The sequence below is a fragment of the Carcharhinus amblyrhynchos genome, chromosome 2 (assembly GCF_965287045.1).
Source record: "Carcharhinus amblyrhynchos chromosome 2, sCarAmb.v2.hapA, whole genome shotgun sequence".
NCBI lineage: Eukaryota > Metazoa > Chordata > Chondrichthyes > Carcharhiniformes > Carcharhinidae > Carcharhinus > Carcharhinus amblyrhynchos.
The window spans coordinates 146,931,722-146,993,382 of record NC_137325.1 but is presented as its reverse complement, the minus strand read 5'-3'; the positions used below and the strand labels follow the sequence as shown (position 1 = coordinate 146,993,382).

Here is a 61,661-nt window from a genome sequence, read left to right as displayed (position 1 = left end):
ATTTTATATTGTAGAGCAGACAGGGGGATGTGGGATAGGTTAGAATGTTACTGTGAGGGAGGGAGGGAGGGAGTCTGGATTGTGGAGGGGAGACTGGGATTTGGGGTGGGAGGGCGGAGGGGAGCCTGGGATTGGTTGCGGGGTGGGGAGTCTGGAATTGGCGAGGTGGGGAAGCGAGTCAGGAAGGGGGGATCGGCAGGGGGGAGGGAATCTGGAATTGGGGAGGGGCGTCTGGTATTGGGCAGCAGAGGGAGTATTGCAGGGGGGCGAGTCTGGGATTGAGGAGTGGGAAGGTGGGAGGGGGTCTGGGATTAAGGAGGGGGATGATAGCGATGTCTGGGATGGGGAGGGAGTCTGGGATTGGGGAGGGGAGAGTGAGGGAGTCTGGGATGGGAGGGAGGAGGAGGTGGGGGCATCTGCAATGGGGGTGGAGGGAAGGGAGTCTGGTGAGGTGGGGGGAGTCTGGGATGGGTGAGGGGGTGGGGGAGGGGGGTCTGGGGTGGGGGAGGGGGTGGGGGGAGGGGAGTCTGGGATGGGTGAGGGGGTGAGGGAGGGGAGTCGGGGGTGGGTGAGGGGGGTGGGGGAGGGGAGTCGGGGGTGGGTGAGGGGGGTGGGGGGGGGAGTCGGGGGTGGGGGGGAGTCGGGGAGGGGAGTCGGGGGTGGGGGAGGGGGGTGGAGGAGGGGAGTCGGGGGAGGGGAGGGGGGTGGGGGGGGGGAGTCGGGGGTGGGGGTGGGGGTGGGGGGGGGGTGGGGGGGGGAGTCGGGGGTGGGGGAGGGGGGTGGGGGGGGGGAGTCGGGGGTGGGGGAGGGGGTGGGGGGGGGAGTCGGGGGTGGGGGAGGGGGGTGGGGGGGGAGTCGGGGGTGGGGGAGGGGGGTGGGGGGGGGAGTCGGGGTGGGGGAGGGGGGTGGGGGGGGGAGTCGGGGGTGGGGGAGGGGGGTCTGGGGTGGGGGAGGGGGAGGGGGGTGGGGGAGGGGGGTCTGGGGTGGGGGAGGGGGGTCTGGGGTGGGGGAGGGGGGTGGGGGAGGGGGGTGGGGGAGGGGGGTGGGGGAGGGGGGTCTGGGGTGGGGGAGGGGGTGGGGGAGGGGGGTCTGGGGTGGGGGAGGGGGGTGGGGGGTCTGGGGTGGGGAGGGGGGTGGGGGAGAGGGGTCGGGGGTGGGGTGGGGGGTGGGGTGGGGGAGGGGAGTCGGGGGTGGGGTGGGGGGTGGGGTGGGGGAGGGGAGTCGGGGGTGGGGTGGGGGAGGGGAGTCGGGGGTGGGGTGGGGGAGGGGGGTCTGGGGTGGGGGAGGGGGGTGGGGCAGGGGAGTCGGGGGTGGGGGAGGGGGGTGGGTGAGGGGGTGGGGGAGGGGGGTCTGGGGTGGGTGAGGGGGGTGGGTGAGGGGGGTGGGGGAGGGGTCTGGGGTGGGGGAGGGGGGTCTGGGGTGGGGGAGGGGAGTCGGGGTGGGGTGGGGTCTGGGGTGGGGAGGGGGGGTGGGGGAGGGGGTCTGGGGTGGGTGAGGGGGTGGGGGATGGGGGTCTGGGGTGGGTGAGGGGGTGGGTGAGGGGGGTGGGTGAGGGGGTCTGGGGTGGGTGAGGGGGTCTGGGGTGGGGGGGGGGTGGGGGAGGGGGGTGGGGGAGGGGGTCTGGGGTGGGGGAGGGGGTGGGGGAGGGGGGCTGGGGTCTGGGGGGGGGGAGGGGGGTGGGGGAGGGGGTCTGGGGTGGGGGAGGGGGGTGGGGGAGGGGGTCTGGGGTGGGGGAGGGGGGTGGGGGAGGGGGTCTGGGGTGGGGGAGGGGGGTGGGGGAGGGGGTCTGGGGTGGGGGAGGGGGGTGGGGGAGGGGGTCTGGGGTGGGGGAGGGGGGTGGGGGAGGGGAGTCGGGAGTGGGGGAGGGGGGTGGGGGGAGGGGGGTCTGGGATGGGTGAGGGGGGTGGGGTGGGGGAGGGGAGTCTGGGATGGGTGAGGGGGGTGGGGGAGGGGAGTCGGGAGTGGGGGAGGGGAGCCTGGGGTGGGTGAGGGGGGTGGGGGAGGGGGGTCTGGGATGGGTGAGGGGGGTGGGGTGGGGGAGGGGAGTCTGGGGTGGGTGAGGGGGGTGGGGGAGGGGGGTCTGGGATGGGTGAGGGGGGTGGGGGAGGGGGGTCTGGGGTGGGTGAGGGGGGTGGGGGAGGGGAGTCGGGAGTGGGGGAGGGGGGTGGGGGAGGGGAGTCTGGGATGGGTGAGGGGGGTGGGGGAGGGGAGTCTGGGGTGGGTGAGGGGGTGGGGGAGGGGAGTCGGGAGTGGGGGAGGGGGGTGGGGGAGGGGAGTCTGGGATGGGTGAGGGGGGTGGGGGAGGGGAGTCTGGGATGGGTGAGGGGGGTGGGGGAGGGGAGTCGGGAGTGGGGGAGGGGGGTGGGGGAGGGGAGTCTGGGATGGGTGAGGGGGGTGGGGGAGGGGAGTCTGGGATGGGTGAGGGGGGTGGGGGAGGGGAGTCTGGGATGGGTGAGGGGGGTGGGGGAGGGGAGTCTGGGATGGGTGAGGGGGGGTGGGGGAGGGGAGTCGGGAGTGGGGGAGGGGGGTGGGGGAGGGGAGTCTGGGGTGGGTGAGGGGGGTGGGGGAGGGGAGTCGGGGAGTGGGGGAGGGGGGTGGGGGAGGGGGGTCTGGGGTGGGCTTCACCTCGGTTTTAAATGTGACTGATCCGTGCTGCCCTCTCTCCCGATGTTCCGACAGATCCCGGTGGACAGTCTGGAGGAGACGGTTATACTGAAGTGGCTGCAGATTCCTCCTCACCTCTGGCCACAGGGCGTAAATGGAATGGGGCAGGAGACCAAATCCAGCAGATATTTCACATACAGTCCGTCCGAAAGACCCCCGACAGCTGGCAAGTTTGCAGTTCCAGTCGGCTGTGCTGCTTCTGGTTAACCAAATAACACCAAACCTGTGGGAGAAATGCAGTTCCCTAAAGGAATATTGCATCAAAGTCAACAGAATGCTAATAGAGCATGGTGCCCACGTGTGCTGGTGCGCATGTGCCCGTGTGTGCTGGTGCGTGTGTGCCCGTGTGTGCTGGTGTGCATGTGCCTGTGTGCTGGTGCGCATGTGCCCGTGTGTGCTGGTGCGTGTGTGCCCGTGTGTGCTGGTGCGCATGTGCCCGTGTGTGCTGGTGCGCGTGTGCCCGTGTGTGCTGGTGCGTGTGTGCCCGTGTGTGCTGGTGTGCATGTGCCTGTGTGTGCTGGTGCGTGTGTGCCCGTGTGTGCTGGTGCGCATGTGCCCGTGTGTGCTGGTGCGCATGTGCCCGTGTGTGCTGGTGCGTGTGTGCCCGTGTGTGCTGGTGCGCGTGTGCCCGTGTGTGCTGGTGCGCATGTGCCCGTGTGTGCTGGTGCGCGTGTGCCCGTGTGTGCTAGTGCGCATGTGCCCGTGTGTGCTGGTGCGCATGTGCCCGTGTGTGCTGGTGCGTGTGTGCCCGTGTGTGTGTGCGTCATTGTCCCCCTGATGGACCTCATGGGGTCTAGTTTCACATGGGAATGAATTGATGTGCTTACACTGACTGTAAGAAATCCCTTCACCAAAATCCCTTTCTTTCCAAGTCTGACAGCAGCATTCAGAGTGCTTTCATAAGAACATAAGAAATGGGAGCAGGAGTCGGCCATCTAGCCCTTCGAGCCTGCCCCGCCATTCAATAAGATCATGGCTGATCTGTCGTGGCTCAGTTCCACTTTCCCGCCCTCTCCCCATAACCCTTAATCCCCTCTCTCATCAAAAACCCATCAACCTGCTTCTTAAAAATATTTAGCGAGGCAGCCTCCACCACTTCAACGGCAGAGAATTCCAGAGATTCACCACCCTTTGAGTGAAGAAGTTCCTCCTCAACTCCGTTCTAAACCGCCCCCCCTTTATCTTGAGGCTGTGCCCTCTAGTCCTACTGTCCTTTCTGAGCGGGAAGAGTCTCTCCACCTCTATCCTATCCATCCCATTCATCATCTTATACGTCTCAATGAGATCTCCCCTCATTCTTCTAAACTCTAACGAGTACAAGCCCAGTTTATTCAGCCTCTCCTCATAGTTCAACCCCCTCAACTCCGGTATCAGCCTAGTAAACCTCCTCTGCACTCCCTCCAAGGCCAAAATATCCTTGCGTAAGTACGGCGCCCAAAACTGCACACAGTACTCCAGCTGTGGCCTCACCAATGCCCTATACAGCTGCAGCAAGACCTCCCTACTTTTATATTCTATCCCCCTCGCTATGAAGGCCAGCATCCCATTCGCCTTCCTGACCACCTGCTGCACCTGCAAGCTGGGTTTTTGCGACTCATGCACAAGGACCCCGAGGTCCCTCTGCACCGTCGCCTGCTGCAGTTTTTCGCCACGTAAGTAATAATCCTTCCTACCATTATTCCTACCAAAGTGGACCACCTCACACTTGCCAACATTAAATTTCAGTGAGCTGTCTACACGAGGAGTCCCAGAGGAACTGGCACGCCTGGTTAAAATACAGAGCAAGAGGCTCCTTGATTGGCCCATCAATTTGGCCCATAATCAGGGAGTTGATATTCTAACCGCAAAGTCCTTTCACTGACAGACTATTACATGGTCACTCAGTGACTGTGGCAACTTTCACTTTTATTGCGTGTTGTCCTCTCTGGAGCTATGGACCGTGATGGTCACGGCTCCAATATCTTCCTGCCTTTGGCCTGTGCTGGAAGGGTTGGCAGGCCGATTACTCCTGTGTTGTAAACAGACCTTCTTGGCCAACAAGTCTGGGATGGGATTTTGAACCGGGGATTTCTGGCTCAGAGGCAGGAATTCTACCCGCTGCGCCACCCTAGCCCCTAAACAGTGAAATGTGTTTGAGGTGTACAATGCTGAGGGAACGAGAGCAGCCGGTTTCACTAGATTGCCGAGCTTTGTGGGAGTGATTATTGAATCTGCTTCCACCAGCATTTCAACCAGATCTGAATAAATGCAGCAAGTTACTCGAGTAATGAGGGCAGGTTGGATAGGCTGGCGTTTATTTACCAAGTAACATAAAGGGAAAGTTTAATTGAGGTGCATAAAATTGGGGAGGGGGATTTGATAAAACAAAGTGGAAAGGGGAAAATAAGTTGAAATGTTCTGGGACGGCACAGTTCTTAGCACCACAGTCTTACCACTGCCTGCCGAGCTCCAGGGACCTGGATTCGATTCCGGCCTCAGGTAACTGTGTGCATTCTCCCCGTGTCTGCACGGGTTTCCTCTGGGTGCTCCGGTTTCCTTCCACAACCCAAAGATGTGGATTGGCCATTTTAAATTTGATTTATTATTGTCAAGTGTATTAGCATACAGTGAAAAGTATTGTTTATTGCGTGCTATATGGACAAAGCATACCATTCATAGAGAACAAAAGGAGAGAGTGCAGAATGTAGTGTTACAGAAAGATCAACTTATTACGAGTTAGGTCCATTCAAAAGTCTGATGGCAGCAGGGAAGAAGCTGTTCTTGAGTCAGTTGGTACGTGATCCAAGATTTTTGTATCTTTTTCCCCACGGAAGGTGGAAGAGAGAATGTCCGGGGTGTGGGGGGGTCCTTAATTATACCGGCTGCTTTTCCAAGGCAGCAGGAAGTGTAGACAGAGTCAATGGATGGGAGGCTGGTTTGTGTGATGGATTGGGCTACATTCACGATCTTTTGTAGCTCCTTGTGGTTTTGGGCAGAGCAGGAGCCCATACCAAGCTGTGATACAACCAGAAAGAACGCTTTCCGTGGGGCATAGGTAAAAGCTGCAGATTGTGACTGAATTTCTTTAACCTTCTGGGAAAGTAGAGGTGTTGGTGGACTTTCTTAACTATAGTTGTTGGCATGGGGGAACCAGGACAGGTTGTAGGTGATCTGGACACCTAAAAACTTGAAGTGTGGAGTTATGAGGAAAGGGGAGTGGGCCTAGGTAAGATGCTCTATCAGAGAGTTGATACAGACTCAATGGGCTGAATGGCCTCCTTTTGCACTGTGTAGGGATTCTACGATCATTGGTGGAAGGAAAGTTGCTGTGTGAATCATTTCATGCACCAACTGGTCCGGGTGGATTTCGAGTTGAAACTTTCCCTGGATTATTAGTTTTTTTTATACAACCACATGTTTAACTAATCCCCTACTGTGTCTCTTTTACTCAGATGGCTGTTCAGAGTTTAAATGCCGATACAAAGCCTGCGAGGAGGAGGAGGAAGAGTTTGAGTTTGATCCAGATGGCAGTGATCCCTGTGATCCTCTGTGCAGCATTGAGCAGTGGGCAGGGGAGAAGTTTGCGTTCGTCATGGACCCTGATGTGAGGTATCGATGATTAAATTTTTATTAGACTAAACCACTGTATACCAGAGTATCGATAGGCAGAGGGATCTGGATACACAAGTCACTGAAAGTGGCAATGCAGGTGAAGAAGGTAGTCAAGAAGGCATACGGCATGCTTGCCTTCATCAGCTGGGGCATTGAGTTTAAAAATTGGCAAGTCATGTTGCAGCTTTATAGAACCTTTAGTGAGGCCACACTTGGAATATAGTGTTCAATTCTGGTCACCACACTACCAGAAGGATGTGGAGGCTTTGGAGAGGGTACAGAAAAGCTTTACCAGGATGTTGCCTGGTATGGAGGGCATTAGCTATGAGGAGAGGTTGGAGAAACTTGATTTGTTCTGACTGGAGCGACGGAGGTTGAGGAGCCTGATAGAAGTCTGCGAGGGGCATGGACAGAGTGGATAGTCAGAAGCTTTTTCCCAGGGTGGAAGAGTCAATTTCCAGGGGGCTCAGGTTTAAGATGCAAGAGGCAAGTTTAAAGGAGATGTACGAGGCAGATTTTTTACATAGATAAGAACATAAGAACATAAGAAATGTAAGAACATAAGAACATAAGAAATAGGAGCAGGAGTAGGCCATCTAGCCCTTCGAGCCTGCCCCGCCATTCAATAAGATCATGGCTGATCTGTCGTGGCTCAGTTCCACATTCCCGCCCTCTCCCCATAACCCTTAATCCCCTCTCTTATCAAAAACCCATCAACCCGCGTCTTAAAAATATTTAGCGAGGCAGCCTCCACCACTTCAACGGGCAGAGAATTCCAGAGATTCACCACCCTTTGAGTGAAGAAGTTCCTCCTCAACTCCGTTCTAAACCGCTCCCCCTTTATCTTGAGGCTATGCCCCCTAGTCCTACTGTCTTTTTTGAGCGGGAAGAGCCTCTCCACCTCTATCCTATCCATCCCATTCATCATCTTATACGTCTCAATGAGATCTCCCCTCATTCTTCTAAACTCTAATGAGTACAAGCCTAGTTTATTCAGCCTCTCCTCATAGCTCAACCCCCTCAACTCCGGCATCAGCCTAGTAAACCTCCTCTGCACTCCCTCCAAGGCCAAAATATCTTTGCGCAGGTGCGGCGCCCAAAACTGCACACAGTACTCCAGCTGCGGCCTCACCAATGCCCTCTACAGCTGCAGCAAGACCTCCCTACTTTTATATTCAATCCCCCTCGCTATGAAGGCCAGCATCCCATTCGCCTTCCTGACCACCTGCTGCACCTGCAAGCTGGGTTTTTGCAACTCATGCACAAGGACCCCGAGGTCCCTCTGCACCGTCGCCTGCTGCAGTTTTTCTCCACGTAAGTAATAGTCCTTCCTACCATTATTCCTACCAAAGTGGACCACCTCACACTTGCCAACATTAAATTCCATTTGCCATTTCCTGGCCCATTCGCCCAGCCTATCTAGATCCTTCTGTAGACTCTCCACACCCTCCGCACAATTTGCCGTTCCCCCAATCTTGGTGTCATCAGCAAATTTCGACACCATACACTCGGTTCCCTCCTCCAGATCATCTATATAAATGGTAAAAAGCTGAGGCCCCAGCACCGACCCCTGGGGCACTCCACTAGTCACCAACCGCCAATCCGAATAGAACCCATTGACCCCCACTCTCTGCCTCCTATTTGACAACCAAATAGATGGTGGTGGGTGCCTGGAACTCGCTGACAGGGGGAGGTTGTGGAAACACATATGGTAGTGACTTCTAAGGGACGTCTGGACAAATCCATGAATAGGATGGGAATAGAGGGATACGGTCCCCGGAAGGGTAGGGGGTTTTAGTTCAGTTGGGCAGCATGGTCAGTACAGGCTTGGAGGGCCGAAGGGCCTGTTCCTGTGCTGTAATTTTCTTTGTTCTTTGTTCACTGTGTTCAACAGGATCGATTCCCAAACAGACAGACTGGGGAGACTGTGGTGAAATGGTAATGTCGCTGGACTGGTAGTCCAGAACTCTAAGTTAATTCTGTGGGGACAGGGGTTCGAATCCTGGCACAGCAGCTGATGGAAGTGAAATTCAATGAATTTCATTCAGTCACAATCTGTAGCTTCTTTAATTCTGACCATGAAACCATTGTCGACTGTAAAAAACCCATCTGGTTCACTAATATCCTTTAGGGAAGGAAATCTAACATCCTTACGCGGTCTGGCCTACATGTGACTCCAGAGCCACAGCAATGTGGGTGAGTCTAACTGCCCTCTGAAATGGCTCAGTTCAAGGGTAAGTAGGTCTGGACAAAAAATGTTGCCTTTCCAATGATATCCACATCTCGCGAAATTAAAATCAAAAACTCCACGAGGTGCTGTGGACCATCAGCAGCAGTAGAATTGTATTGAGCCGCAGTGTCTATCGTCACGGCTTGTCATATCCCACATTTCACCATCGAGCAAGGGGATCGACACTGATTCAACGAGCAGTCCAAACTAACCAGCCAGGCTCCAATATCATTCCAGTTAACAGCTCTTCCCTGAGGCCTTTCTCTGCCCTATTAATGCCCTTTCTGGTAAAAAAAAATGACTTATTCTCACCGAGGAGGCTTCAGTCCAGCCCACATCCAGCAATCTGCTCTGAAAACTCTGCTCAGACAACCCACGACATTCTTTGATTAACCCCCGTGCCATCCTGGTAAAGCTGCAACACAGGGGTGCCCGAGATTCGGAAGGTGCATGAGGGTCAGTCAAGGCCCAGGAACAGTTAAACAGCTCCTCCCTTTCTTTTTATTGTTGTCGTAGTGATACGGACACACTGGGAATTCGGGAATATTTGGCAGATCAGAACGTCATGGGGAAGGAGGAGGTCCGGAGTTTTCAAGACGTTTGGGAGCTGGATCTTGTCGATCGCTGGCGTTTGTACAGGTAACCCCACCAAAAACACTGCTGCTGGAACCAGGAAATAAACTGACAATAAAAGACAAAGAAACGATCTTCATTTATGCATTAATGTGAGGTTATCCAATCTGGCAGCAATAATAGGAAGAGTGGGGCAGCACGGTAGCACAGTTAACACTGCTACTTCACAGCTCCAGTGTTCTGGGTTCGATTCCTGGCTCGGGTCAGTGTCTGTGTGGAGTTTGCACAGTCTCCTCGTGTCTGTGTGGGTTTCCTCCGGGTGCTCCGGTTTCCTCCCACAGTCCAAAGATGTGTGGGTTAGGGTGATTGGCCATGCTAAGACATTGCCCCTTAGTGTCCAGGGATGTGTAGGTTAGAGAGATTAGTGGGTATAATATGTAAGGATATGGGGGTAGGACCTGGGTGGGATTGTGTTCGGCGCAGACTCGATGGGCTGAAGGGCCTCTTTCTGCACTGTAGGGTTCTATGACAGATTATTATTTCAATGGGTGTAAATTGAGAGAGGGAGATACTCAGTGAGAACTTGGACTCCTTGTGCATGTCACTGAAAGTAAGTGTGCAGGTACAGCAGGCAGTAAAGAAGGCAAATGGTATGTTGGCCTTTATAGCGAGAGGATTTGAGTACAGGGATAGGGATGTTTTGCTGCAATTGTATAGGACGTTATTGAGGCCACACCGGGAGTATTATGTGCAGTTTTGGTGTCCTTGGAAAATGCTTTGTTAAGATGGCGGCGTGGGCTCGTTGGGCCAAAGGGCCTGTTTCCCGTGCTGGGTTGTTCTTTGTTCTTTATCTGAGGAAGGATGTCCTTGCTATAGAGGGAGCACAGTGAAGGTTTACCAGGCTGATTCCTGGAATCGCAGGTCTGTCATATGAGGAGGGACTGAGTCAGTTAGGATTATATTCACTGGAGTTTAGAAGAGTGAGAGGGGATCTCATAAAAACTTATAAAATTCACACAGGGTTAGACAGGGTAGATTCAGAAAGAATGTTTCCAGTGATGGGGGAGCCCAGAACTAGGGGTCACAGTTTGAGGATAAGGGATAAACCTTTTAGAACTGAGGTGAGGAGAAATTTCTTCATCCAGAGGATGGTGAATGTGTGGAATTCACTCCCACAGAATGTAGTTGAGGCCAAAACGTTGTGTGATTACAAGAAGAAATTAGATATCGCTCTTGGGGCTGAAGGATCAAGGGTTATGTTGGGAGGGCAGTGGAATTGGGACATTGAATTCCATGATCAAGGTGAATGGTTGGGCAGTCTCGAGGGGCTGAATGGCCTACTCCTGTTCCTATTTCTTCTGCTTCAATGAAATACTTTATTGTATTGTAATCACTATTGTAACAGGGGGAGATGTAGCAGCCAATTGGAGCACAGCAATATTAGCATGAGTAGATCATCCTCTGTGCTGTTGGTTGAGGGTTAAATATTAGACAGGTTGCCAGGCTGAATCTCTGTCAAATAGCGGCCATGGGAACTAATACATCCCACTGGGGGGCAGGCAGACTGGGCAGGCCAACTCTGGCTGGGCTTATTCCTGGAGGTATCATCACATGAGCTTTGGTCACGTGTGCCCTACATTCATGCTTTTGGTTGCCCATTATGTAGCAGGATGTGGTTGTGAAGATGATGCTGAGACTAGGCTGGATGGGCTGAAGGACCTACTCCAGTTCCTATTTCTTAAGGCCTTCTTACTCGAGTGCTTTGATGGAGACGCTTTATTACAGAGCTGCCCTCTCCACTCACCTCTCCTCCCCCCGATGCTGACTGACTCTTTATATCATTGCCTAATCAATACTCAGCACCTTTCTACCTTGTTACCTTAACTAGAGGTTATTTATCATCCATCAACAGAACCTATCCGATATAACCACAGCATGTTCCCTTCCCAAGGCATTTAATTTCCTGACTTTTAAATGACAGTCAAGGATTGCCCAATTATTTCCAAGGCCCTGGGTTCGATTCTGTGTGGAGTTTGCACGTTCTCCCAGTGTCTGTGTGGGTTTCCTCCAGGTGCTCCAGTTTCCTCCCATAGTCCAAAAGATGTGCTGGTTATGTGCTAAATTCTCTCTCAGTGTACCCGAACAGGTGCAGGAGTGTGGAGACTAGAGGAATTTCACAGTAACTTCTTTGCAGTGTTAATGTAAGCCTACTTGCAACTAATAAATAATAAACTTTCATAAAATTTATTTATTATTGTCATGAGTAAGGCTTACATTAACATTGCAATGAAGTTACTGTGAAATTCCCCTAGTTGCCATACTCAGGCACCTGTCCGGATCAATGCACCTAAACCAGCACATCGTTCGGACTATGGGAGGAAACTGGAGAACCCGGAGGAAACCCACGCAGATACGGGGAGAACGTGAAGAGTCCACACAGACATGACCCAAGCCGGGAATCGAACCCAGGTCCCCGGCGCTGTGAGGCAGCAGTGCTAACCACTCTGCCAGTGAAGCAAAAATGTTCAAAGAATAGTTTTTGGAGAACCTACCATTTTTTAATGACTGTTTCTCTGACTTATTTCTCCTGGGTCTGAGCCTGGACCTGTCCTGACTTTGAGACTCCGGGACCACTTGTTGCGACAATAAGAAGTCCCTCAACACCAGGTTAAAGTCCAACAGGTTTATTTGGTAACACAAGCCACTAGCTTTCGGAGCGCTGCTCCTTCATCAGGTGAATGGGAGTTCTGTTCACAAACAGGGCTATAAAGACACAAACTCAATTTACAAAATAATGGTTGGAATGCGAGTTTTTACAGCTAATCAAGTCTTAAAGATACAGACAATGTGAGTGGACAGAGGGTTAAGCACGGGTTAAAGAGATGTGTATTGTCTCCAGACAGGACAGTTAGTGAGATGTTGCAAGTCCAGGCAAGTCATGGGGGTTACAGATAGTGTGACATGAACCCAAGGTCCTGGTTGAGGCCATCCTCATGTGTGCGGAACTTGGCTATCAGTCTCTGCTCAGTGACTCTGCATTGCTATGTGTCATGAAGGACGTCTTGGAGAACGCTTACCTGAAGATCAGAGGCTGAATGCTTGTGACCGCTGCAGTGTTCCCCAACAGGAAGAGAACACTTTTGCCTGATGATTGTCGAGCGATGTTCATTCATCCATTGTCGTAGTGTCTGCATGGTCTCCCCAGTGTACCTTGCCTCAGGGCATTCTTTCCTGCAGCGCATCAGGTAGACAACATTGGCCGAGTTGCAAGAGTATGTACCGTGTACCTGGTGGATGGTGTTCTCACGTGAGATGATGGCATCCGTGTTGATGATGTGGAAAGTCTGCAGAAGGATCTAGATAGGCTGGGCAAATGGGCCAGGAACTGGCAAATGGAATTTAATGTTGGCAAGTGTGAGGTTGTCCACTTTGGTAGGAATAATGGTAGGAAGGACTATTACTTACGTGGCGAAAAACTGCAGCAGGCGACGGTGCAGAGGGACCTCGGGGTCCTTGTGCATGAGTCGCAAAAACCCAGCCTGCAGGTGCAGCAGGTGGTCAGGAAGGTGAATGGGATGCTGGCCTTCATAGCGAGGGGGATTGAATATAAAAGTAGGGAGGTCTTGCTGCAGCTGTAGAGGGCATTGGTGAGGCCGCAGCTGGAGTACTGTGTGCAGTTTTGGTCGCCGCACTTACGCAAGGATATTTTGGCCTTGGAGGGAGTGCAGAGGAGGTTTACTAGGCTGATACCGGAGTTGAGGGGGTTGAGCTATGAGGAGAGGCTGAATAAACTAGGCTTGTACTCGTTAGAGTTTAGAAGAATGAGGGGAGATCTCATTGAGACGTATAAGATGATGAATGGGATGGATAGGATAGAGGTGGAGAGGCTCTTCCCGCTCAGAAAGGACAGTAGGACTAGGGGTCACAGCCTCAAGATAAAGGGGGGTGCGGTTTAGAACGGAGTTGAGGAGGAACTTCTTCACTCAAAGGGTGGTGAATCTCTGGAATTCTCTGCCCGTTGAAGTGGTGGAAGCTGCCTCGCTAAATATATTTAAGACGCGGGTAGATAGGTTTTTGATAGGCAAGGGGATTAAGGGTTATGGGGAGAAAGCGGGAATGTGGAACTGAGCCACGACAGATCAGCCATGATCTTATTGAATGGCGGGGCAGGCTCGAAGGGCTAGATGGCCTACTCCTGCTCCTATTTCTTATGTTCTTATGTTATGATCCGGCATGTCTTGCAGAGGTTGCTGTGGCAGGGTTGTGTGGTGTCATTGTCACTGTTCTCCTGAAGGCTGGGTAGTTTGCTGCAGACAATGGTCTGTTTGAGATTGCACGGTCATTTGAAAGCAAGAAGTGGGGGTGTGGGGATGGCCTTGGCGAGATGTTCGTCTTCATCAATGACATGTTGAAGACTCTGGAGAAGATGTCACAGCTTCTCCGCTTTGGGGAAGTACTGGACAACGAAGGGTACTCTGTCCACTGTGTCCCGTGTTCTTGGGTTCATGTCACACTATCTGTAATCCCCACAACTTGCCTGGACTTGCAAAATCTCACTAACTGTCCTGACTGGAGACAATACACATCTCTTTAACCTGTGCTTAACCCTCTCTCCACTCACATTGACTGCACCTTTAAGACTTGATTACCTGTAAAGACTCACATTCCAATCATTATTTTGTAAATTGAGTAAGTGTCTTTATATGTCCTGTTTGTGAACAGAACTCCCACTCATCTGATGAAGGGGCAAGGCTCTGAAAGCTAGTAGCTTGTGCTACCAAATAACCTGGTGTTGTGAGACTTCTTACTGTGTTTGCCCCAGTCCAACACCGGCATCTCCACTTGTTGACAGCAGTCAGCCCCTACAGAGAGGGGTTCAGTTTAATGTCTCTTCTGAATAATGGTACTTCTGACAATGCTGCACTCCCCCACTCCCTTGCTGATCTGCAAGTATAGTCTAAGTGCTTAACTCTTTAGTGTGAGGATATACTCTGTATCTAACCCTGTTCTGTACCTGTCCTGGGAGTGTTTGATGGGGACAGTGTAGAGGGAGCTTTACTCTGTATCTCACCCTGCGCTGTATCTGTCCTGGGAGTGTTTGATGGGGGACAGTGTAGAGGGAGCTTTACCCTGTATCTAACCCTGTGCTGTACCTGTCCTGGGAGTGTTTGATGGGGGACAGTGTAGAGGGAGCTTTACTCTGTATCTAACCCTGTGCTGTACCTGTCCTGGGAGTGTTTGATGGGGGGACAGTGTAGAGGGAGCTTTACTCTGTATCTCACCCTGTGCTGTACCTGTCCTGGGAGTATTTGATGGGGACAGTGTAGAAGGAACTTTACTCTGTATCTAACCCCGTGCTGTACCTGTCCTGGGAGTGTTTGATGGGGGACAGTGTAGAGGGAGCTTTACTCTGTATCTAACCCCGTGCTGTACCTGTCCTGGGAGTGTTTGATGGGGGACAGTGTAGAGGGAGCTTTACTCTGTATCTAACCCCGTGCTGTACCTGTCCTGGGAGTGTTTGATGGGGGGACAGTGTAGAGGGAGCTTTACTCTGTACCTAACCCCGCGCTGTACCTGTCCTGGGAGTGTTTGATGGGGACAGTGTAGAGGGAGCTTTAATCTGTATCTAACCCCGTGCTGTACCTGTCCTGGGAATGTTTGATGGGGACAGTGTAGAGGGAGCTTTAATCTGTATCTAACCCCGTGCTGTACCTGTCCTGGGGGTTTTTGATGGGGGACTGTGTAGAGGGAGCTTTACTCTGTATCTAACCCTGTGCTGTACCTGTCCTGGGGGTGTTTGATGGGGACAGTGTAGAGGGAGCTTTAATCTGTATCTAACCCCGTGCTGTACCTGTCCTGGGGGTTTTTGATGGGGGACTGTGTAGAGGGAGCTTTAATCTGTATCTAATCCTGTCCTGTCCCTGCCCTGGGAGTGTTTGATGGGGGGACAGTGTAGAGGGAGCTTTACTCTGTATCTAACCCCGTGCTGTACCTGTCCTGGGAGTGTTTGATGGGGGACAGTGTAGAGGGAACTTTACTCTGTATCTAACCCCGTGCTGTACCTGTCCTGGGAGTGTTTGATGGGGGGACAGTGTAGAGGGAGCTTTACTCTGTATCTAACCCCGTGCTGTACCTGTCCTGGGAGTGTTTGATGGGGGGACAGTGTAGAGGGAGCTTTACTCTGTATCTAACCCCGTGCTGTACCTGTCCTGGGAGTGTTTGAATCACTCAGTTTGCAATGCATAAACGCTGAAAGAGATTAATTAAGTAATGGTGAAAATGATAATCTTGTCCATGAAACGGTGACAATATTTGAACTAAAATTAGATAACAAGTCTAATTTTTTTAAGGAAATGGAAAGCGACGTATGAAGAGAAACTCCAAGCCTCTATAAATGGAAATGTGTGCTTATATGAGAAGGCGGCCCAGGATCTGTACGAGTTGACTCTGGAGGAAGATTTAATGATCCTTAAAACAGCTGATATTCTGGCCATGACTACCACAGGTAACAGATTTGCAGGCATAGAGTCAAATGGAATAAGATTAAGCTTGCGTGGGTTTCCTCCGGGTGCTCCGGTTTCCTCCCACAGTCCAAAGGTGTGCGGGTTAGGTTGATTGGCTGTGCTAAAAATTGCCCTGAGATGTGTAGGCTGGAGGGATTAGTGGGTAAATATGTCGGGATTGTGGTCAGTACAGGCTCGATGGGCTGAATGGCCTCCTTCTGCACTGTAGGGATTCTATGATTCCGAGAGATGCTCAGAACAGTCTGGGAGCTGTCACTGTAAAAGAGGATGGCGTTTCTATCACGTTTTCAGGATATTGCTTTCTAACTAAATATTGGGCTATCGCAGTGTGATAAACTTTCTTACGCAGCGATCAATCTACACACAGCTGGGTGAACAAGAACTCCTTCTAAGTTGCTACAGGTTAGGAGTTAAATATTGTTAACCCGGAATACTTTCACACCATGGGGAGCGATCTTACCAAAAAACAGGCATCAAAATGGGAAAATTTCCTCGCCTGTTTTTTTGTGGCAAGTTCAAATCCAGAATTTTATGCACACGGAAAAAAATGGGTGAAACCATTCCTGGCCTGTAAGGAAAGGGGGCAGGGCTTAAATCGCTAGCAAGTCTGCTGTAGCAGCAGAGGGTGCTGTTGCGCGTGTGCAGACCTCTGTGGCCACACGTGCGCAATGGCAACCAGCAGCGGCTCGACAGGTCTGAGAGAGAGATCTGTCAGCCCTCTGCTGCTGTAGTTTGTCTCAACCCCACACCACCCCGAAATATTGCCCTCCCCTCTCCCACAACCAGTCGCAATGCAGAGTTGCAGTGGGCCCCACTGCTGGTGCTCAGTGGGTGGTGCCAGGCTGGCACTGTCCGAGGGGCACCCCTAGCCTCCCCCGATCTTCTGGGAGGGCCTTTGGCTAGGTGATCTCAACTGATCCCAGTTTGTGGGGGCCATGCGTAATCTTCAGCAGAAAGAACCTCTGCTGGTGAGGCCACAAAGACAAAATGAGGCCGGACAATTGCATCCCGGGCTCGTCCATTACACTTAAATGAGGATTTGAATATTTCGTCAGAAATGGGCGAAAGGCTGAATGTGCTGGACACTCTGTGCTGGTAAAACCACAAGAGGTGAGAAATTGGGAGTGAATCTGATTTCTCAGCTCTCACACAATATTATCGGCGTGTCTTGCCTGTCGATGGGCAGGGTGCACTGGTAAAATTACTCCCTCCTCCACCACATGTCTGAAAAATGACATTGGGAACACATGCTGACCCTCTGACAGTGCGGCACTCCCTCGGCGCCGACTCTCCAACAGTGCAGTGCTCCCTCGGTGCCCCCTTGGCGCCGACCCTCTGACAATGGTATGATACCTCACTAATTACAGCCAGCCGACTTGTGATCCATTTATTCCTATTCTGTTTTCCATGCAGTAACAATTCCTCAATCCATACCAGTTTATTGCCCCCAAACACTAAGCTGTAATCTTATTCATTAAATGTCTGTGTTGGACCTTTTTGAAAGTCTTCTGAAAATCCAAAATCGCCACATCCACTGGTTCTCCTTAATCTATGCTACAGGTAATAATATCCTGAAAAAACTCTAACAAGGTTTACCTAATGTGATTAGCCTTTCCTTGATCCACGCTGACTCCGCGAATCTGATGATTATTTTCTCAGTCCAGTTGGCGCATCCTTTGTATTAAATGCTGATATTTTCCCTACTACTAACATCAGGCTATTGAGTCTGTAGTTCCCTGGTTTTTCTCTCTCTCTCTCTCAGTCCTTTCTTAAACCATGGGGTTACATTTCCGACCTTCCCAATCTCAGTTCCGACCTTCCCAATCTCAGTTCCGACCTTCCCAGCTAGAGGATGCGATGGCCCAGAGATATTATAACTGGACTCTTAATCTAGAAACTCAACTAACATTCTGGGAACCTGGGTTCGAATCCCACCACAGCAGATGGTGGAATTTGAATTCATTAAAAAAAAATCTGGAATTAAGAATCTACTGATGACTATGAAACCATTGTCGAAAAAGCCCATTAGATTCACTCATGTCCTTTAGGGAAGGAAATCTGCCGTCCTTACCCAGTCTGGTCTATGTGTGACGCCAGAGCCACAGCAATGGGGTTGACTCTGAACTGCCCTCCAAGGGTAACGAGGGATGGGCAATAAATACTGGCCAGTCAGTGACACCCATGTCCCACGATTGAATAAAATCTGCAGAGTCCATTCCAGACCAAGTAGAATTTGAAAGATGATCACAAACGGATCCACTATCCAGCTTTATCACCCTCTGCTATTGATCTAATGTAATCTTTCACTTCCTTAGTTAGTCACGGTTGACTCACTTTTACTTATGCATCTCAAAGGGAATGTTATAAACCATGTATTAATTCTTTATGAACTTTATGAACAAGCCTGTTTACCATCACACTTCTGAGGTGTTTTCCTGATTGGCCACATGAAACTTCGCATCTTCATATTTTCCTTTGTTTAGATGTAAGACGGTAATTTTAGATTGTCTTCAAACTTAATGGGAAATCCTAACATATTTCGGTCACTCTACCCCAAGGATGAAGTCATCCATTTTGGTAGGAATAACAGGAAAACGGACTATTATTTAAATGGTAAAAAATTGCAGCATGCTGCTGTGCAGAGGGACCTGGGTGTCCTTGTGCAGGAATCTCAAGGAGTTAGTTTGCAGGAGCAGCAGGTAATTAAGAAGGCAAATGGAATTTTGTCCTTCATTGCCAGAGGGATGGAGTTTAAAAACAGCGAGATTACGTTGCAGCTGTATAAGGTGCTGGTGAGGCCACACCTGGAGTACTGTGTACAGTTTTGGTCTCCTTACTTGAGAAAGGATATACTGGCACTGGAGGGGGTGCAGAGGAGATTCACTAGGTTGATTCTGGAGTTGAGAGGGTTGGCTTATGAGGAGAGACTGAGTAGACTGGGGCTGTACTCATTGGAATTCAGGAGATCTTATAGAAACATAGAACACTACAGCACAAACAGGCCCTTCAGCCCACGAGTTGCGCCGATCACATCAACACCTGTCTATAACCCCCAATCCCATAAAACCCCATATACTCATCCAGAAGTCTTTTAAAAGACCCCAGCGAGTTCGCCTCCACCACCACTGACGGCAGCCGATTCCATTCACTCACCAACCTCTGAGTGAAAAACTTACCCCTAACATCACTTCTGTACTTTCCTCCCTGCACCTTAAATCTGTGTCCTCTCGTAGCGACCATTTCAACCCGGGGAAATAGCCTCTGAGAATCCACCCTATCTATTCCTCTCAACATTTTATAAACTTCTATCAGGTCGCCTCTCAACCTTCGTCTCTCCAGGGAAAAGAGTCCCAGCTCCCTCAACCTAACTTCATAAGGCATGCCTCCCAGTCCAGGCAACATCCTTGTAAATCTCCTCTGTACCCTTTCAATAGCTTCTACATCTTTCCTATAGTGAGGCGACCAGAACTGCGCACAGTACTCCAAATGAGGCCTGACAAGGGTCTTATAAAGTTGCAGCATTACCTCCCGACTCCTAAACTCAATCCCTCGATTAATGAAGGCCAGTACACCATACGCCTTCTTGACCACATCCTCCACCTGCGAGGCCAATTTAAGAGTCCTGTGGACCCGGACCCCAAGATCCTTCTGCTCCTCAACACTACCAAGACTCCTGCCCTTGATAGTGTACTCATTCATCCCATTGGTTCTGCCAAAATGGACGACTACGCATTTATCCGCGTTGAAGTCCATCTGCCACTTCTCCGCCCAGTCCTGCATCCTATTTATGTCCTGCTGCAACTTTTGCCATCCTTCCAGACCATCCACAACACCACCGACCTTCGTGTCATCAGCGAACTTACTTACCCATCCTTCCACTTCCTCATCCAGGTCATTTATGAAAATGACAAACAGCAAGGGTCCTAGAACAGATCCCTGGGGCACTCCACTGGTGACTGACCTCCATTCAGAAAAAGACCCATCCACAACCACTCTCTGCCTTCTGCAGGCAAGCCAGTTCTGGATCCACAAGGCCAAAGGCCCTCGGATCCCATGCCCTCTCACCTTCTCAAGAAGTCTTGCATGGGGGACCTTATCAAACGCCTTGCTGAAGTCCATGTACACCACGTCCACGGCACTTCCTTCGTCAATGTGTTCAGTCACATTATCGAAGAACTCAACTAGGCTCGTAAGGCACGACCTGCCCTTGACAAATCCATGCTGACTATTCCTGATCATGTCAAACCTCTCCAAATGGTCGTAAATCTTGTCCCTCAGAAGCCTTTCCATCAGCTTACCAACCACTGAGGTCAGACTCACCGGTCGGTAATTTCCCGGGCTATCTCTGTTCCCTTTCTTGAAAATAGGAACCACATCCGCAATCCTCCAATCTTCCGGAACCTCTCCCGTCTCCATTGACGACGCAAAGATCATCGCCAGAGGCTCTGCAATCACTTCCCTCGCCTCCCACAGTATCCTGGGGTATATCCCATCTGGTCCCGGCGACTTATCAATCTTGATAGAATTCAAAAGTTCTAATACATCCCCCACCTTAATATCCACAAACTCAATCTTTTCCATCTGCTGCAAATCCGTAGCAAAACCTCCCAGATCAGCTTCCACCGTGAATACTGAGGCAAAGTACTCATTAAGCACCTCTGCCATTTCTTCTGGTTCCACACAGACCTTTCCCCCTTCACCTTTTATAGGTCCTATCCCTTCTCTTCTCATCCTTTTACCTTTCACATATTTATAAAAGGCCTTGGGATTCTCCTTAATCTTACCCGCCAAGGTCTTCTCATGACCCCTTCTGGCTCTCCTAATTTCCCTTTTAAGCTCCTTTCTACAGTCCTTATACTCCTCAAGATCCTTAACCTCTCCGAGTTCCCTGAACCTTTTGTACACCTTCCCTTTCCTCCTGACTAGGTTCAACACAGCCTTCGTGCACCACGGTTCCCGCGACCTACCAAAACCCCCTTGTCTCATCGGAACGTTGTCACGCATAGCTCCAGACAAACATTCCTTGAATATCCGCCACCTTCCTTCGGTACTTTTCCCTAAGAACGCCTCCTTCCAGTTTATTTGTCCAAGTAATTTCCTGACTTCTTCGTATCTCCCCTTACTCCAGACAAACACCTTCCTAGCCTGCCTGATCCTATCTCGTTCCAATGCAATTGTGAAGGAGATAGAATTATGGTCACCATTCCCAAGATGCTCTCCTACCGAGAGATCCATCACCTGTCCTGGTTCATTCATAAGAAATAAGAACATAAGAAATAGGAGCAGGAGTAGGCCATCTACCATGATACCGGAGTTGAGGGGATTGAGCTATGAGGAGAGGCTGAATAAACTAGGCTTGTACTCGTTAGAGTTTAGAAGAATGAGGGGAGATCTCATTGAGACGTATAAGATGATGAATGGGATGGATAGGATAGAGGTGGAGAGACTCTTCCCGCTCAAAAAAGACAGTAGGACTAGGGGGCACAGCCTCAAGATAAAGGGGGGGCGGTTTAGAACGGAGTTGAGGAGGAACTTCTTCACTCAAAGGGTGGTGAATCTCTGGAATTCTCTGCCCGTTGAAGTGGTGGAGGCTGCCTCGCTAAATATTTTTAAGAAGCGGGTTGATGGGTTTTTGATAAGAGAAGGGATTGAGGGTTATGGGGAGAGGGCGGGAAAGTGGAACTGAGCCACGACAGATCAGCCATGATCTTATTGAATGGCGGGGCAGGCTCGAAGGGCTAGATGGCCTACTCCTGCTCCTATTTCTTATGTTCTTATGTTCTTATGTTCTTATCTAGCCCTTATCCACATACTGTGTCAGGAAACCTTCCTGAACACACCTAACAAACTCCTCCCCATCCAAACCCCTTACCCTAGGGATATTCCAGTCGATGTTTGGGAAATTGAAGTCTCCCATCACGACAACTCTGTTATTAATACATTTCTCCAGAATCTGTTTCCCTATCTGCACTTCAACTTCCCTGTCACTATTGGGTGGCCTATAAGATTAGATATAAGATTATGAAGGGAATAGGTAAGATAGAAGCAGGGAAGTTGTTTCCACTGGTGGGTGAAACTAGAACCAGGGGCATAGCCTCAAAATAAGGGGAAGCAGATTTGGGACTGAGTTGAGGAGGAACTTCTTCACACAAAGGGTTGTGAATCTGTGGAATTCCCTGCCCAGTGAAGCAGTTGAGGCTCCCTCATTGAATGTTTTTAAGGCAAGGATAGATAAATTTTTGAACAGTAAAGGAATTAAGGGTTATGGTGAGCGGGCGGGTAAGTGGAGCTGAGTCCACAAAAAGATCAGCCATGGTCTTATTGAATGGCGGAGCAGGCTCGAGGGGCCAGATGGCCTACTCCTGCTCCTAGTTCTTATTTTTTTTTACACCAAGATTATTAATTACCTCCCATTCATTGCACGATAATAAATCTAAAAAGAGTCTGGTGGCTCAATATATTGTTCTAGAAAGCTATTGTGTGTATGGTTCAGGAGTGTCCACCGTCTTTGTGGAATACAATCTCCCATGATTACAGTTTTACCGTTGTTAATTTCCTGATTTATACTGTGTCCTACGTTACCAGTACAATTTGGCCGATAAACAATTTCTACCAATGTTTTGTTGCTCCTTCCTGTTTCTTAGCTCTACCCTAACTGATTCTTTTGTTCTTCAAATCTATGATCTCCTCTCGCTAATGCAGTTATCCCAGCCCATTATTATCAGCGCTGTCTCACCTCTTTTTCCTTTCTGACTCTCTTTTCTAGATGTACAGTGCCCTCGAGTATTTTGTTCCCAGCCTCGGTTACCCTGCAGCCATGTCTGTGTAATGGTTATTAACCCAAACCCATTCACTTCTATTGTGCTGTCAGTTCACCTGCCTTGGTACAAATCCTGAGTGTATTCTGATGGGGTCTGAAAGCGATTATTTTAGATTTCTTTTAGTTTAGACAAAATATAGACACAGGCCTGAGCTAACAATAGATAGAGGAATGATGACTTACCCACATGTTAATACAATAAGATAATTAGAACAAGTAATTAAGGCATATAAGTTGATATTTTAAACGCATTTCGAAGTATTTTACTGTGATTTAAGTTCCAGCCAATTCAACGTAATGAAAGGCACAGTGGGAAAGTTGAACAGTTTAAGAGCCATAGGCCTGGGAACCTTGGTTAGTATTCTTCCATCTGGGAGATCATTACATTTTGCATCTTGTATTAATGGTTGGTTCGCAGCCCAGACACAGATTAGCCATAACCCTGGACGCAGGGACAGACGTCTAGTCAAACTTGGCTCTGAGCCGGTGGGAACTTCCACGTTGACCATTACAGTTCCATGTTGACCGTTATGGCTGCCTTATCCAGACAACAGGGAAGTAGTCACGGTTAGAGTGGGTGTTATGTCCAGTAAGTAACGGACAAATAAACCGTAATGCTGGAAAGTAATAAGTAATTGTCTGAATTGTCTGACAAAGCTTTATATTGATGTATTAAGAAAATGTATAACTGTTTTTGATTTTTGCTGATAAGCTCTGAGCTGATTTGGAGGGGTCCGGGTATTCTGTATCTGTGACCATCGATATCATTTCTCCCACTGACCACTGGTTTTTGGTAAAGTTTTACATTTATACCGTCACATTGGTTTCTGGAGAATAATTGCCACCTCGTCAGAAAATCCAGCTAATAGAGCGCCTTTGATTTTGTCTCCTTATTGCAGGAGCTGCCAAGTACCGAGCTCTGCTACACAAGATTAAACCACCCATTGTGATCATGGAGGAAGCGGCTGAAGTACTCGAGGCCCATGTACTGACCACCCTGACTCCATCCTGTCAACATCTGATCATGATTGGGGATTACAACCAGGTAAAAGTCGGGTCCACTGGCGTTTCCCCTCACTCCCTCGGGAAGCTACTGCCATTTCCCCTCATTATTTTATAGACCTCTATAAGATCACCCCATACCCTTCTACGCTCCAGAGAAAGAAGTCCAGGTCTATTCAGCCTCTTCTTATAACTTAAACCATCAAGTCCCAGTAGCATCCTAGTAAATCTTTTCAGCACTCTTTCTGGTTTAATAACAGGGTGACCAGAACTGTACACATGTGAATCGAGAGCCACACTGCCATTGGAACAGTTGTTCAGGGCAGTTAGGAGTGGGCAATGCCAGTGACACACATCCCCTGCCAGACATATAAAAAAATACATGGATCCAGTTAGTTTCCATTCTTCAAAGGATGTTCATGACAATCCAACGGAATTGTAATGGTTGATGCAGGAATATTGGGATGTGTTGAATAGAATTAGACATGGAGAGAAGCCCCGAGGAGGTTAGATCAGAGAATGTTATGGATTGTTCTCCATCCGCCACAATCTTTCCTTCCTGTTCTTGCTTTCTGCAGTTGAAGCCAAAGTTAACGGATTACACACTGGCCTCGAAATATCACCTCGATGTGTCACTGTTCCAGCGGATGGTGAAAAATCACATTCCACACGAGCAGCTGAGTCACCAGGTACCTGATCCCAGAGTGTCTGTCCCACACAGCAGATAGGAACAACTGTCAGTGCGCTCATCACATCACCCACCCGGCTGTTAGCATCCCGGGTCAGTGTTAACTCCAGAGTGGGCGTTCTTCCCTCTTCATGGTAAAGGTACTTCATTCTGACTTACTGTAGGTGACACGCACACAAACACACACGCACACACACACACACGCACACAAACACACACACGCACACACAAACACACCCACGCGCACACACACACGCACACAAACACACACGCACACAAACACACACGCACACAAACACACACACGCACACACACACGCACACACAAACACACACGCACACAAACACACACGCACACAAACACACACACGCACACACACACGTACACACAAACACACACGCACACAAACACACACGCACACAAACACACACGCACACACACACGCACACAAACACACACGCACACACACACGCACACACAAACACACACGCACACAAACACACACGCACACAAACACACACACGCACACACACACGTACACACAAACACACACGCACACAAACACACACGCACACAAACACACACACGCACACACAAAAACACACACGCACACACACAAAAATACACACACAAACACAAACACACGCGTGCGCACACGCACACACACACACACACAGAAAAACACACACACACAGAAAACACACACACAGAAAAACACACACACACACACACACACACAGACGTGATCAAATGTCTGCCTTGACATGTTAGTGTCTCTCCTCTTGTTGAGGAAGGGAGGTTTCTGAGCGTCCACAGAAACTTCCAATAAGACAGAGTTTCTCGGAGTCATAAAATCATTACCAGCTCAGAGGGAGACCATTCGTCCCATCAGGTTCATGATTGCCCATTGCACCCCATTAAAATTGCAAAATCTAAATGCAAATATCCAGGCTGTCGCACCTCGTGCTTTACTGAGGGAGCGCCGCACAGTGCATGGGTCAGCACCAGGGACAGGGAGTGCCACACTGTGGGAGGGGTAGCACCAGGGAGGAGGAGCGCCACATTGTGGGAGGGTCAGGGGAGGGGGAGCACCGCACTGTGTGGGAGGGTTGGGGGAGCACTGCATTGGGCAGGGGTTGGAGGGGAAGCGTCACACTGTGGGTGGGTCAGTGGGGGGGGGTGAGCGGGGAGTGCCACACTGTGGGTGGGTCCAGGCAGAGGGGGAGCGCCGCATTGTGGAAGGGTTAGCACCAGGTAACACCGGACTGGAGATGTTGCCATCTTTCAGACAAGACACAAATGATCTGATCGATGCCCCACTGTCTTGAAGAGAGTGGGAGGTCTCTGGCAGTAATTCTTCAACCAACTCCTCTTAATCCCATTAATGGGATCATGCTGTGCTCCAATTGCTGGCTGTATTTTCCTGAATGCAGCAGTGAGTGTGCGATGCAGAGGCTGAATGGGACAATGCCGAGGGATGTGTGGAGTTATTTATTCTGTCCCTGGTCGAGGTGAAATGCTGATTTAACTGTTACAAACTCACTCCAATCTCTGTCACTTACTTCCAGCACCGAATGAGACCAGAAATCTCCCAGCTGCTGAGCTCCACCTTCTACCCCAACCTGAAAGATCACAAATCAGTCTCACTCTATGAAGATATCAAGGTCAGAATCTCTGGCGCGTGGGTAACACGGCACAAAACACTATCTTTGTTCAACGTATAACAGCAATACAGCACAGACAGAGGGCCCTTGCTGCAGTGGGGCTCAGTACATTCTTTCAGAGTTATCCCATTAATCCCACCTACCCTGCTCCTTCTGCTGCTCTTGTACTTCTAGATGGAAGTGCCCGAGGGTTTGGAAGGTGCTGCCTAAGGAGCCTTGATGTGTTCCTGCAGTGCATCTTGTAGATAGTACACACTGCTGCTACTGTGTGTCGGAGTGAACGTTTGTGGATGGGGTAGAAATCAAGTGGGACTGCTTTATCCTGGATGGTGTCGAGCTTCTCGAGTGTTGTTGGAGCTGCACCCATCCAGGTAAATTGGTTGGTGGGGGTGGGGTGGGGTGGTGGTATTCCATCACACTGCTGGCTTGTAGCTTTTGGGAATTAGGAGATGTAATATTGACTACACACTAAGAAGAAATTGAATCAGGGTGTTGGCAGAAATGAAAGAATCATGAATCTCTCAGCACCTGGGGCTACGATAGAGGGGGATTTGGCCAGTAGATCACAGCTTGACCAATGGGAAGGACAGGGCCAACTTTGTGCAATCATCAGCGAACAACCCCAATGTTCAGCATCATTTACAACTCCTCAGATACTGAAACAGTCCATGTACAAACGCAACAAAATCTGGCCAATATCCAGGCTTGGGCTGACAAATGGGAAGTAACATTCATGCCATCACCAATAAGAGACACTCTAACCCTTGACATTCAATGGTGTTACCATCACTGAATCCCCAAGTGTCAACATCCTTGGGGTTACCGTTGACCAGAAACTCAACTGGACCCACCACATAAACACAGTGGCTACAAGAGCAGGTCAGAGACTGGGAATACTGCAGCGAATAACTCGCCTCCTGACTCCCCAGAGCCTGTCCCCTATCTATAAGGCACAAGTCAGGAATGTGATGGAATACCCCCCACTTACCTGGATGAGTGCAGCTCCAACAACACTCAAGAAGCTTGAGGCCATCCAGGATAAAGTAGCCCCACTTGATCAACACAACATTCAATCTCTCCACCACTGACACACAGTGGCAGCTGTGTATCCTATCTCCAAGACTTCACCAAGTCTCCTTAGGTAGCACCTTCCAAACCCACAAGCAGTTCCATCTAGAAGGACAGGAGCAGCAGGTACCTGGGAACACCCCCCACCTGGAGATTCCCCTCTGAGTCACTCACCACTTCATTGCAGTGTTAATATAGTTACTTGTGACTAATAAATAATATTTCTGACTTGGAAATATATCACCGTTCCTTCATAATCGCAGGATCAAAATAGAAACTGATAAGATTCCAACAGGGTTAGACAGGGTAGATTCAGAAAGAATGTTCCCGATGGTGGGGGAGTCCAGAACTAGGGGTCAGAGTTTGAGGAGAAGGAGTAAACCTTTTAGAACTGAGTTGGGGAGAAATTTCTTCACCCAGAGGGTGGGGAATGTGTGGGATTCACTCCCAAGAAAGTAGTTGAGGCCAAAACATTGTGTGATTTCAAGAAGAAATTAGATATCGCTCCAGGGGCGAAAGGGATATGTGAGGAAGGGGGGATGAGGATATTGAATTTGATGATCAGCCATGATCAAAATGGATGGTGGAGCAGGCTCGGAGGGCCGAATGGCCCCCTCCTGCTTCTAGTTTTTATGTTTCTAAAATCCTGGAATTCCCTCCCTTGTGGGTCAACCTTAAAACACGGACTGCAGCGATTCAGGAAGGCAGCTCACCCCCCACCTTCTCAAGGGCAACTAGGGATGGGCAATAAATGCTGGCCTAACCAGCGAGGCCCAGGTCCCACAAATGAATAAAAAGCCCCTGCAGTTGAATAGTGTGGTGCTGGCTGTTCCTCACATCACTGGGGAGGCAGGAGGGGGGTATTAGTGTGAGTGGGCAGAGCTGGGATGGGGGGCAGGGGAGCTTGGGGTGGTGGGTGGGGTTTAGTGTGGGGAGGCAGAGTGGGGGTGGGTGGTGGGCGGGAGGGGGTTAGGGGTGGGTGGGTGGGGAGGCAGAGTGGGGGTGGGTGGTGGGCGGGAAGGGGTTAGGGGTGGGTGGGTGGGGAGGCAGAGTGGGGGTGGGTGGTGGGCGGGAGGGGGTTAGGGGTGGGTGGGTGGGGAGGCAGAGTGGGGGTGGGTGGTGGGCGGGAGGGGGTTAGGGGTGGGTGGGTGGGGAGGCAGAGTTGGGGTAGGGGGGGGTGGGTGGTGGGCGGGAGGGGGTTAGGGGTGGGTGGGTGGTGGGCGGGAGGGGGTTAGGGTGGGTGGGTGGTGGGTGGGAGGGGGTTAGGGTGGGCAGCAAGCTGGAGCAGTAACTCAGTAAGTTGGTATTTTGATGGCAGCCCATTTGACTCTTTCCTTCTCGACTCTCACCCTAGGGTCTATCAAAAAATGTCTTCTTTGTTGAGCACCAAGTGGACGAGGACCGGAACACGGAAGCCGATGGCCACAGCAATGGGCACGAGGCCCGCTTCCTGGTGGGACTCTGCCAACACCTCCTGAGGCAGGGGTACAGCACGGACCAGATCACCATCCTGACTCCCTACGTGGCTCAGATGCGGCAGATCCGGTTCATGGTCCGGGATCTGGGGATGGCCGCCATTTCCGTCAAGGCGATTGATGATTTCCAGGGGGAGGCTAGCGACGTAGTTCTGCTGTCGATGGTCCGCAGTGACTGGGAGGAGAGGGCTGAACTCTCCAGGGCTAAGAACCATTTGTGTGTGGCCTTCTCCAGAGCCAGGATGGGGCTGTTCTGCCTGGGAAACTTCCAGAAGCTGCAGCAGAGCCCCGAAAGGAAGACGTGGAGGTTAGTCCTCCGGGTGCTGGAGGAAAGGGGTCTGCTGGGGAGAGGTCTCCCTGTGCCCTGTCCCAACCACCCAGAAAGCCAAATCCACATTGAGAGGCCAGAGCATTTCCAGCGCTTTCCCGACTGGGCCTGTGACCGTCCGTGTGACTCCCGTCTGGAGTGTGGCCACCTGTGCAAACATCGCTGCCACGTACACACTCCAGGGCAGGGGGCGTACCAATGCCAGGAGCTCTGCGCCCGCGTTCTCTGCAGTGGTGGGCACAGGTGCCCCAAGCGCTGTTGGAAAAAGTGCAGCCCGTGTAAGGAGATGGTGGAGAAGGTTGTGCCGGAATGTGGGCACGTCCAGAGGGTGCCATGCAGCCTCCCTTCCCAGGTCTTGCCCTGTGACCACCCGTGTGAAAGACTGCTGGACTGCGGGCACCCCTGCCGGCAAAGATGCAGTGAGAATTGCGCCAGTTTCCCCTGTGTGGTCAAGTGCGCAGAGGTGCTGCGGTGCGGGCACCCCTGCATGGGCACCTGTGCAGACTGTCTGGAGGGCAGGCTGCACCGCGGTTGCAATCGGAAATGCGGGCGGCTGCTTCTCTGTGGCCACCAGTGCAAGGATCCCTGTGCCGACAGCTGCCAGCCTTGCCGACTGCCGTGTGACTGCAAGTGCGGGCATGGCCAGTGCCAGAAGAGGTGCGGGGAGATCTGCAGCCCCTGCCTGAAGCCGTGCCCGTGGAGATGCCAGCACCACCAGTGCAGCCGAGCCTGCTTTGAGGAATGCGACCGCCCTCGCTGCGACCAGCCCTGCGGCCAAACGCTACCCTGTGGGCACCCCTGCGTCGGCCTGTGCGGGGAGACGTGCCCACCCCTGTGCCGCACGTGCCACGCACCCGAGCTCACCTCTGCTTTCTTTGGCTCGGAGGTTGACCCCGCTGCCCGTTTTGTGGTGCTGGAGGGCTGTGGCCACGTCCTGGAGGTGGGCAGGATGGACCAGCTGATGGACAAGGGTCCACGACCCCTCCAGCTCGAGTCTTGCCCGCGCTGCGACACTCTCATCCAGTGGCACAGCCGGTACAGCAACGTCATCAAGGCAAGGTGGCAAGGCATTAACCAGGTGAAGAGCATTATCCTGGGCAGCGCACAGGAGATTGAGGAGAAGAAGCGGCAACTGACTGAGAACATCATCGCGGCTTCTGTCAACCTGCACTATGGCGAGCAGAGATACAACATCCGCAAGAGAGTGGAAGCCTCTCGCTCCCTCCCAGAACTGGCAGCGCTGGAGAGAGCTCTGGGCATCTTCCGCTTCCTGGACATGGTGAGGAAACAAGCCAAGGCTTGCACGGCAGAGCGACGGGTGAGCTTGGAATTGAAGCTCACCAAGCTGGACTGGTGGCTGGGCACCAAGCGGGCAACCTTCACCCACCAGCAGCTGGCTGAGTGCAGGAACGAGATTGTCAGGATATCCTACCAGGCGGATTTGATGCGTTTGCTGAGTCACTGGGAGGCCAGGAACACGGCACTGCCGGGCGAGGTGGCCAACGTTGTGGACTCTGTCCTGAGAAACCTGGAGGAAAAACTGACCGACGACTCGGAGCTGAAGATCAAAGAGGAGCTGGCGAAGATCGGGGAGCTCGCGTCCTGTAGAGAGCTGTGGATCTCAGAAGATGAGCGACTGTCGGTGGCCAAGGATATTGAGATGGCAAAGAGCGACTGGTACCAGTGCCCTGCCGGTCACCTGTACGCGGTAGAGGAATGTGGCGAGTCCGACCAGGCCGAGTGTCTGGAGTGCTCGCTGCTGATTGGGGGAGAGAGCCAACACCCCGAAGAGGGCATTTCTCCAGTTGCTGAAATGGATGGCAGTTCACCCTGTGCCAGCGGTGTTTCAGTCGGCAACCTTCTTACCCCTCAGTCACAAAACTGCGAGCAGGTAGCCCAAAAACTGAGCCCATAGTTCAGACTGGCATCCCCCCAGTACAGGACTGAGGGAGTGCTGCAATGTCAGAGGTGCAATCTCTTAGATGAGAAATTAATCGGGAGTTGTCCTCTCGGCTGAATGCCACAGGCACCAGCCGGATTGAGGTTGGCAGAGTTCTTAACTGCATCTTCACAACAATTCATCTCTCAACCAACGCATGAGACACAGATTACCTGGGTGTGATCCGATCAAAGATTCCTATTCACTCAGTGGCAATTTCAGCATTATCGCCAATCTCTTGTTACCCTCGAGAAGGTGGTGGTGAGCTGCCTTCTTAACGCTGCAGTCCCTGAGGTATCGCTACACCCACCGTGCTGCTTGCTATTCTGATTGGCTTATTCCCCTACGCCACTGTCCAATAGCAATGGAAAGAAGGTGGATTCTTCACGCTAGGAGGATTGGAGATCCATTCCAGTTCTGCCGAGACACAGGTTCTAGATTCCCGTGATGTATAATAAACAGAATCTCCGAAGGATTTCCTGTGGCTGCCTCATTTTCTGGTCTCCAGTTAATGCCTGGTGGGGGTTGGGGAATCGGCTCCTCCATTCGATCTTTCAATAGCAGGATGGCCATCTGATTCATTCATGTCCTTTTTTGGGGAAGGAAATATCATCATAGAATATCATAGAAACCCTACAGTGCAGAAAGAGGCCCTTCGGCCCATCGAGTCTGCACCGAACACAATCCCACCCAGGCCCTACCCCCATATCCCTACATATTATACCCACTAATCGCTCTAACCTACACATCCCTAGACACTAAGGGGCAATTTCTTATCATGGCCAATCAACCTAACCCACACATCTTTGGACTGTGGGAGGAAACTGGAGCACCCGGAGGAAACCCACGCAGACACGAGGAGAATGTGCAAACTCCACACAGACAGTGACCCGAGCCGGGAATTGAACCCAGGACCCTGGAGCTGTGAAGCAGCAGTGCTAACCCACTGTGCTACTGTGCCATCCTTACCTGGTCTGGCCTGCATGTGACTCCAGAGCCATAGCAATGTGGTTGACTCTTCAATGCTCCCTGAAAGTGGCATGATGGCACAGTGGTTAGCACTGCTGCCTCACAGCTCCAGGGATCCGGGTTCAATTCCAGCCTTCGGGTCACTGTCTGTGTAGAGTTTGCACATTCTCCCTGTGTTTGTGTGGGTTTCCTCCTACAGTCCAAAGATGTGGGGGTTAGGTTGACTGGCCATGCTAAATTCTCCCCAGCATCAGGGGGATATGGCAGGGTAAATATGAGGGGTCCTGGAATAGGGGCCTGGGTGGGATTGTGGTCGATGCAGACCTGATGGGCTGAATGGCCTCTTTCGCTGTAGGATTCTACAAAATGGCCAAGCAAACCATTCCACTCAAGGGGCAATTTGGAATGGGTAAGAAATGCTGATCTAGCCAGTGCCAGCCACATACCATGCTATGAGTGAATTTTGAAAAATGTTTAGTAACAGCCCATTGATCCACTTGAGTTACATTTCACTCATTCTGTCCTGGGTCATTCTTAGAATTCGACTTTACACTGACTTTATCCCCTCTCCCTGTAACCCTACACTTACCATGGCTAATCCACCTAACCTACCCATCCTGGGACACTAAGGGGCAATTTAGCGTGGCCATTCCACCTAACCTACATGTATTTTGGACCGTGGGAGGAAACCCATGCAGACACGGGGAGAATGTGCAAACCACACAGGCAGTGACCCGAGGCCAGGAATGGAACTGGGGTCCCTGGCGCTGTGAGGCAGCAGTGCTATTACCTCATTATGTGATAAATTACTTACGTGGCGAAAAACTGCAGCAGGCGACGGTGCAGAGGGACCTCGGGGTCCTTGTGCATGAATCGCAAAAACCCAGCTTGCAGGTGCAGCAGGTGGTCAGGAAGGCGAATGGGATGCTGGCCTTCATAGCGAGGGGGATTGAATATAAAAGTAGGGAGGTCTTGCTGCAGCTGTATAGGGCATTGGTGAGGCCGCAGCTGGAGTACTGTGTGCAGTTTTGGGCGCCGCACCTGCGCAAGGATATTTTGGCCCTGGAGGGAGTGCAGAGGAGGTTTACTAGGCTGATACCGGAGTTGAGGGGATTGAGCTATGAGGAGAGGCTGAATAAACTAGGCTTGTACTCGTTAGAGTTTAGAAGAATGAGGGGAGATCTCATTGAGACGTATAAGATGATGAATGGGATGGATAGGATAGAGGTGGAGAGACTCTTCCCGCTCAAAAAAGACAGTAGGACTAGGGGGCACAGCCTCAAGATAAAGGGGAGGCGGTTTAGAACGGAGTTGAGGAGGAACTTCTTCACTCAAAGGGTGGTGAATCTCTGGAATTCTCTGCCCGTTGAAGTGGTGGAGGCTGCCTCGCTAAATATTTTTAAGAAGCGGGTTGATGGGTTTTTGATAAGAGAAGGGATTAAGGGTTATGGGGAGAGGGCGGGAAAGTGGAACTGAGCCACGACAGATCAGCCATGATCTTATTGAATGGCGGGGCAGGCTCGAAGGGCTAGATGGCCTACTCCTGCTCCTATTTCTTATGTTCTTATGTTCTTAAATTAATTCAAGGAATGTGGGCATCACTAGTTTTTTCCCATTGTTAGTTGGTCCTGAGAAGGAGGTGGTGTATCTTCTTGAGCTGGTTGAGTGCAGTTTAGGGGAGACAGGACCCAGGGCATTTGGCCCATCAAGTCTGCTCCATAAGATCATGACTGATATTTTTAAAATAATGAATGGGATGTGGATGTCGCTGGCTGGGCCAGAATTTATTGCCCAAGCCTGAGGGCAAGAATTAATCACATTGCTGTGGGTCTGTAAGCCAAACTGGGTAAAGGTGGCAAATTTCCTTCCCTAAAGTGAACCAGATGAGTTTTTAATAATGTGCTAACGGTCACCATCAGACTCTTAATTCCAGATTTTTATTGAATTCAAATTTCACCATCTGCTGTGAGTTTGAACCCGGGTCCCCAGAGCATTCCCCTGGGTCTCTGGATTACTAGTCCAGTGATTACCAGTCCATCGCCACCTTCTCATCTGATATAATAATCCTCAACTCCACTTTCCCACTTTATACCTTCGATTCCCTTACCAATTACAAATCTGTCCTTCTCAGCCTTGGACTTAATGACCCTGCCTCTGCAGTAAAGAATTCCACAGATCCACTGACCTCTGAGAGAATAAATTCCTCCTCGTTTCTGTCTTAAATGGGCAACCCTTTACTGTGGGATTATGTCCTCTGGTCCTAGACTCTTCCACAAGGGAAAACGGTCTCTCAGCATTGACACTGTCAAGACCCCTGAGAATCCTATATGCCTCAATGAGGCTACCTCTCATTCTTCTAAACTCCAATGAGTACAGGCCGAACCTACTCAACCTCCCCTCATAAGAAAATCCCTCCAAACCCGGGATCAGCCTAGTGAACCTTCCCTGGACTGCCTCCAATACCTGTATATCTTCCCTTTGATAAGGGGACCAAAACTGTTTCCAGGATTCCAGGTGCGGTCTAACTAGTGCCTTGTATAGTTTTAGAAAGAATTCCCTGTTTTTAAACTCCATTCTCTTTGAAATGAAGCTCAACTTTCCATTTATCTTCCCTATTACCTGCTGAACTTGTGTGTTAGCTCTCAGTGAGTTATGCACGAGGACCCCAAAATCCCTCTTTACAACAACTTTCTGCAGTCTTTCTCCATTTAAATAATATTCAGCTCCTTTATTCTTCTGACCAAAGTGCATAATTTATGTTTTCCTACATTTAGATTGACTTTGACAAGTTTTTGCAAATGTGGAGAAGCCAAGTCTTCCGATGTGGCCACCCAGAGCGAGGGGCCAGAATCTTAAAGTGAAAACCTTGCTGCTAAAGTGAAATGTGGACCAATGTACTCACAAATGTGGCACTAGAGATCTGGGACTCTCTTCCATACAGTGTGGGTGTCGGATCAGTTAGAGGGTTTAGAATGGAGAGTGATAGGTCTTTGATAAGGACGTCTATCAGGGAATACGGGAGAAATGTGGGCAAATGAGAGTTGATCCATGAATGTCAAAATCGGCTCCAAGGAGCTGTGAGGCCTCCATAGAAATCCTTCAGTATAGAAAGAGGCCATTCGACCCATTGAGTCTGCACTGACCACAGTCCCTACCCCTATATCCCTACATATTCATCCGCTAATCTCTCTAACCTATGCATCTCAGGATATTAAGGGCAATTTTTAGCATAGCCAATCAACTTAACCCACACATCTTTGGAATGTGGGAGGAAACCCACGCAGACATGAAGAGAATGTGCAAACTCCACTCAGACAGTGACCCGAGCCGGGAATCGAACCCGGGTCCCTGGAGTTGTGAAGCAGCAGTGCTAGCCACTGTGCTACCGTGCCACCCATGTTCATGTGAAAGAAGTCTAGAACATCTTCAGCACTTTCTATTGGTTTTCCAGAATCTGTTTTTCTGTTTACTTATTCAAGCTTTGTACAATTTAGAAATCAAATTGAGAAGAAGGGAAGTTCTGGTCATCGTAAAAAACAAGAAACAGAGAAAATTACAGCACAGGAACAGGCCCTTCGGCCCTCCAAGCCTGCACCAACCGTGTTGCCTGACTTAACTAAAGCCCCCTACCCTTCTGGGGACCATATCCCTCTATTCCCATCCCATTCATGTACTTGTGAAGCTGCCCCTTAAAAGTCACTATTGTATCCGCTTCTGCTACCTCCCCCAGCAACGAGTTCCAGGCACCCACCACCCTCTGTTTTAAAAAGCCTGCCTCATAAAGTTCCTTTAAAGCTTGCCCCTCGCACCTTAAACCTATGCCCCCTAGTAATTGACTCTTCCACCTTGGGAAAAGGCTTCTGACTATCCACTCTGTCCGTGCCCCTCATAATCTTGTAGACTTCTATCAGGTCACCCTCCAACCTCTGTCACTCCAGTGAGAACAAACCAAGTTTCTCCAACCTCTCCTCATAGCTAATGCCCTCCATACCAGGCAACATCCTGGTACATCTTTTCTGTACCCTCTCCGAAGCCTCCACATCCTTCTGGTAGTGTGGCGACCAGAATTGAACACTATATTCCAAGTGCAGCGTAACTAAGGTTCTATAAAGCTGCAACATGACTTGTTAATTTTTAAACTCAATGTCCTGGCTGATGAAGGCAAGCATGCCGTATGCCTTCTTGACTACCTTCTCCACCTGCATTACCACTTTCAGTGATCTGTGTACCTGTACACCCAGATCCCTCTGCCTATCAATACTGTTCAGGGCTCTGCCATTTACTGTATATTTCCTATCCGTATTAGACCTTCCAAAATCCATTACCTCACATTTGTCCAGATTAAACTCCACCTGCCATCTCTCCGCCCAAGTCTCCAACCGATCTATATCTGACTGAGGGATGATTGAATAGAGGTCTTTAAAATTATAGAAAGTTTTGATCAAGTGGATACAGAGAAAATGTTTCCTCTTGTGGGGAAGAGCATAAGTAGGGAACTTTGATATAAAGTGGACCTCAAGAAATCTGATGGGGAATTCAGAAGAAAATTCTTTACCCAGAGAATGGGGAGAATGTGGTGAGGCTGCTAGTGGGGAGGCACAGGGGTAGACATGGCTGGTGATGAGGGGCAAGACGTACGAATATAAAGAGTGGAGCTAGAAGATAGTGAACTGAACTCCACCATTTAATATGATCATGGTTGTTCCTCTATTCTCCACATACCCCCTCTCTCCCCATACAGCTTGATGAATTTGGAGCCTAAATGTATTCAGTGATTTGGCCTCCACAGCTTTCTATAGTTGAAAGTTCCACAGGTTCACCATCCTCTGAGTGAAGTAGTTTCTCCTCATCTCAGTCTGAAATGGCCTTTTTAAAAATTCCACATAGACAGTGACCCAAGCTGGGAATCGAACCCGGGTCTCTGGCAATGCGAGGCAGCAGTGCCACCCTGCCGACAGTGTCAAGCTTCTTGAGTATTGTTGGAGCTGCATGTGTCCAGACAAGCGGAGGGGGGAGCTTGCAGGTGGTGGCGTTCTCATGTATCTGTTGCCCTTGTCCTTCTAGATGAAAGTGGTTGTGAGTTTGGAAAGTGCTGTCTAAGGATCTTTGGTGAATCTTGTAGGTAGTACACACTGCTGCTACTGAGAGTGGTCGATCAAACCGGCTGCTTTGTCCTGGATGGTGTCAAGCTTCTTGAGTGTTGTTGGAGCCGCCCTCATCCAGGAAAGTGGAGAGTATTCCATTACATCCCTGATTTGTGCCTTGTAGATTCTGGGCAGGCTTTGGGGAGTCAGGAGGTAAGCTACTCATCGCAGTATTCCTAGCCTCTGACCTGCTCTGGTAGCCACTGTGTTTATGTCAAGAGCAGTTGATTGGTGCCCTCTTGTTAGAGATGGTCGTTGCCTGACACTTGTGTAAAGGCAGTATTTATTTTATAGCTTAGTTAGGGTATCATGATCGGCACCAGCTTGGAGGGCCAAAGGGCCTGTTTCTGTGCTGTACTTTTCCTTGTTCTTTTAATTTATTAGTCACAAGTATGGCTTACACTGACGCTGCAATGAAGTTGCTGTGAAATTCCCCAAGTAGCTGCTACACTCTGACGCCTGTTTGGGGCAATGCAGCTAACCAACACGTCTTTCAGAATGTGGGAGGAAACCGAAGTACCAGGAGGAAACCCACACAGACATGAGGAGAATGTGCAAACTCCACACAGTGACCCAAGCCGGAAATTGAACCTGGGTCCCTGGTGCTGTGAAGCAGCAGTGCTAACCCAGTGTGCTACTGTGCTGCCCAAGCCTGAATATTGTCTAAGTCTTTCTGACGATTGCAATATGTTGAGCACCATTTGTGACTGCTCAGATACTGAGTCTATGCCCATATACAGCGATACCTGGAACAAGAATCATACGGACCTCAGAGAATCCCTACAGTGCAGATGGAGGCCATTCGGCCCATTGAGTCTGCACTGACACTCGGATGGAGTATCTTACCCAAGCCCATCACCCCTGCCCCATCCCCATCCCAGTTTTACCACATTAATTCCCCTAACTTGCACCTTAAACTTTAACCCTGTTTCTCTTTTAGCTGAAGCTGCCAGATCTGCTGAAACTTTCTAGCATTTCTTTTTTAAATCTCTTGAGTATTGGCCTGGGTTACTGGTCCATTAACAATACACCATCTACCCAATGCCTGTGCGGTGTTTGCTGTGACTATGGGAGCTGAGGGGCATTGCCCTAGTGGTTATGGGGTTAATGTGTGATTTGCCCTGGTTGTTATGGGGTTAACTGGCACTCAAAGCAGGCTCCATGCCAATTCAACACAACCCTCTCCGTTACCACAAACACAAAACACGTGGCAGGCTTGGCGGGCTTTATGCAGATCAGCAGGGGGATGTGGGCGTGGTCTACGGATGGACCGCCCAATCACCACCGCGGCACCCACGTGGGTCAACCCCACTGTCACCGGACCGCCATGCAAATGAGCTGCCCGCGTCTCGTCCACTAGCGGCTCTATGCAGATTACGGGGCGGGGAGGCGGGACTTGTTCTGATCAATGGGAGGGCGGGAAGTACCAAGGCAACCCAGGCCGCAAGCACGGGGGGGGGGGGCGGAGAGGGACATAGTTCTTAGCAACCGGAGCCATGGCAACGGTCCTTAGCAACCGGAGCCATGGCAACGGCCCTTAGTGACCGGCCTGGAGCAGGCGCGGCGGCTGCTGCTTCTGCAAACAGAAGCTCGAGGCCGCCTCCTGCCTCATAGGCCGCGGAACCCCGGAGCTGAGACCCCGGACAGCCGCCTGACCCCGGCACCCAGACCCGGGACAGCCGCCTGACCCCCGGACACCGACACCCAGGCCCGGGGACACCCCCCCGCCCCCCACAGGCCCCGGACCCAGAGGCCGGGATCCCCCCCTCCCCCTCCCCGGGCCGGGAGCGGGGCGGCGCGGCCGGAAGCTGCCTCTCTCTCTCTCTCTCTGTCTGTCCGGAAGCGGAGCGGCGGCGGCTCCCCGGGCTCGGAGATGTTCAAGAACACTTTCCAGAGCGGCTTCCTCTCCATCCTCTACAGCATCGGCAGCAAACCCCTGCAGATCTGGGACAAGAAGGTGAGCGGCCCCGGGGAGGGAGAGGCCGAGGCGCCGCCGCCAGGCCCGGGGGGGCTGGTGTGGGAGGGTAGGCCTCAGGCCTCCCCCCCCAGGCTGTCCTGGGCGCCGGGCGGGATGTGTCTCTTCTCTCCCCGGGAGAGGAGGGAAGACAGCTCGATTCCCCCTCCCCAGTCAAACCATACAACCACCAGCTCCATTTGTGTAGCGCCTGTGAGTCAGTGAGTGGCCATCAGGGAGATGTTGGGTCAGATCAGCAAAGGTTTGGTCAACGATTTGATTTATTATTGTCACATATATTAACATACAGTGAAAAGTATTGTTTCTTGCCTGCTATACAGACAAGACATACCGTTCATAGAGAAGGAATGGGGTGGGTGCAGAATCTAGTGTTACAGGCATAGCTAGGGTGCAGAGAAAGATCAATTTAATGTGAGGTAGGTCCATTAAGTCTAACAACAGCAGGGAAGAAGCTGTTCTTGAGTCAGTTGGTACGTGACCTCAGACTTTTGTATCTTTTTCCTGACGGAAGATGATGGAAGAGAGAATGTCCGGGGTGCGTGAGGTCCTTGATTATGCCGGCTGCTTTGCTGAAGCAGCTGGAAGCGTAGACAGAATCAATGGACAGGAGGCAGGTTTGTGTGATGGATTGGGCTACATTCCAACATCTTTTGTCGTTTCAAAGAGGGAGGTTTTAAGGAGGATCTCAGTGAGCGAAACACAGATTAAACCGGTGTGGAGAGGGGGAGATATCGGTCAGTGAGTGGCTGGAAGGAGCTGAGATGTTCAGGTCGGCGCTGGGCGTTTGCTTGAACGGATTCAATGTGCTGGTGTACAGGGGAGCAGTGCTGAGATGTGACGCTTGCTTGGATAGCTGGTACACCACTTGATGGCCCGAATGGCCTCCTGTGTAGTAGTAATTCAGAGTTATGGGCGTTTCAGAAGCTAATGGGGTGAAAGATGGACGTAGGAGAGTGGGGCGAATAGGATCTTCACCAGGAGGCAATGGCCTAGTGGTAGTATCACATAAGAACATAAGAAATAGGAGCAGGAGTAGGCCATCTGGCCCTTCGAGCCTGCCCCGCCATTCAATAAGATCATGGCTGATCTGTCGTGGCTCAGTTCCACATTCCCGCCCTCTCCCCATAACCCTTAATCCCCTCTCTTATCAAAAACCCATTAAAAACATTTAGCGAGGTAGCCTCCACCACTTCAACGGGCAGAGAATTCCAGAGATTCACCACCCTTTGAGTGAAGAAGTTCCTCCTCAACTCCGTTCTAAACCGCCCCCCCTTTATCTTGAGGCTGTGCCCCCTAGTCCTACTGTCCTTTCTGAGCGGGAAGAGTCTCTCCACCTCTATCCTATCCATCCCATTCATCATCTTATACGTCTCAATGAGATCTCCCCTCATTCTTCTAAACTCTAACGAGTACAAGCCTAGTTTATTCAGCCTCTCCTCATAGCTCAACCCCCTCAACTCCGGCATCAGCCTAGTAAACCTCCTCTGCACTCCCTTCAAGGCCAAAATATCCTTGCGTAACTACGGCGCCCAAAAGTGCACACAGTACTCCAGCTGCGGCCTCACCAATGCCCTATATAGCCGCAGCAAGACCTCCCTACTTTTATATTCAATCCCCCTCGCTATGAAGGCCAGCATCCCATTAGCCTTCCTGACCACCTGCTGCACCTGCAAGCTGGGTTTTTGCGACTCATGCACAAGGACCCTGAGGTCCCTCTGCACCGTCGCCTGCTGCAGTTTTTCTCCACGTAAGTAATAATCCTTCCTACCATTATTCCTACCAAAGTGTACCACCTCGCACTTGCCAACATTAAATTCCATTTGCCAGTTCCTGGCCCATTCGCCCAGCCTATCTAGATCCTTCTGCAGACTCTCCACACCCTCCGCACAATTTGCCTTTCCACCAATCTTGGTGTCATCAGCAAATTTCGACACCATACACTCGGTTCCCTCCTCCAGATCATCTATATAAATGGTAAATAGCTGAGGCCCCAGCACCGACCCCTGAGGCACTCCACTAGTCACCAACCGCCAATCCGAATAGCACCCATTGACCCCCACTCTCTGCCTCCTATTTGACAACCAGTCCTCTATGCACGCTAACACCCTACCCCCAACTCCATGTCCCCTGACCTTCTGCAGTAACCTCTTGTGAGGTACCTTGCCAAACGCCTTCTGAAAATCCAGAAAGACCACATCCACCGGCTCTCCTCTATCCACCGCCCTAGACACATCCTCATAGAACGCAAGTAAATTTGTCAGACACGACTTCCCCTTAACCAAACCGTGCTGCGTCTGCTCTATCAAGCAATTCCCCTCAAGATGCCTCGCTATTTCCTCCTTGATGACGGATTCTAACATTTTACCTACAATGGACATTAAACTAACCAGCCTATAATTCCCCGCCTTTTGCCTGGCACCCTTCTTAAACAACGGCGTAGCATTAGCCGCTTTCCAATCTTCTGGCACTTCCCAGGAATCCAGCGACGTCTGGAAAATAACCACCAAGGCATCCACTATAACCTCCGCCATTTCTTTCAGAACCCTCGGATGCATTCCATCCGGTCCTGGGGACTTGTCCACAATCAGCCCCCTCCAGTCTGTTGAGCACCACCTCTCTCGTAACAGTAATGTCATCAAGACCCTCCAGTCCTATCACCTTTCCATCTCTAACACCCGGCAAATTATTCATGTCCTCCTCCGTGAAGACCGAAACAAAAAAGTTATTCAAGACCTCAGCCATTTCCCCATCCCCTACCACTAAGTCCCCCTTCTCATCCTCTTAAGGGTCCAACGTTCACCCTAGCCAGCCTCCTCCTTTTTATATACTTATAAAAACTCTTGCTATCAATCTTTGTTGACATTTAAACCTCTCCCAATCCTCTTCTCGCCCACTACTCTTAGCTACTCTAAACGCCTCCGCTTTTAATTTAACACTTTCCTTCACCTCCTTTGTTATCCACGGCTGATTACCTCTCCTCCTACAGTCCTTTTTGACCATTGGAATAAATTTCTGCTGAGCACCAAGAAAGATCTCCTTAAAAATCCTCCACTGCTCCTCAGCAGACCTACCTTCCAACGCGTTCCCCCAGTCCACATTCGCCAATTCCTCTCTCATCCTACTGTACTCCCCTCTGTTCAAACAAAGGACGCGTGTCCGGGAACCCACTTTGTCGTCCTCCATCTGCACCAGAAACTCCACCATACAATGATCACTCTCCCCAAGAGGATCCTTCACCGCGAGGTCCCTGATTCTACCCGCCTCATTACATAACACCAGATCCAAGACAGCTCGCTCCCTCGTCGGCTCCAACACACACTGTTCGGGGAAACTATCCTGGCAGCATTCCAAGAACTCCTCCTCGAGCCCACTGTGTCCAACATGGGTCGACCAATCTATATGCAGATTGAAATCCCCCATAACTACGGCCGTCCCATTCCTGCACGCTGCACTTATTTGCGCGTTAACAGCCCGCCCCATCTCCAGATCATTATTCGGGGGCCTATAGACGACACCCACCAGCGTCTTCCTCCCTTTGCTGTTCCTAATCTCCACCCACAACGATTCCACTTTCTGCTCTTTGGCTCCAATATCATCCCTTGCTACCACCCTGATGCTATCCTTAATCAGCAGAGCTACGCCCCCCACTTTTCCCTGCCTGTCCTTCCTAAACACTTGATACCCCTGGACATTCAGCTCCCAGTCCCCGTCACCTTGCAGCCACGTCTCATATCCATTTGTGTCGATCTGCACCACCAGCTTATCTACTTTATTCCGAATGATTCGTGCATTCAGATAAAGTGCTTTCATCCCAGCCTTCCCCTGGACCCTATGCATACTCACGCCCCCTACTCCCTTTATTATTGGGACATCCTCGGCCTCCACCCTTACCTGTACCCTCTCCTTAACTTTAGGCCTCGTAATGTCACCAACTCTCTCTCTCTCTCTCTCTCTCTCCCCCGCCCCCCCCACATTAGTTTAAAGCCCAGTCTACAGTCCTCTGTACACGATTTGCCAGGACTCTGGTCCCAGCACGGTTCAGACCCGCCCCATCCCGCCCAAACAGGTCCCACCTACCCCAATACTGATGCCAATGCCCCATAAATTCAAACCCATTCCTCCCACACCAATCCCTGAGCCACCCATTCACTTCCTTAATCCTGTCAACCCTACGCCCGTCTGCACTCGGTTCAGGCAGTAGCCCAGAGATAACCACCTTGTCGGTTCTACTTTTTAATTCCATTCCCAGCTTCTCATACTCCCTCCCCAGATCCTCAGTTCGCATTTTGCCTACGTCGCTGGCACCCACATGTACCACAATGACCGGATTCTCACCCTCCCACTCCAGGTTCCTCTGCAGCCCAGCTGTGACATCCCGGACCCGAGCACCAGGCAGACAACACACCCTTCTGTGCACTTTGTCATTGTGACAAAGGACAGTGTCAATACCCTTCACCCCACTATCCCCAATAACTACTACGTTCCTTTTCACCTTCTCCTTGCCTATGTCCTGCTGCATCACTGTACCGTGTGCAGTTTGCTCACCGACCTCACCTCCCTCATCCTCGTCCACACTGGAAGCAAGAACCTCAAACCTCTTATGCAGATTGAGATGCTGAGGCCTCCGCTCCCCACCACCCTTCCTCCTCTCTTCTCCCCACTTCTTCACTTGCACCCCATTGACAATGGCACCCTCTCTCCCCTGATGAGCCTCAGTGTTTGTAGCTCAGAGGCCAGCTCATCTACCTTGAGCTGGAGCTCCTCCAGCAACCTGCACTTACTGCAGACGTGGTCACTGGGGAGGACCCTGGGGTCCACCAGTTCCCACATCATACAGAAACCACACATCACATGCCCCTCCATTAATCACTGCAGTAGTATTGAAAATTTCCACACGAACTTACCTGGCCCTTTTTTCCCCCAGCCCTTTTGATTTTAAGCCCTAATAGCACACTCTGCTTCCCTTTCACTCCGCTGCCCGCTCCGACGCTGCCCGCTGTCTACATTAGGCCTCCTTTTAAACCTGGCGCTGATTTAAAGCTTGCTCCCCCTCAACTCCCTTCTAACCACTCACTCAGAATTCTTAAAGTAGACTATTAATCCTGAAACTCAGCTGACATTGATGCGACATGCCATGTCAGGTTGTAGAATTTGAATTCAATAAAAAATGTCTGGAATTAAGAATCTGTGATGACTGTGAAACAATTTTCGCTTCTCGACCTTTTGGCTAAGATCAAGTACTGGCAAACCTGCACTTGGTTGAAGTCATGAGGTTACACTGAGGCTTCATTTGAAACAATTTTTTAAAGCCCATCTAAGCCTTTTGGCTATGATGCAAATGAGATCAAGTTTTGGAGAACGTGTAATGCCTGCTGCAGTAGGCATTGGATCAAATAGATCAAGCCCAAGTGTAATGCCTGTCTTGTCAGCTTGGATCTGGAATGTCTCACTTGTCGAGACTTTGAATTGGATTTTGGATTTAAGTTATAATTTGGGTGGCACAGTGGTTAGCACTGCTGCCCCACAGCACCAGGGATTCAGATTCGATTCCCGGCTTGGGTCACTGTCTCTGTGGAGTTTGCACATTCTCCCAGTGTCTGTGTGGGTTTCCTCCGGGTGCTCCGGTTTCCTCCTACAGTCCAAAGATGTGCAGGTTAGGTTGATTGGCCATGCTATGTTGGCCCTCAGCGTCAGGGGTATTAGGTAGGGTAAATGCATGGGGTTATGGAGATAGGGCCGGGAGGGGATTGTGGTTGATGCAGGCTCCATGGGCCGAATGGCCTCCTCCTGCACTGTAGGATTCTATGATTCATTCTTAATTGTCAGTAAAACCCATCTGGTTCACTAATGGCCTTGAGGGAGGGAAATCTGCTGTCCTTATCCAGTCTGGCCTGCGTGTGACTCCAAAGCCAGCAGCAATGTGGTTGACTCTCCAAGGGCAATTAGGGATGGGCAATAAATGCTGGCCAGCCAATGACACTCGTGTCCCATGAATCATTAAAAAAGGATCCAAGTTGTAGGGTTTAGAACCTGCATCTGTAAAGATAAATAGAGGTGGAAGTGTGGTCAACCGTGTTAAACATTGCAGACGGATGGGGCGAGAGAGTTTTCCTCTTTTCACAGGCACGTAGCCCCTTCTGTGACTTCTGAATTATAGACCTTTTGGTAGGATTTGAGGGGAAATTAGGATTTTCTTTTCACCCAGTGGGTTGTGGGGGTCTGGAACTCTCAGGGTAGTAGAGAAACCCTTAGCTAAAGGTATCTGGAGTTGGCACCTCCAGTGCTGTAACCTGCAAGGCTATGGACCAAATAAATGCTGGAAAGTGGGATTAGGCCAAGTGGCATGTTTTTTTTTGGTGGGCAGAGTGGCATCTTTCTGTGATTCTGTGGAACCCTGGAAAGGGTGGCTACAGATCTGGGAGGTGATAACACATTCAAAGACTTGAGAGATGGAATGGGGCCTCAGGTTTGTTTTGTTTTGAGGAGGGGGATGTTGTTGGCAGATTCAAAGAGAGGGACACTTCCTTCAGGGAGAAACTGTTAATATTGCTCAACATGCAAACCAGGAGGAGGAAGGTTTGCTCAGTAGTGTCATGGGAATTATTTTGAGGGAACAGGAGGTGGGCCAAAGTAAGTGTGTAGGTACAGCAGGCAGTAAAGAGGGCAAATGGTATGTTGGCCTTCATAGCAGGAGGATTTGAGTATAGGGATAGCGATGTTTTGCTCCAGTTGTATAGCACATTGTTGAGGCCACACTGGGAGTATTATGTGCAGTTTTGGTGTTCTTATCTGAGGAAGGATGTCCTTGCTATAGAGGGAGTGCAGTGAAGGTTTACCAGGTTGATTCTTGGGGTGGCAGGTCTGTCACATGTGGAGAGACCACGTCGGTTAGGATTATATTGACTGGAATTTAGAAGAGTGAGAAGGGTATCATTAAAAACTGATAAAATTCTAACAATGTTTTCTAACATTGGGAAAGAATGTTCAGGGAGCCCAGAACTAGGGATCATAGTTTGAGGATAAGGGATAAACCTTATGGAAGTGAGGTGGGGAGAAATTTCTTCACCCAGAGGATGGTGAATGTGTGGAATTCACTCCCACAGAATGTAGTTGAGGACAGAACATCAGATTTCAAGAAGAAATTAGATATAGCTCTTGGGGCTAAAGGGATATGGTGGGGAAGGGGGATTAGGATATTTAATTCAATGATCAGCCATGATGAAAATGAATAGTAGAGCAGGCTCAAAGGGCCGAATGGCCTTCTCCTACTTCTAGTTTCTATGGAAGGGAGGGAAGCAGCAGGGACAGCTGCTTCCATTGTCTCAATCTTAGTGAGAAAGCTCCATTATCTCCTCACAATTATTATAGAGCTACAGGTGGGGAAGAGGGATTTAAGATGATCCTGGAATAGTGAGAAGCTTTAGAGATGATCCTAACTGCCCTCAGTGGCCTAGCAAGGCATTCAGATCAGTGGCAATTAAAGATGGGCAATAAAAGCTGGTTTTGTCAGTGCTGCTCCCATCACATGAAAGAAATGAAGAGAATTGGCCTTGCCTGTGATTTGTACAGTGGCTATAGTGAGACCATGTGAGATAGAGGACTGTGGAGTGGCTGTGAATATGGACTTGGGAGGATAAGAGGAGAGGTAACTTGTTGGAGGCTGGTGTCATCAAGGATGAGGAGTTGTTTGGAGCACATAATGAGGGAGGAAAGCACTGATGTAGGATATTCTGATGAGTAAATCCCCCCCCGCCCTGACCTCACGTTTACCTCCTGCTCTGACAGTGGTGCAGATCCTTGGTTAGGGCAGTAATCCCTTGGATGGAGCTGGTCTGATGTGTTGAGGATTTTACTGGGTTGAAGATTAGACACTAAGCTACCGGGGTCACCATAATCTGGGTTAGTGAAATAAAACTGAGAAGGCACAGAACGCACACAGGCTGGAGCGGGAGGGATCTGGTCTAGCCTGATTGCTGCTCTGCTCTGTTCCAAAGCTGGACAAGAACTCAGTCCCCAGATTGACAAGTGCTTTCTATAAGCTTTACGTTATGATATCATGGCCAGGTTAGCAATGTATCTGGGGGAAGGTTATATCATCCCAAGCTGGGTTGTGCCTGGAGGCCCATTTTCCAATGTTAATACCTCATGTGCAGGTTGGTTAAAGCTCTGTCTCTGTTGGGTCAGTTTAAGCTGCGATCCTCCTTTCCCCAGTGCTGAACAAGCTGGGGTAATTAGGGGTATTGTTAATGATCACCATTGTATCAGTAAGCCAGGGCAGGCAGGGGCTGCCACTGAAGGCTGGCAGTGACTGAAGAAAAGCAGGGTAGCACAGTGGTTAGCACGGCTGCTTCACAGCGCCAGGGACCTGGGTTCAATTCCCGGCTTGGGTCACTGTCTGTGCGGAGTCTGCACGTTCTCCATGTCTGCATGGGTTTCGTCTGGGTGCTCCAGCTTCCTCCTACAGTCTGAAAGACATACTAGTCAGGTAAATTGTCTGGAGTTGCAGCGTTTGAGGGTCTGGGTTAGGCAAATGGAGCTGAGGCTGGAGGATTTATTTTTAGTCAGGGAGAATGAGGCGATAATGAATAGGAATCATGGTCACGTGGACATCCCAGAGCCTAGGGGTGGGGGGATGGGTGGGTTACTGTTAGGAAGGGGAAAAAGAAGAGGAATCATGGTCCAAAGACTACCCCAGAGGTAGTCTCCCAAGATATCAGGGGCATTGTAGATAAAATGTTAGAATCCGTCATCAAGGAGGAAATAGCGAGGCATCTTGAGGGGAATTGCTTGATAGAGCAGACGCAGCACGGTTTTGTTAAGGGGAAGTCGTGTCTGACGAATTTATTGGAGTTCTATGAGGATGTGTCTAGGGCAGTGGATAGAGGAGAGCCGGTGGATGTGGTCTTTCTTGATTTTCAGGTGTTTGACAAGGTACCTCACAAGAAGTTATTGCAGAAGGTCAGGGGGCATGGAGTTGGGGGTAGGGTGTTAGCGTGGATAGAGGATTGGTTGTCAAATAGGAGGCAGAGAGTGGGGGTCAATGGGTGCTATTCGGATTGGCAGTTGGTGACTAGTGGAGTGCCCCAGGGATTGGTGCTGGGGCCTCAGCTATTTACCATTTATATAGATGATCTGGAGGAGGGAACCGAGTGTATGGTGTTGAAATTTGCTGATGACACCAAGATTGGTGGAACGGCAAATTGCGCGGAGGGTGTGGAGAGTCTGCAGAAGGATCTAGATAGGCTGGGCGAATGGGCCAGGAACTGGCAAATGGAATTTAATGTTGGCAAGTGCGAGGTGGTCCACTTTGGTAGGAATAATGGTAGGAAGGACTATTACTTGCGTGGCAAAAAACTGCAGCAGGCGACAGTGCAGAGGGACCTCGGGGTCCTTGTGCATGAGTCGCAAAAACCCAGCCTGCAGGTGGTCAGGAAGGCTAATGGGATGCTGGCCTTCATAGCGAGGGGGATTGAATATAAAAGTAGGGAGGTCTTGCTGCATCTGTACAGGGCACTGGTGAGGCCGCAGCTGGAGTACTGTGTGCACTTTTGGTCGCCGTACTTATGCAAGGATATTTTGGCCTTGGAGGGAGTGCAGAGGAGGTTTACTAGGCTGATGCCGGAGTTGAGGGGGTTGAACTATGAGGAGAGGCTGAATAAACTGGGCTTGTACTCGTTAGAGTTTAGAAGAATGAGGGGAAATCTCATTGAGACGTATAAGATGATGAATGGGATGGATAGGATAGAGGTGGAGAGACTCTTCCCGCTCAGAAAGGACAGTAGGACTAGGGGGCACAACTTCAAGATAAAGGGGGGGGTGGTTTAGAACGGAGTTGAGGAGAAACTTCTTCACTCAAAGGGTGGTGAATCTCTGGAATTCTCTGCCCGTTGAAGTGGTGGAGGCTGCCTCGCTAAATATATTTAAGACGTGGGTTGATGGGTTTTTGATAGGCAAGGGGATTAAGGGTTATGGAGAGAGGGTGGGAATGTGGAACTGAGCCATGACAGATCAGCCATGATCTTATTGAATGGCGGGGCAGGCTCAAGGGGCTAGATGGCCTACTCCTGCTCCTATTTCTTATGTTCTAACTGAGGTGGAAAGGGCACGAGGGGAAGAGCAGAATGCCTCAGAGGGAAGGAAGGGGGCTGGATGTGAGATAGTGGTGGGGGATGGGAGGGTTAGAGGAATGGAGAGGCAGTTCTGTGGGCAAAAGCGGGACTCCAGGATGGTGGTCTGCCTCCCTGGAGCAGGGGTGCAGGATGTGTCGGAGAGGGTAGAGGGAACCTTGAAGGGCCAAGGGACCCAGGCGGATGTAATTATACATGTAGGTGAGAAGGACATAGGAAGGAAGAGTAGGGGGGATATATGTACGCAGTTCAGGGAGTTGGGAGCCAGGCTGAAGTGTAGGGCCTCCAGGGTGGTGATCTCTGGGCTGCTGCCAGTGCCCAGCAATAGCAGGGATAAAAATAATGAGATCCTACAGCTGAATGCATGGCTGAGGGATTGGTGCAGGATAGAGGGTTTTAGTTTTGTAGACCATTGGGGAGTCTTTGTGAGGGAAGGGCACCTATACAAGTGGGATGGGGAACATTTAAATAGGAAGGGTACACATATTTTAGCTGGGAGGTTAGCTGGAGTGTTTCAGCAGGGTTTAAACTAATATGGAGGGGAGGTGGGGAGGAGACAGCTCAGTAGGCACTGGGATTGGGAGCGAGTTGGGTGACAGGGTAAGTCTAGATGAGAGGAAAATCTCCCAGGAGAAGGAGGATACGAGTGGGCTTGAGGGTCTTCAGTGCATCTGTTTTAATGCGAGGAGTGTGACGGGTAAGAAGGATGAACTTAAGGCCTTAATGTTCACGAGAAATTTAGATGTGGTGGCAGTGACGGGAACATGGTTAAAGGAAGGGCAGGACTGGCAACTAAATGCTCCTGGGTGTAGGTGTTTTAGGCATTACAGGGGAGGGTCGAAACTGATTAAAACTGATAAATCTCCGGGGCCTGATGGCATTTATCCTAGGCTGCTTAGGGAGGCGAGAGATGAGATTGCTGGGCCTCTGACGCAAATCTTTGTCTCTTCTGTGGACACAGGTGAGGTCCCAGAGGATTGGAGGGTAGCGAACGTGGTACTGTTGTTTAAAAAGGGTAGGAGGGATAACCCAGTTAACTATAGGCTGGTGAGTTTGACGTCAGTGGTAAGCAAGTTGATGGAGAGGATTCTTAGGGATAGGATGTATGCGCACTTGGAGCGTTGCGATCTGATGAAGGATACACAGCATGGCTTTTTAAAGGGGAAGTCTTACCTTACGAATCTGGTAGAATTTTTTGAGGAGGCGACAAAAACGGTCGACGAAGGACGAGCCGTTGATGTCGTCTATATGGATTTCAGTAAGGCGTTTGACAAAGTCCCTCATGGTAGGTTGGTAGAAAAGATTAAGGCTCATGGGATACGAGGCCAGGTATCTAGATGGGTTGAGAACTGGCTTGCTAAGAGGAGACAGAGAGTAGTAGTGGAGGGGTCCTTTTCTAGCTGGAGGTCTGTCACTAGTGGTGTGCCGCAGGGCTCAGTACTGGGACCTCTTCTCTTTATAGTGTATATAAATGACTTGGAAGAGGGAGTAAGTGGTGTGATCAGCAAGTTTGCAGATGACACTAAGATGGCTGGATTGGCAGGCAGTGAGGCGTCTGGCAATACAGCGGGATATTGATAGGCTGGTATATTGGGCAGATATATGGCAAATGAAGTTTAATCCGGATAATGTGAGATGATGCATTTTGGCCGGAATAATGTAGGGGGGAGTTATATGGTAAAGGGTAAGCCCATAAGGAGTATAGAATCGCAGCGAGACCTGGGGGTGCAAGTGCACAAGTCTTTGAAGGTGGCAGTACAAGTGGAGAAGGTTGTGAAGAAAGCCTATGGTATGTTAGCCTTTATAGGAAGGGGTATAGAATATAAGAGCTGGAGTCTAATGTTGCAGTTATATAGAACGTTGGTTAGGCCGCATTTAGAGTACTGCGTCCAGTTCTGGTCGCCTTACTACCGGAAGGACATGGAGACTCTGGAGAGAGTGCAGAGGAGGTTTACCAGGATGTTGCCTGGTATGGAAGGACTGGGTTATGAGGAAAGATTGAACAAATTGGGGCTGTTTTCCTTGAAAGACGGCAACTGAGGGGGGATCTAATAGAGGTATATAAGATTATGAAGGGTATAGATAGAGTAAACAGAGGTAAGCTATTTCCTATATTAGAGACACACAGTATGTGGGGCCATGGGCTTAAGGTGAGGGGGGAGAGGTATAACACAGATATTAGAGGGAGGTTTTTCACACAGAGGGTAGTGGGGGTATGGAATGCTCTGCCAAGTAAGGTGGTGGAGGCAAGCGTGCTGGAGTTGTTGAAGAGTAACTTAGACAGGCACATGAGTGGGTTGGAGATGGGAGGATATAGGAGATTGTTTTAAATAAGGTTCATTAGCATTGGGACGTCCCTGGTAATGTAAAAGGATGTCCGCCTTGTTGTCCAACGAGGGGCATACACGCGATGGGTCGTACTTGGGCTGCTCTTGAATGTTCGAGATTGGCCTGGTGCTTCATGTCGTTAGTGTGTGCTTAAACTGGACCAGATGCTGGGCAACACGACAGCTCAGTGACTATCACTGTTTGCTGTGCAGACACATGGATTTGGGCCGGTGTCTGTGGGAGTTTGCGCATTCTCCCTGTGCTTGCGTGGGTTTTCTCCGGGTGCTCCGGTTTCCTCCCACACCCCAAAGATGTGCTCTTAGGCTGATTAGAAGTAATAAATTGTCCCTAAATTAGTTTCCCTCAATGTGGAATGCCATAAACAATAGATAAGGGTCATGGGTGGAGGGGGGGACTGGTAATGTTAAAATGGTGGCGCGGACTTGTTGGGCTGAAGGGCCTGTTTCCCGGGCTGATTTTGTTCTTTGTTCTTTGAATTGACTGTGCAAATTTCTCCCTCAGTGTACCCGAACAGGCATCAGAGTGTGGTGACTAGGGGATTTTCACAGTAAATTCATTGCAGTGTTAATGTGAGCCTACTTGTGACACTGTCTGCTGGTGTAATTCTGGTGGCAAGCTCTGAAACTGGCTCCTCAGAGCCACCTAGTCATTGGAACCTGTAACTATGTTGAGCTGGTTGACATGGCAAAGTTAGATGAGGAATATTGCTGGAGCAACTTCCAATGGTAAACATTAACAGAATAATGCTCTGTGCTTTGGTGAAAATAAATTCTCTTTGTCTGTAACTAATAAAAACAGAAAGTGCTGGTTGAACTCAGCAAGTCTGACAGCTCTGTGGAGAGAGATTCAGAGTTAATGTTTCAAGTCCCTGGTTATTTCTCACCTAGGTTTATTGCAGTGACCACATCTGGCTGGAAGGAGGATTGTGTGCTCCCTGATCAGTTCTGGCTGACTGGGTTTCTGTATCTCACAGTGCCAGTTATCATGAAGCAGTAACACTGCCTTTTAGCTCCACTGAACCTGGGTTATTGTGCAGTTTTCTCCCTCCCCCTTTGCTGTCAGTGCTGGGAGAGGTATCAGCTGCGTTGGGGAATTCCATTAGGACATGTCAGTCCTGTTGGTACCACCACAGTGGGCTGGATCTCAAACAATGATGAGATGGGGTACAGGAAAGAGATTGAGAATCTGGTGGGATGACAATAATCCCTCCCTCAATGTCAGTAAAATGAAGGAGATAGTCATTGACTACAGGAAATGTAGTGGAGAACATTCCCCTTTCCACTTCAACAGGGATGAAGTGGATATGGCCGAAAGCTTCAAGTTTCTGGGTGTCCAGATCACCAACAACCTGTCCTAGTCCCTCCACGCCACGCTATGGTTAAGAAAGCTCACCAATGTCTTTACTTAGGGCGCTAAGGAAATTTAGCATGTCAGAAACATTCTATCTGGATGTATGGCTCCTGCTCTGTCCAAGACTGCAAGAAACTACAAAGGGTTGTGAACGAAGTCCAGTACCTCTCACACACCAGCCTCCCATCCACGGACTCTGTCTGCACTTCCTGCTGCCTCAGCAAAGCAGCCGGCATAATCAAGGACCCCACGCACCCCGGACATTCTCTCTTCCATCATCTTCCGTCGGGAAAAGGATACAAAAGTCTGAAGTCACGTACCACCCAACACAAAAACAGGTTCTTCCCTGCTGCTGTCAGATGTTTGAATGGACTCTCCATATATTAGTTCGATCTTTCTCTACACCCTAGTTATGACTAACACTACATTCTGTACCCTCCCCCCATGTACTCTCTGAACAGTATACTTTGTATAGTGTGCAACAAACAATACTTTTCACTTTTTCCCAATACATATGACAATAATAAATCAAATCAGTCACCATCTTCATGCTTCAGTGAACAGGAAATATATTTACCTTTCCTCAGCTCCTGCTTAGTGCTTACTCTCCCTCTGATGTGACTCTGGATGTCTTGTTGCTTAATAGCCAATGAGGACGAGATCTATTTTTGTTCAATTGGACTGATTAATATAATGCAAAGTGTCTACAGCATGTTCACTTTTGACGCTAGTTGCTGCCAGGTCAGAAACTCTGGACCCAGGAGGAGAGGCAATGACGTAGTGGTGTTAGTAATCCAGAGACTCAGCAAGATATGGGGACCTGGGTTCAAATCCACCAAGGCAGCTGTTGAAATTTGAATTCAGTAAAATTCTTGAATGACGACTGTGAAGCCATTAACTAAACTGGTTCACTATTGTCCTTTAGAGAAGGAAATCTGCTATCCTTCCCTGGTTTGGCCCACATGTGACTCCAGATCCACAGCAATGTGGTTGACTCTCAAATCCCCTCTGGGATGGAGGGCAGTTAGGGATGGCCAACAAATACTGGCCCAGCCAGTGATGCCTATAGCCATAAAATTTATTTGAAAGAAGAAAGCCATTTTAAGGCTTGATTGATTTATTATTGTCACATGTATTAGTGTACAATGAAAAGTATTGTTTCTTGCGCACTACACAGAGCATACCATTCATTGAGAAGAAAAGAGTGCAGAATGTAGCGTTACCCTCATAGCTAGGGTGTAGAGAAAGATCAACATAATGTGAAGTAGGTCTATTCAAAAGTCTGACAGCAGCAGGGAAGAAGCTGTTCTTGAGTCGGTTGGTGCGTGACCTCAGAATTTTGTATCTTTTTCCCAACGGAAGAAGGTGGAAGAGAGAATGTCTGGGGTGCGTGTGGTCTTTAATTATTCTGGCTGCTTTGCTGAGGCAGCGGGTGCTCCGGTTTGGATTGGGCTACACTGGGTTCTTTGTAGTTTCTGGCAGGCTTGGACAGAGCCTGGTTTTATTTGAATGTCTTTGCACTGTAACAATGCTGCAGTTCTGTTTCCTTCTAGGTGAGGAATGGCCACATAAAACGAATTACAGACAATGATATCCAGTCTCTGGTTTTGGAGGTTGAAGGAACAAATGTGAGGTGAGTTGTGTAGATGCTGTTCTGTTTAATTTGGCAGTCAGCCCCCGTGTAACCTGAATCAGGAGCTCTGTCACACAGAGAGCCTCCTTCACTTTCATGTGGGTGGGCATGGAGGCGGTGCGGTGCTTGGGGCAATCATGAATGTTGGGAATAGAATAATCCCTGGAAATATTCTGAAGGTTTGGTTAGGATATGAAGATTACAGCCCAGGTGAGTTTGAATATTAATAATTTGTCCCTCCCCGGAGACTAATCCGGATAGTCTCACAGATAAACTGTCTATTTGGAAACTATTTGCAGATTTGTGGGATAATTGGGAGCTGGCTTTGAGTTTCAGTACAAGTCTGAGCTGATACTAACTGTGTCCCTCAATCCCTTCCAGTACCACGTACATCACGTGCCCGGCAGATCCGAAGAAGACTCTGGGTATCAAGCTGCCCTTCCTGGTGATGATCATCAAGAACTTGAAGAAATATTTCACCTTTGAAGTCCAGGTGAGAGTGAAGGATGGGCCCTCAATCCTGACACCTGGACAGCGGACCACGTGGGGAAGGCAGGGGGAGTGGGGGAGACACAGTCAGCGTGACACAGTGAGTGCTCAGACTGTTGTGAAACTGTGTCAGACTGACTGACTGACACAACAACCCTGACAGCCTGCCAACTCTCTCCCCCCACCCCACCCAGCTCAGTCCTGACTGCCTGATATACCCCCCCCCCCCCCACAAAGCTCAGTCCTGACTGCCTGATATCCCCCCCACCCCCAACTCGGTCCTGAGTGCCTGTGCTGTATTTTCCCAGGTTCTGGACGATAAGAATGTCCGTCGGCGTTTCCGAGCCAGTAATTACCAGAGCACAACTCGAGTGAAGCCCTTCATCTGCACCATGCCCATGAGGCTGGACGATGGCTGGAATCAGATTCAGTTTAACCTGTCCGACTTCACCCGCCGAGCCTATGGTACCAATTACATCGAGACACTGCGAGTGCAGGTGAGACGGGGAGGGAGGACGGTGCTGGGCGGGGGTAGAATTGGGAGGAATGGCAGGAGTTTAGATCAGAGTTGAGGAGGAACTTCTTCACTCAAAGGGTGGTGAATCTCTGGAATTCTCTGCCCGTTGAAGTGGTGGAGGCTACCTCGTTGAATATGTTTAAGTCACGGATAGATAGGTTTCTTATAGAAGGGAATTAAGGGTTATGGGGAGAAAGCGGGAAAGTGGAACTGATCCACTTCAGATCAGCCATGATCTTATTGAATGGCGGGGCAGGCTTGAGGGGCTAGATGGCCTACTCCTGCTCCTAGTTCTTATGTTCTTACGTTCTAATTGCTGTCATTTCCAGGCTGTGGGATGCCAGGATTAAGCAGTGGGGTGGGGTTGGTGCTGGGGCCTTTTAACTGCTTAAATACGCACAGAGGAGCTGGAAGCAGGAGTAGGCCATTTGGCTCCTCAAGACCAAAACTGACCCCAGTATTTCAGATGTGCTCCCACCAACACCCTGTACAGCTGCAGTAAAACGTCCTGTTTTTATATTCCATTCCCCTTATAATAAACACCAACGCTCTATTTGCCTTTCTAATCACTCACTGCTCCTGCACACTAACTTCTTGTGATTGCTATAACAACACACCTTCAGTATGACAGAGTTCTGCATTCTCTTTCCATTTAAATAGGGTATGGCTTTTTTGTTCTTGCTACCAATATAGTAGTGTCTTTTTAAAAGTAGAGCATGTTGTGTCCAATTCTGAGGAGCAAGCTTTGGGAATTAAGAGGGTGCATAGGAGATTTACTCGAATGGTTGCAGGGATGAGGGAGTACAGTGTGATATAATCTGGTTAGAAACCAGTCATGGTTCAATGTAGCCATAGCTTAAAATTCTAGCTCCTTATAAAATAAAGTTACCAAGCCTCAAAATTCCATGGTTTTAATCAAAATACATAAAGTCAGGAAAATCAAACAGTTATTATATTCATTTTTTTTTCCTGTTTATCTTGTGCTGTAATATTCAGTCAAAAGCGTCTCTAATCTGGAATGCCTCAATGACTACTCCCTCCTGATGGTTCAATCTCTGTTCCTGAGACCTGGTTCTATGGCAACCATATAGCTATGCACTCTCTTCTGATTACCAGCACATTTCCAACTCTTACACAGTCTGCTGGTTTTGCTAAGCTCGCAGTGTTCCTGGGTTTCTGCAACTTGTAGTTTCCCTGCTTCACTGAGCTAAAAGTTGCTCCCTGAGCATCTCTGAGCCCTAACCCCCTCCACAGAATCAGCTTTCTAATGCTATCTTATCAACTGTCCAGGGGCTTCACATGAGCTCTATCTCAGGCAGTGGTGTAGTGGTATTGTTGTGGACTTGTAATCCAGAGACTCTCAGTAATACTCTGGGTTCACATCCCACCATAGCAGATGGTGAAATTTGAATTCAATAAGAAATCTGACATTGAAAGTCTACAGACGACTATGGCAGCATTGTCGATGGTCAAAAAAAAAACTATCTGGTGCGTTACTGTCCTTTAGGGAAGGAAATCTGCCGTTCTTATCTGATCTGGTCTACATGTGACTCTAGATCCACAGCAATGTGGTTGACTCTTAACTGCCCTCTAAAGTGGCCTAGCATGCAACTCAGTTCAAGGGGCAATTAGGGATGGGCAACAAATACTGGCCCAATCAACAATGCCCACATCCCATGAAATATTAAAAAAAAGACACCGAATAGCTTCTGGTCTGCTGTGTGAGCTGCAAACCACATGAGGTCCAAACTGCAATTAGAGGGCATTTGAAACTTAGTGTCAGAGCCCCTGCAATCTCCTCCCTTGCCTCTCACAGCAGCCTAGGATACATCTGTTCTGGGCTGGAAATTTATATACTTTTAATCCTGCTAAAGCTGCTAACATCCCTTTCTACTCAATCTTACGCTTGAACAGATTATCACGGTTCCCCTCCCTGTGTTTTATAACCGTGATTTCCTTCTCCATAATGAACATGTGCAAAATACTCATTTAATACCTCACCTATGTAGAATCCTACAATGCAGAAGGAGGCTATTTGGCCAATCCAGTCTGCACCGACCACAATCCCACCTCGGCCAATCTACCCAACCTGCACATCTTTGGATGGTGGGAGGAAACCGAACCACCTGGAGGAAACCCACACAGACATGGGAGAACATAGACTCCTCACAGTGACCCAAGCCGGGAGTCATTTCAATTCCACACATGGCCATTTTGGATCCTACTGTTTCCTGAGTTAACCATTTTCCTATAATATGCTTATAAAACACCTTGGGATTTTCCTTTATTTTGCTCGCCAGTGTTTTTTCATGTCCCCCACTTCATTTCCCTAATTTCTTTCCTACCCACTCCCTACTGTTCTAAGGCATCCACTGTTTTGAGCCCCCATAACTGCCATAAGCCTCCCTTATTTTCCTTATTCAATCCTGTATTTCTCGTGATACACTAAGAAGTCCAACAAGTTTATTTGATAGTAAACCCACAAGCTTTCAGGGTTTGCCCCTGCGTCAGGTGCAAACCCCAAAAGCTTGTGGGTTTTACTATCAAATAAACCTGTTGGACTTTAACCTGGTGTTGTGAGACTTCTTACTGTGTTTACCCCAGTCCAATGCTGGCATCTTCACATCATTTCTCTTGATATCCAGGGATCTCTGGATCTTTTTGGTTCTGTGTTTCTTCCTGCTCCACTATGGCCAGATCCTGTTGTCTTCTATTAAAGATGTGGATATGCTGGCATTGGACTGGGGTAAACACAGTAAAAAGTCTGACAACACCAGGTTTAAGTCCAACCGATTTATTTGATAGTAAACTCGCAAGCTTGAGGTTTCCCTCTTCTTCAGGTGAAGAGGGAAACCTCGAAAGCTTGTGAGTTTACTATCAAATAAATCGGTTGGACTTAAACCTGGTGTTGTCAGACTTTTTACTGTCTTCTATTAAAATCAGCCTTCTCCCAATTTTAAATCTTTAATTGTGACCCATTGTGTCTCTGATCCAGATCGTTCCTTAAGATGCAGTGTCACTGTGTTTTGATTCATTTCTCATTGAAGCTGGTTAAAGCTTTTCCCATTTACTCCCCAGATTCATGCAAACTGTCGGATCCGCCGTGTTTACTTCTCTGACAGGCTGTACTCTGAGGATGAGCTCCCAGCAGAATTCAAACTTTACCTACCTGTACAGAATAAAGCTAAGGTGAGTCTGCTGTTAAACTTGGACTCCTGCCATTAACCAGAGCTGTGATGGTACTAGCACAACTTTAATAACTACGGTGGGCAGATTGACAGGAGGTAGGCTATACATACTGGCAGAGAGAGAGATGCTTGTGATGTAAGATAATAAATTGTGGTCAGTTTGTTTGGTGGGGAAAGTATTGTTAAAAACCATCATGCCAGTGCTGCAGAGAGTGGACTTCCTGCTTGTTCTGGATGCACTTAACTCCCACCATTCATGTAAAAGTGGTCAGCACCTATCTCTTGGTCAGGAATTCCTCCAGTACTGCTCCCCTCATCCCAGAAGTGAAGATCGATGTTCTGAATTGTGGGGGGAGGGTTAACCAGTGTTTGCCAGTCTGTTACACTATGCAACCTTGGGCAGCACTCTTCCCCCCACCCACCCAGCCAAAACAAAGCCCCCATTGTGGGTGATATTCCAAAACCCAGTTATTTTAATATTTAATCAGTTTCTTTAAACATTTCTCTACCCACAACATTCTTGTTTACTTTTTCCTTTCTCTCAATGTTTATGTATGGGAGGGGACAGGAAGATACCTAGCTGCTGCCCTGGGCAGGGGGTGGATGTGATGTGGAGATGCCAGCATTGGACTGGAGTAAACACTAAGTCGTCTCACAACACCAGGTTGAAGGCCAACAGGTTTATTTGGTAGCACAAGCCACTAGCTTTTGGCGTGCTGTTCCTTCATCAGGTGAGTTGGATTTCAGTTCACAAAACTGAATTTACGAAATAATGGTTGGAATGCGAGTCTTTACAGGTAATCAAGTCTTAAAAGGTACAGACAATGTGAGTGGAGAGAGGGTTAAGCATAGGTTAAAGAGATGTGTATTGTCTCCAGCCAGGACAGTTAGTGAGATTTTGCAAGCCCAGGCAAGTTGTGGGGGTTTTAGATAGATAGTGTGACATGAACCCAAGATCCCGGCCGAGGCTGCATTCACGTGTGGAACATGGCTATCAGTCCCTGCTCAGCGACTCTGCGCTGTCGTGTCGTGAGGGCTGCCTTGGAGAATGCTTACCCAAAGATCAGAGCCGAATGCCCGTGACCGCTGAAGTGTTCCCAACAGGAAGAGAACAGTCCTGCCTGGTGATTGTCGAGCGATGTTCATTTATCTGTTGTCGTAGCATCTGCATGGTCTCCCCAATGTACCATGCCTCAGGACGTCCTTAACTGCAGCTCACATGAGAACACCATTCACCAGGTACACGCTATGTACATTTGCAACTTGGTCAACATTGTCTACCTGATACGCTGCAGGAAAGAATGTCCCGAGGCATGGTACATTGGGGAGACCATGCAGACGCTACGACAACAGATGAATGAACACCGCTCGACAATCACCAGGCAAGACTGTTCCCTTCCTGTTGGCGAACACTTCAGTGGTCACGGGCATTCAGCCTCTGACCTTTGGATAAGCGTTCTCCGAGGCAGCCTTCACGACACACGACAGCAGAGTCACTGAGCAGAAACCGATAGCCAAGTTCCGCACAAATGAGGACTGCCTCAGCTGGGATCTTGGGTTCATGTCACACTATCTGTAACCCCCGCAACTTTCTTGGGCTTGCAAAATCTCAAACTGTCCTGCCTGGAGACAATACTCATCTCTTTAACCTGTGCTTAACCCTCTCTCCACTCACATTGTCTGTATCTTTAAGACTTGATTAGCTGTAAAGAATCGCATTCCAACCATTATTTTGTATGCCCAGTTTGTGAATAGAACTCCCACTCACCTGATGAAGGAGCAGCACTCCAAAAGCCTAATGGCTTCTGTTACCAAATAAACTTGTTGGACTTTAACCTGTTGTTGTGAGACTTCTTTCTAGGGAGTCAGACAGGAATGACTGAGGCTTGCTGAGCAAAGAGCACTGTGTTGGTGAATTTTACACACACCAATCCCTTGCTTTGGGGAGGTGAGGACTGCTGAGATCTAACACAATCTGTCCGAAACATTTCTGTCCACAGTGAGAAACAGGAGCAGGATGAAGTTTCCGTGTATTGGCAGAAGTCCAGCACCCTTCCCTCTCTTCAGTACCATCACTTTCCCCAACACGGAGAAACACAAAGTAAATGTTTTGTATATTTTCATTTAATATAAATCTGGTGATTTAAACTTTGTTGATTTTGGCTTTCAATATTGTACCTTTTATTTGAAATAAACTTTCTTATACCTGAGCTGGTCCTAATGTTTTGCTGAAGTTACAAGGAGGTCTGAAGTGTAAGGCACATGTTCTCAAGGAGCTGTGCTAGTTCTCAGGATGGGCAGTGAGTTTAAATGGTGCTGATATTCCATATTCCTTTATAGATGTGAGCATTCATCGTGGGCCGAAGGGCCTGTTCTGTGCTGTAATGTTCTATTACAGCTAAATGTATATTTACTGCCAAGCTGCTACCTTAAATCCCTGCAATCCAAATAGTGTAGGTACAAACTACCCATTGTTCCACTGACCCAGTGAGTAAAAGGCAGTATAATTTCAAGTCATGGTTGAGTCTGACTTGGGAAACAGTGTGGGTCTGGCAGGTGCTGTTGAAGCAGCCTTGCTGAGATGTATTGGGAAGTAGCTGAGGCTGTGTTGCTTGATAGCAATATAGATGATGGCTTCTGTTACTCTGCTGATTGAGAGTAGACAGATTGGGAATCCTGAAAATTTCCCAGGTCTGTCTGTACACAAGATTCCCAAATTACAAGGCAGTTCAACAAGCAGCAGCTGGAGTTAAGTGGAGTGGGAGCCTCCAGCTACAATCAACATCCACAATAGCCTGATGTCCCAGCTAGGGAAGGAGCCATTGGTGAGAAGCTGAATAGTGTTTCTTCGCTGGAAAGCAAAGGCATGGCATCTCAGCCCCATGGAACACAGATCCTGTACAGGAAACACTGGACACTTCATGTGACCATCTAGTATCACCAGCAAGATGAACCTGAGTTCAGGATTTGGAGTCACAATAGGGTAGCCACAAGGTTGAGCTTTGTCAATAGCACATTCTTGCAAGTGGTTATCTTGTAGCTTGTGTAGGCAGAGAAGAATAGGTGATTGCCAGAAAGACAAGAACCAGGGAAGTAGGGCAGTTCTCTCAGGAGTGTAGCAAGGGGGATGGAGCAGAGAGTGAGCAGGAAAAAGCATGCTAGGGGATTGCAAAGATTGGGAAAAGCTCTATTATTTAGTAGAAGGCTTATAGTAACACTGCAAAGAAGTTAGTGAAAATCTGCTAGTCACCACACTCGGCACCTATTCTGGTACACGGAGGGAGTCCACCTAACCAGCATGTCTTTTGGACTGTGGGAAGAAACCAGAACACCCAGAGGAAAGCCATGCAGACA

At 49.7% G+C, this 61,661-nt stretch overlaps 2 protein-coding genes across 2 annotated transcripts; both read left to right on the top strand.

The window, feature by feature from the left end:
• Positions 1-2,667: 2,667 nt before the first annotated feature.
• Positions 2,668-31,029, top strand: LOC145359966 (NFX1-type zinc finger-containing protein 1-like). Its single transcript, XM_080214868.1, has 8 exons — positions 2,668-2,830; positions 6,096-6,252; positions 9,002-9,124; positions 15,409-15,563; positions 23,302-23,447; positions 23,983-24,093; positions 25,661-25,756; positions 28,179-31,029. The coding sequence occupies exons 1-8, from the start codon at positions 2,668-2,670 to the stop codon at positions 30,540-30,542; spliced, it is 3,315 nt and encodes a 1,104-aa protein (XP_080070994.1). The 3' UTR covers positions 30,543-31,029.
• Positions 31,030-38,471: 7,442 nt separating this feature from the next.
• On the top strand, positions 38,472-60,517 carry cfap20 (cilia and flagella associated protein 20). The gene is made up of 6 exons (XM_080217764.1): positions 38,472-38,636; positions 54,034-54,113; positions 54,495-54,606; positions 54,911-55,099; positions 58,198-58,308; positions 60,308-60,517. Exons 1-6 carry the CDS (start codon positions 38,553-38,555, stop codon positions 60,308-60,310), a joined length of 579 nt encoding a protein of 192 aa, XP_080073890.1. The 5' UTR covers positions 38,472-38,552; the 3' UTR covers positions 60,311-60,517.
• The last annotated feature ends 1,144 nt before the right edge of the window (positions 60,518-61,661 follow it).

What these genes read in the sequence shown, in the direction of transcription:
- LOC145359966 (XM_080214868.1), top strand. Translation starts at nt 2,668, where the DNA reads ATGTTCCGACAGATCCCGGTGGACAGTCTGGAGGAGACGGTTATACTG. An exon ending in GTCATGGACCCTGATGTGAG is followed by an intron (nt 6,253 to 9,001) that starts GTATCGATGATT and finishes TTGTTGTCGTAG; the next exon opens with TGATACGGACACACTGGGAA. An exon ending in CACTCTATGAAGATATCAAG is followed by an intron (nt 25,757 to 28,178) that starts GTCAGAATCTCT and finishes CTCTCACCCTAG; the next exon opens with GGTCTATCAAAAAATGTCTT.
- cfap20 (XM_080217764.1), top strand. Translation starts at nt 38,553, where the DNA reads ATGTTCAAGAACACTTTCCAGAGCGGCTTCCTCTCCATCCTCTACAGC. An exon ending in GTTGAAGGAACAAATGTGAG is followed by an intron (nt 54,114 to 54,494) that starts GTGAGTTGTGTA and finishes AATCCCTTCCAG; the next exon opens with TACCACGTACATCACGTGCC. An exon ending in ATTTCACCTTTGAAGTCCAG is followed by an intron (nt 54,607 to 54,910) that starts GTGAGAGTGAAG and finishes GTATTTTCCCAG; the next exon opens with GTTCTGGACGATAAGAATGT.